This window comes from Bufo bufo, chromosome 5 (genome assembly GCF_905171765.1).
Source record: "Bufo bufo chromosome 5, aBufBuf1.1, whole genome shotgun sequence".
Classification (NCBI taxonomy): domain Eukaryota; kingdom Metazoa; phylum Chordata; class Amphibia; order Anura; family Bufonidae; genus Bufo; species Bufo bufo.
The window spans coordinates 520,450,082-520,522,170 of NC_053393.1; the positions used below are offsets into that span (position 1 = coordinate 520,450,082).

The window sequence follows — 72,089 nt, forward strand, 5'->3', positions numbered from 1 at the left end:
TCGTTGGTGGATTAGTGGGGCAGTAGAAATTATGCTTACCTATTAGGAGATAGTATCCCGGTTCTCCGACGTCCGTCCGCTCACTCCGCTGCCTCGCCCGAACTGGTCGGACGGCCGCGCATGCGCGGCTCTATCTCAGACACAATGAATATTCTGCGCATGCGCGGCCGCCCGAAAGAGATAAGACGTGCACGATCACAAGAGGCCGGCCGAAGGATGCAGAGGATGAAGTGCGCAGGCACGGCCCATGGATGCGGCCGGCGATCGGTGGCCGTATCCATGGGCAGCGACTATAAACAATGATATATGATTTTTCAATTTGATAAAAAAACGATATGATTTAGATAAAGGATTATATTTAGGAAAAGCCTCGGGGGGGGGGGGGGGGGGGGGGGGGGGGGGTGAAAGATGATTAACCAGATGATAATACCCCTTTAAATACCTGCTGGAGAGCCAGCGTTGGTCAGCGAGGTCACCTGACCTAATCCCCACAGCCCAGGGAGTGATGAGCTCTGACCTTAGAGCAGTGTAACACGAAACCAGCCAAGGCTGAGTGGAAGCTGTGGAGCGGAATCTCAAAAGCAATACCACCTACAGAAACAGAGCCCAGGACTGCAGAGGTGAAATGGAAGCACTGGCCACAGGTCACCGCGGCGATAAGAGGGGGAACAGCGGCGTACAGCAGCCGCAGTTAGACAGACCATTCAATCAGTGCCTCGCAATCACATTATTTGTTATAAAGTCAACAATATTATCTACTTTTATGTTTTTATCTTTCTTTTACTTCCCTGTACTGCAGATGGATTCTTCCTATGCTATCAATAAGTGTAGTCACTACATCTACTACATGAGGAATCCTACACCAGATCCCAGTAATCATTGTCTTCCTCCTTATGAATCAGGACTAAACACAGTCCCTGAGCTGCAGGGGTTAATAGTTTGTTCTCAGAAGATCTCCGCCTTCTGCAGGAAGTGAAGAAACCTTTTCACTTTCAATTCCTGCTCTTCCTCACTACAATGGCGTCTGCTGAGCTGAGGGACGAGCTGAACTGCTCCATCTGCCTGAGCCTCTATACGGATCCCGGATCCCTGAGATGTGGACACAACTTCTGCCGCTCGTGTATTGTAAGTGTGCTGGATGCACAGGAGGCAGGCGGAGTGTATTCCTGTCCTGACTGCAGAGCGGAATATCCAGAGCGTCCGGCCCTGGAGAAGAACCGGAAGCTAAGTAATATAGTGGAGCGTTTCTTATCTACTCAGCCTGATATGGAGAAGACTAGAACCTTCTGTAGTTACTGCACAAAGTCTCATGTACCAGCTGTGAAGTCATGTCTGCAGTGTGAGAACTCTCTATGTGATGACCACCTGACCGTCCACAACCAGACGATGGATCATGTATTATCAGAACCTACCAGCTCCTTTGGCAACAAAAAATGTTCGATCCACAAGAAGGTTCTGGAGTATTACTGCCCAGAGGATGATAATTGTCTATGTGTGTCTTGCTGTCTGGTTGGCAAGCACAGGGGACACCAGGTGGAACTTCTAGATGAGGCTTCAGAGAAGAAGAAGAAGAAACTGAGGAAATATCTTGATGAATTAAACCCACAAAAAGCAGAAATTCAGGCAAAAATGCACAGTCTGCACAATGATAAGGGAAAGATCAAGGAGAAAGCCTCTGAGAAGAGAAAGAACATCAATACGTTATTCATCAACATTAGGGAGCAACTGGAAATTGCAGAAAAGAAAGTTCTGAGCGAGATCTCCAGGCAGGAGATGAAGATTCTGTCCCAGATATCTGATCTGATGAAGAAGATGGAAATAAAAGAGGACGAGCTGTCCAGGAAGATGCATCATGTGGAGAAGATGTGTTGTGTCTCTGACCCAATAAGACTCTTACAAGAAAGTGACATTACAGTATGTAGTCCTGGAGATGATGAGGACACAGGTGGAGATGGTGGACAGACTAATTCTGAGGAGGTGGGTCTGGTCCCAGAACAAGCTGAAGTTCATGTGTTTGATAAAGTGCAGGATAATAAGACTGACCCAAAAACCGTCCTACAAGAATCAGACCAAAGAGCATCCCTTAGTGACAAGAGCGTGGTGACAGAAGAAGAAGCTTCAGTCAGAGATGATGAGATGGCTGATGATCTGGAAGATGTTCTGATCTCATCAATTTTACACCGATCTATGAAGGATGTTGTCACCTATGTAACATCAGAGCTCGGGTTCCATGTTCCTGACATACTGCTGGATGTGGACACGGCTCATACAGACATGGGGTTATCAGAAGATCTGAGAACAGCAACAGATTTGGACATAAAACCGGGCCGACCAGAATCTCCAGGAAACTTTCAGACATACTGCCAGGTATTAAGCCAATGTAGCTTCTCCTCAGGACGACATTACTGGGAAGTAGAGTGGAACCAGATAGGAGATTGTGGCATCGGAATGTGTTATCCCAGTATAGAAAGGAATGGAGATCAGTCTGGTATAGACGAGAACGATAAATCTTGGTGTTTGATTCTGTCTGATAAAACATGTTCAGCATTTCACAACTCAGTCATCCTAGTCCATGATGTAAATCTAACTTGTCCAACACTTGGAGTCTTCTTAGACTATGAGGCCGGGCGTCTGTCCTTCTACGAGCTGTGTTACCCCATCAGACACTTGCACACCTTCCGCGCCTCCTTCACTGAACCCTTACATGTTATCCTCTATGTTTTCGACAGAGCCTCTGTTAAAATAAGAAGCTGAGTCCCATGTAGCCCACATTGTAATCACTATATGGATCTGTAGAAAGCTTGTCTTTAGTAGGCCCTTCTGAGAAGGCGAAGCATATGGCAGCTGCCATTTTTCCTGTTTGATTTGTTTTTTCCTTCTTTGGAGATGGGGGGGGGGGGGGGGGGCGGGCGATTTATCATGAGGTGAAATTTGAAGTCAGTTTTTCTTGAGTCTGTGTTTGGAGTACTTTATGCCACATTTATTAAATGTCACATGTTGTTTGATAAATTTGTCTTGGCCTTAAACCTAGCACTGTTGTCTAGAAAAGCTGTTGCGAAAAAAGTCTTAATGGTAAATTTGGAGTGAAAGTCATTAACATAACTAGGCTACTTTCACACTGACGTTTCTGGGTCCGTTTCTGAGATCCGTTCAGGGCTCTCACAAGCGGCCCAAAACGGATCAGTTTTGCCCTAATGCATTCTGAATGGATAAGGATTCGCTCAGAATGCATCAGTTTGGCGCCGTTCCGTCTCCATTCCGCTTGCAGCGTTTTGGTGTCCGCCTGATAATGCGGAGCCAAACAGATCCGTCCTGACTTACAATGTAAGTCAATGGGGACGGATCCGTTTTCACTGACACAATATGGTGCAATTGAAACCGTTTTGACTTAGACTTTTTTTTTAAAGAATAATGCAAACGGATCCCTTCTGAACGGATACAAGCGTTTGCATTATCGGTGCGGATCCGTCTGTGCAGATACAAGACGGATCCGCACCAAATGCATATGTGAAAGTAGCCCTAACCACACCCACTTTTCCACCCACATTACGAAACTGGAGTGAGTGGTGTAAAAAAGCAAAAAGGCAGAATTCTGGAGAGAAATAATGATAAATCAGGGCCAAGATGCAATAGCATCAATGCTTGATCCGAATGGACATTTTAAAGGCGTTTTCTGGGGAGAATTTGTTAATGGGCCAGAAACTGTTAAAGGGGTTATCCGAGTTAATAAAAAAAATAAAAAAAACACTTAAAATCCATCAGGATATACATATAATTTGGTTAAGCTTGATTTCATCAAGTTAAAACCCATATTTGCACCATTTCATGGTCCTGTCATTGCTTTGTTTACATGCTGCAGTACATGCTGAGGGGGCGTGTAACAACAAAGCCTGAGCTCTGCCTCATGAATATTTCTGGGCGTGAACAACCTGACCTTTCCCTCACCCTGCTCTGCACACACAGGGCAGAAGTCCTCCCTGTCACATTGCAGCTGCACAGTGTAAGTTATGTTATTTTACATACATTTCTTTCATGTTTGGTTTTGTTTCTAGTCTAAAAAATTTCTTTCTGTTATTACAGTATATCAAGGAGGACGTATTTGCACTAATTCCAAATTCCGTCACCATAGAAAATGAATGGGTCCGCACCCGTTCCGCAAAATTGCAGAACAAATGCGGACCCATTTGCGGATGTGTGAATGGAGCCTAAGGCTACTTTCACACTAGAGGCAGGATCGATCCAACAGGCTGTTCACCCTGTCGGATCTAGCCAGCCGCTATTTTGCCGTGCCGCTGGACTGCCGCTCTGTCCCCATTGACTATAAAGGGGACGGTGGTGGAGCTATGACAACTGACAGCATTTGTAGACAGATCCAGGTGCGGATCCATCTAGAAATGCATTGCAATAACGGATCCGTCTATCCGCTTGCCATGTCGATGGACGGATCCCTCTGTCAGTCTTTTTCACATTTTTCATGTTCTGCGCATGCGCAGACCGGAAGGGCGGATCCGTCCTTCAGTTGTTTTGCAACGCCGGATCCGCACGGCAGCTCCGTCGTCGGAGATGCGTGCCTGCTGGATCCGCCAATCAGTGTGACAACTGACAGCATTTGTAGACGGATCCAGGTGCGGATCCGTCTAGAAATGAATTGCAATAACGGATCCGTCCAGCGGCACCGTCAAATAGCGGCAGGGCGGATCCGACAGGGTGAACAGCCTGTCGGATACGTCCTGCCGCTAGTGTGAAAATATCATTAGCATTATCTGTATCTAAGCAATATCTATATTATTCAAATATATATTCAATATGGATATTGCTTAGATACATCCATATATTGGTGGCAGATAAGGATTTTATACAGCTGAATAATGATGATGATGATAATAATGATGGCCAATAATTTATTTATATTTCCCAGGGGGTGTTGAATGTGTACTAGTGGGGGGAGGGACGACGACGACCCAGGGCTGTAATAACGATCCCCAGATGCAGAGGGGAACGTTTACAAACTGCCACCTCTAGCCCCAGGGAATGCAGGAGGGACAAACATACCCTGTGCTGCTGGAGATCACTCTGGTTTGTACTGCACATGAGCGATCGCATAGCAGAGCCGAGGCAGTGACAAGAGCTGGAGGGGGAAGGGCACCAGAGGCTCTGACATCTCGTTTACACAGCCTGGCCACTCCCTCAAGCAGAGAGACGGCTGTAAACGAGACGTCATCAGCAGCAGAGCAGAGCCGGGCAGTGTGAGGAGAGCTGGAGGGGGAGGGCACCAGAGGCTCTGACGTTCCGTTTACACAGCCTGGCCACTCCCTCAAGCAGAGAGAAGCTTGTAAACGGGACGTCAGTGCTGACGTCAGGTGTAACATGACCCTGAACTGAACTGGCCAAACAGTGATAGATAGGTGATGAAAGTGATTTTAAGAATCTTTCACTGGTCTACAATAAATGCAATTAGAATAGATTTATTTAAGTCGGATAACCCCTTTAACATTAACAAAAGCTGATACTTCATCTAGTACTTTTCCTTCATCTACAACTACCAGACAAACAATCTTATCAACCTCATTACAACTATCAAGCTAAAACATAGCCCCTTCTTATTAACCCTTTCAATACCAACTTCCTTAATAACTGAACCAGATGATAAAAAGCAAACCGGTTCAAACAACTTCTAATATCAAACCCATAACCCTATTATTTCCTAAGGACGCCTTCGCACGATGTGGCTTTAGTTGCAGAATTTTCTAAAACTGAAAACCGGTTCCATTCATTTGAATGGGGCGGCAAGCAGTGAAGTGACTTTCAGTTGCAGTAATTTCAGCGTGTGAAGACACCTAAGTCTTCCATTAGTCAAAGACTAAGGGGGTCATTCACTAAGATGAAATACGCCTAAATTAGGCATATTTCAGGGGTAGATGGCAGCGCAGTGGTTAGTTGCAGCGCTATCTGCTCACGCCAATTTTAAAATTGTGGGTGGGGAAGGGGACAGGACGGCAGGCCCGTCTCATTCACCATTTTCTACGCCTGTTTTAGGCGTATAAAAAGGTCTAAATGTAAGACAGCTCAGAAGCCGTCTTACATTTAGAAGTGGCGCTGGATGCCCCGAAGTCATGGGGAGGCCGGCGCCTCTTCATAACTTCGGTGGAACCACTGCCGACTATGGGACTTTATTAAGACTGGCGTCTAAAACACCGGTCTTAATAAATGTGCCCCTAACTTGCCATACCGGACTCATCTCTTCCAAACACACAGAAGAGACAAACAATAGTTTTCCATCAGTGAGGTATGCAGGCCAACTCTCCATCCCTAAAAACACCAGAAGCAGCATATTCAACAATGGTAATGCCGTACACATTGCGACATTCAAGACCAGATCTCTGGTTAAAAGATAACTAAATAAAAAATCAGTGTGCACAATGGTCATTTAAACATTTTGATCAACGCTTTAAAGGAGTTGTCCAAGTTATATTTATTGATGACCTATCCTCAGGATAGGTCATCAATATCAGATCGGCTGGGGTCCGACACCTGGCGCCCCCGCCGATCAGCTGTTTGAAGAGAAGGTGCCAACGCCGCCTCCTCTTCACTGTTTACACCCAAGCCATCCCATTCATGTCAATGGTACAGATCTCTTCTATACAAGTGTATGGGAACGATCCGTACCATTGAAATGAATGGGATGGCTTGGGTGTAAACAGTGAAGAGGAGGCGGCGTTGGCACCTTCTCTTCAAACAGCTGATCGGCGGGGGCGCCAGGTGTCGGACCCCAGCCGATCTGATATTGATGACCTATCCTGAGGATAGGTCATCAATAAATATAACTTGGACAACTCCTTTAAACCAGTGAATGCAAGTCATCATTTTGCTTTTACAGTATTTTTTTTCCTCGAATCTTTATTGTTGATTTCGATAAAACTTTTTGTTGATTTTCTCTGTATATTCAAAAAACAGCATAATGACGTTCTAGACCTGCAGGCCTTATAATTCACAAGGTGTTTCCATTTTTTGTCTTCCACACTCCTTCAGCATCATCAAATTACACTTATAACCATCAAACATACAGTTTAGCTGGAGCTGGAGTATTTTATTTGCCAGGTGCACGGACTGCTATGGATGCGCCTAATTTATGACGAGGCGAAAAGGGGAAGCTAAGACCAACGCAGTAAATGTGCCCCGAAAACGTTATTTTCTTGGTCAGTACAATGGGTTTTTTTTAACGTTTTTACTAGTTTTATACAATGAAAACCCTTTATTTTTAAAGAAGAAAATGATTTTGTATCCCAAGACCAATAACTTTTTTTTTTCTTTTTCCTACGTAGCTATTTCAGACCTTGATTTTTGCAGGATGACTTGTAGTTTTCGTTGGAATCATTTTTGGGTACATAACACTTTTTGATCAGTTTTTATTCCGTTGCAGTTTTTATTATTTTGGTGGGGAATAAGCAAAGAGCAATTCTGGCTTTTTTTTCATGATAATTGTGTAGTGCGGCCGAGTACAACGCTCGGCTATCTCCAGAATTCCCAGCCAGCTACTCCATTCATTTCAGGGGGGCTGCAGGTGATACGGTGGGACCATGGGAGCACACATGAGCCATCGTTCTTTCATCTAGTGTTCAAGCACTACCACCACTGATGGATTGGTGGCTGGTCGTTACCAATAGAAATAAGCATATAATATGATTTTGAAAATAAGGGTGCCATCAAAGGAAGCAATATGGTTCATAACAATACATTAGTAACTGCCTTGTATGACGTTTATGGTATGAAACTATTTTATTTGCACAAGTCAAACAACCCCTTAAAGGGAGTCTTTCACCTAGGATTAAAGGTGGTCGGTCAGGAGAGGCAATGGTGTCTCCCTGAATACTGCTCAATTAACAACCAGAAAAACTATGAGGGGCAGTATACTCAATAAAACTTCACTTTTAATAACGTATAGGAGATAAAAAAACGGCCCCTACAGACATACAACGAGTAAGACCTGCAAAGACTCAGCCTAGTGGGGTGAGTGAGCATAGACAATTACATAACAAACAGGGATGTAGGTGGTGGACTGGACCAAATGTATGGAGAGGCGGGTGAGACTGTGTTAGAGGGTCTAACCAACTGGCCCTATTGCCTCCCTGCTTGTCCTAGTCCGCCCTACAGGGTGTGTCCAAGGGACGGGGTCCAAAAAGCCCCGCAAGGGGTGGCCCAGACTGGAACTCTCTTCCTGTATAGGTAACCCTAGTAAGACCCTAGCACAGGGAAAAAGAAAAAAATCCCGTCCAATGGAACCACACACATAAGAGAATGATATAGAGATGTTACCCCACAGAAATACCACTAAAGGGGATAACGTGAGGATATACTCAAGTGTCCCGACGCGTTTCTTCAGAGGAGGCCCCAGGATTCATCAGGGGACACGGGGCAATGGTGGTGGTTATCCCTCCCGGCTAGTTCACCAGAAAATAAGGGAATAGCCTATGTAGTTACTGCAGTCAAGGTGTGGCTGAGTCTGAGGATAACATTAAGAAGCAAAAAACAAGAGTAAGTAAAGTAACATAGATGAACCTCCATCAATCAACCCGTATGGGACTATGGAGGCAAATCACTTACATTCTGTTGGCAACTTTCGGCGTATGGCTCTAAATCCACCTTCAAGCAAAGATCCAGGGTGGTGGTGTCTGCAGTGGTGGGGTGACCGGCAACTAGTAGGGCAAAACCGCCCCCTTATAAGGGCTGTAGGGCCATGTGAGACGTCCCATAACCTCCGGCGCCTATTCATGACGCCATAGGAGGCGTATCACTAGCATGGCCATGTGATCGGGAAGGTCGTGATCACATGTTCGCGCATGCGCACATAGCCCCCATGCGTTTCATAGGGGTGTAGGTGGAACGTACGGCTGTACTTCCGCATCACGTGACCGCCGCGATGCGCCAACGTCAGAGACTGTTGCGTCACGACGGCGGTCACATGATTGGCGGAGTGGAGCAACAGCAAAAATGTCCCAGATGACTGAAGGAGGCCAAGCTCAGTAAAGCTGCATACCAGATTGGTATAACGTCATCTTGGGGCATCATTATGGACATGCATAACCGCTCCCCCGGTCTGCATGACACTTGACTGGGCCGTCCCCCTCTTAAGGGTATATTAGTAGGGAGAGCTCGGCTCCAGTAGAGGTTTCCGGAATGGAGTAAAGAGAGAATACACCAAGGGGGAGTAAACAGCTCATTGGTCTGGTGGGACCATAACCTCCTTGTCCCTCTTACATAAAGGGGACATGACAGTGTGTGTCCATTGTCCCACATATTGGACCAAAAATATACAGGGGTTAAATGACCGAGAATCTGATCCCCGGATTCAAACAGAAAAAATGGTGATTAGAGGAAACAGCTGAAATTTAGTTGCTCATTAAAGGGGTTATCCCACTTAGCAGTTTCATACTTACCTGCTGCCACCGCGCGTTCACTTCCTGGATTCTGGCTGGGGGCGGGCTTCATCTTGATTGAAGTCTTCTCCCGGCCGGGCCGCGCGCTGGACTGGACGCGCACGCTGCCGCGCATGCGCAATGTGACTTATTTCTGGCCAGTATAGTACAGAGCCGGCGTGCGCGTTCGCAGCTCTGTACTATTCTGGCCGGGAAGAAGTCACCGTCGCGCATGCGCGGCAGCGTGCGCGTTCAGGACAGCGAGTGGCCCGGCCGGGAGAAAAGAAGAAGTCTTCTGGGCAAGCGCGACCATCGGGATTTTGCGGAAGAGCGGTGGTCGTAACCAGGGGAGACCGAGTCACAACAATAAGGTAAGTGGGGATGAATTTTCTCCTAATCGGTGGGAATTTGTTAATAAAGTATATTTACAAAAATGATCACTGTCAAATCATTAACAGATTTAACAGTGATCATTATGATGGGATAACCCCTTTAAGACTGCTGGTATCCAGGGAAACAGGGGGAGGGGGTACCACCTTTAACTCACCCTTGGCCCCTTTACCCAACCTTGACCCATAACAAAAGACACCGACAACTGTATCACTTTATTGCTGGATGGTGATCGGCCACAGCTTCTTTATTAAAGCGGCAAACCTTAATAAACCATAATATCGGAGCGGTATGCCAAAGGCTGGACTCCCAGCGGGCAAGTTAAACCGTAATCATCAGAGCTGTCTGCCAACCGCTGGACTCTCAGCGGGCAGTTACTCCATCTGCTACCACCATATCTCCGCTGTACTCAAATGCCGCCACGGAGGAGGCCCGTTCTCCCAACGGGGCTCCGACCACCACCCAGCAGAACCGAGTCTGTTTTAGCTCACGTACAGGCCAGAAAAGGAATTGTCCAAATTAACACCCAAAAGGAAGACACCATCAGGTCCCATTAAAAACCAAGGCCAATAAGGCCCGTGATGAGAGCATAGTCCTACCACTTTTCAAATCACTGGTCAGACCACACATGGAGTACTGTGTACAGCTCTGGGCTCCTGTAAACAAGGCAGACATAGCAGAACTAGAGAGGGTCCAGAGGAGGGCAACTAAAGTAATGACTGGAATGGGGCAACTACAGTACCCTGGAAGATTGGCAAAATAAGGGTTATTCACTGTAGAAAAAAAGACGACAGAGGGGAGATCTAATAACTGTGTATAAATATAACAGGGGTCAGTACAGAGATCACTCCCCTCATCTATTCATCCCCAGGATTGTGACGAGGGGAACATTCTCTGTGTCTGGAGGTAAGAATGTATTTTCACAACATAGAAGAGGATTCTTTATGGTAAGAGCAGTGAGACTATGGGACTCTCTGCCTGAGGAGGTGGTGATGGTGAGTACAATAAAGGAATTCAAGAGGGGCCTGGATGTATTTCTGGAGTGTAATAATATTACGGGCTATAGCTACTAGAGAGGGGTCGTTCATCCAGAGGACTGTCACCACTACACTATATAGCTGCATCTTCCTGTTAACAGTGCCCCTTGATCTCTACCTGTGTATTATATTCATAACGCCTTCCATATACAGTTGCAAGAATAAGTATGTGAACCCTTTGGAATTATATGGATTTCTGCACAAATTGGTCATAAAATGTGATCTGATCTACATCAAAGTCACAACAATAGACAATCACAGTCTGCTTAAAGAGGACCTTTCACCGATTATTACCCTATGAACTAACTATACAGACATGTGGAGCGGCGCCCGGGGATCTCACTGCACTTACTATTATCCCCGGGCGCCGCTCCGTTCTCCTGCTATGTCCTCCGGTATCTCCGCTCACTAAGTTATGGTAGGCGGAGTCTGCCCTTGTTCTTCTGTAGCGCTGGCCAATCGCATTGCAGAGCTCACAGCCTGGGAGAAAAGAACCTCCCAGGCTGTGAGCTCTGCGCTGCGATTGGCCAGCGCTAGTGCAGAACAAGGGCAGACTCCGCCTACCATAACTTAGTGACTGGAATCTCCGCCTACTATAACTTAGTGAGCGGAGATACCGGAGGGCAAAGCAGGAGAACGGAGCGGCACCCAGGGGTAATAGTAAGTGCAGTGAGATCCCCGGGCGCCGCTCCACATGTCTGTATAGTTAGTTCATAGTGTAATAATCGGTGAAAGGTCCTCTTTAAACTAATAACACACAAGGAATTAAATGTTACCATGTTTTTATTAAACACACCATGTAAACATTCACAGTGCAGGTGGAAAAAGTATGTGAACCCCTAGACTAATGACATCTCCAAGAGCTAATTGGAGTGAGGTGTCAGCCAACTGCAGTCCAATCAATGATATGAGATTGGAGGTGTAGGTTACAGCTGCCCTGCCCTATAAAAAACACACACCAGTTCCGGGTTTGCTTTTCACAAGAAGCATTGCCTGATGTGAATGAGGCCACGCACAAAAGAGCTCTCAGAAGACCTATGATTAAGAATTGTTGACTTGCATAAAGCTGGAAAGGGTTATAAAAGTATCTCCAAAAGCCTTGCTGTTCATCAGTCCACAGTAAGACAAATTGTCTATAAATGGAGAAAGTTCAGCACTGCTGCTACTCTCTCTAGGAGTGGCCGTCCTGTAAAGATGACTGCAAGAGCACAGCGCAGACTGCTCAATGAGGTGAAGAAGAATCCTAGAGTGTCAGCTAAAGACTTACAAAAGTCTCTGGCATATGCTAACATCCCTGTTAGCGAATCTACGATACGTAAAACACTGAACAAGAATGGATTTCATGGGAGGATACCACAGAGGAAGCCACTGCTGTCCCAAAAAAACATTGTTGCACGTTTACAGTTTGCACAAGAGCACCTGGATGTTCCACAGCAGTGCTGGCAAAATATTCTGTGGACAGATGAAACCAAAGTTGAGTTGTTTGGAAGAAACACACAACACTATGTGTGGAGAAAAAGAGGCACAGCACACCAACATCAAACCTCCTCCCAACTGTGAAGTATGGTGGTGGGGGCATCATGGTTTGGGGCTGCTTTGCTGCGTCAGGGCCTGGACGGATTGCTATCATCGAAGGAAAAATAAATTCCCAAGTTTATCAATACATTTTGCAGGAGAACTTAAGGCCATCTGTCCACCAGCTGATGCTCAACAGAAGATGGGTGTTGCAACAGGACAACGACTCAAAGCATAGAAGTAAATCAACAACAGAATGGCTTAAACAGAAGGAGATACGCCTTCTGGAGTGGCCCAGTCAGAGTCCTGACCTCAATCCGATTGAGATGCTGTGGCATGACCTCAAGAAAGCGATTCACACCAGACATCCCAAGAATATTGCTGAACTGAAACAGTTCTGTAAAGAGGAATGGTCAAGTATTACTCCTGACTGTTGTGCACGTCTGCTCTGCAACTACAGGAAACGTTTGGTTGAAGTTATTGCTGCCAAAGGAGGTTCAACCAGTTATTTAATCCAAGGGTTCACATACTTTTTCCACCTGCACTGTGAATGTTTACATGGTGTGTGCAATAAAAACATGGTAACATTTAATTATTTGTGTGTTATTAGTTTAAGCAGACTGAGATTGTCTATTGTTGTGACTTAGATGAAGATCAGATCACATTTTATGACCAATTTGTGCAGAAATCCATATCATTCCAAAGGGTTCACATAATTTTTCTTGCAACTGTATGGCCCAGAACAACACACCCGGGAGATAACCACCAACTACCCTACTACCAACATTTTGAAAAAGAAAGGGATAATCATATGTCAGGACACATGAGGTCCAGAGCTCTGGAATAGACAAAGGCGCATTACCACAGCGCGGGTCACCAGCATCACCGCGCCTCCGGCGGAACTCTATACCAACAACCTCCGGAAGGAGTTATGACCACCTGAATTCCAGGATCCCTGTCCAAAAGACTTCCACCTCTCGAAAAACCAAAGAGCGCCCACCAGCCTCTGTTCCTCTCTCCGCACCGCACAGAAGGTATACGAAAGCCAGCCATCGAACCGCTAAACGCCACAAATGTGAAAGAAAAAACAATTAGCCCGAGCCACAACACGCAAAAGAGGATCGCACAACTAGACACAGAATAGTTATATTTCATCCAAAAAGTTAATAATCAAGTAAGATGTCGCACTAGGAAAAAAGGACACCAAGTCGGTGCTCCTGTGAAATTGAGACCACTCACTCAATGCAAAAAAGTAATAATAAATAGTATAACAGGGCACTCAAGAAACCGTGACCATGTGGTTAAACAGTTAAATACTTTATTTGTGATTATAATCAATCAAAATGCTGGAGTTCAATTGTATATACAATATGATATTATCTTCGATAGCATAAAAATGATCGATTATATACTCAAATGAGATAATTATATTCGGCAGCATACAATAAAAAATAAAAAATAATCGATTGGCACTATAGGTGATTCGATTAACACAATATGTAAAATCAAGGCATTATTCTTAGAAATGCATAGTAGTTGTGAATCAATAGTCCCAAGATAAATAATGTCAATAACTTATAATTGTTGCACCTGGGTATCGGTGTATAAAATCAGGTATATAAAGTCAAGTCTTTATGTCCACTCTCGATATCGGCAGCGTCCCACCGAAACGAAACAAGTAGCGGCGTCCCGCTACAAAATTACTTGCAAGTATAGGTTGGTTGGTTACCTTATATTCGACCGAAGACTTTGCAGACTTTGGATCTATTCCTCTCCCTTAATGTGCCCGTGGTTATTCGGCACAGTGTATCAGGAGGTTTTTCCTCGACGGCTCTGTAGTTCTGTTTCACGTCACTGCCAGAGTCCCTGACTTACGGCCTCTGAATGGAAGATTCCGCAATGATGTTATGCTTGGGATTTTGCAGTGGTGTTGTATCAGAGATTTCTCGTCGGGAGGAGTATCCAGGTATAGTCAGTCAAATGGTCGATTTAAGGTGCTTGGATCCTTCAATGGTTAGGTAGGGGGTGCTACAAGACGAGCAGTGTCCAGAACGGAGGATCACGCTGACGCACAGAATGTGATTTCTGGACTGCACTCGTCTGAATGAGCCCTAACAGTGCTAACCTCACCTTCCAACTTTTGAAAAACACAAAGAGGGACATTATTTACAAATTTTTCATACTAGGCCACGCCTCTAACCCCCCAAAACGTAACTATCCACACCTAGTCCCCTTAATGCCCCCTCATAGTAATTATTCCCCCTTTGCTCCAGCACATAGTAGTAATGCCCACATTGTGCCCCCATCACAGTGATAATGCCCACATGTGCCACCCCTCACAGTAGCTATGCCCAGATATGCCCCTCACAGTAGCTGTACCCAGATGTGCCCCCTTCACGGTGGCTATGCCCAGATATGTGCCCCTCACAGTAGTAATGCTAACATATGTGCCTCCTAAGAGTAGTGATGGCCAGATATGTGCCCCTTCACAATAGTTATGCCCATATGTGCCCCTCACACTAGTTATGGGCAGATGCCCACTCACAGTAGTTATGCCCACATATGTGCCCCTTCACAATAGTTTTGCCAGATATGTGCCCCTTCACAATAGTTATGGCCAGATATGTGCCCCATCACAGTAGTTATGCCCACATATGTGCCACCTCACAGTAGTTTTGCCAGATATGTGCCCCTTCACAATAGTTATGGGCAGATATGTGCCTCCTCCCAGTAGTTATGTCCAGATATGTGCCCCATTCACAGGAAGAAAAAAACTAAATGGTAAATCCTCACCTGGTTCCTCTGATGATCACAGCTCCCCAGCAGCAGGATACAATCGCATATCGCACTGCTTTGTAGGACAAGAAGCAAAGGGTCTGATTCCACAGAACATCAGTGCAATGTATGAGGGCATTGTGCTGCTGCTGGGGAGCGCCGGCAGCTGAATGGTGAAGCGGAGAGTAGACGATCCCTGCTTCACCATTACAATCAGAGCGGGACATACCTCATCTGTTACGGGACAGTGGGAATCCAGGACTGTCCCGCCGGATCCGGGATGGTTGGGACGTATGCAGTACTCATCATATCAGTTCCAGTCATAAAGTGCATCCCATAGTAGTGCCAACCACACAGTGCTCCACATAACAGTGCTTCCTGCACACAACAGTGCTTCCTGCATACTTAAAGGTTGTGTCACTTTAGCAAATAGCATTTATTATATAGAGGAAGTTAATACAAAGCACTTACTAATGTATTATTATCCATATTGCTTCCTTACCTGGCTGGATCCATTTTTCCATCACATTATACACTGCTCGTTTCCATGGTTACGGCCACCCTGCAATCCATCAGTGGTGGTCATGCTTGCACACTGTAGAAAAAAACACCAGCCTATGTGAGCTCCACGGTCCTGGCCACCAGCGAGGCCAGCAGTTTTTCCTATGGTTTGCAAGCACGGCCACCACTGATAGATTGCAGGGTGGTCGTAACTAGTGAGTGAATCGCACTTAGGATCCAAGATCTGAAGTCGATTCGTTCCCCAACTTTGTTTTAATGCTTTACAGGGACAGACCCGTCTCCGTACAGCATTAAATTGTGTGGGCTTTGGTGAGGCAAACTTCGTAAAGTGTGAAGTCGCACAAGACTTCGGTGAAGAACTTTGGCCATCGATTCTACAACTTTAAAGATATTTTAAAACAGCAATCCGAAGTCGGCTTCAGTACCTTTAATAGTCAGAATGTCATCACACGTTGTGCACCCCTGGTCTAGAAGAAAAATAACCCAGGATCCCGGTTTTTGAACTTTTAATATTTGTGTTTTTACTGGCAAGGCTTAACAGGCTTACGTGGCAGGCCTGGAGGCCATCATTAGGCTTTGGGCTACCAGACTGTCACGGATCAGCGGGTGTGAACCCACTGTGCCACTGATTGGCTATACTCTGGAGGGGCGTGTCTAAGCAACTACCTGGTTTTCACTAGAGCCTCAGATAATGAGGATAGACTTGAGCTGCTAGGGTAGTTGCCGGGGGCTACTCCAGAGCAATCCCCAAGTCAGTGGCAGCTGGTTCAGGCGGACCAGGAGGATCTGAGTAGGTACCAGAAGTACAAGCGTAGTCAGGCGGGCAGAGACGTTACCAGGAGCAACGGTGCAGGACCAAAGGATAAGGCAGAGACGTGGTCAGACAGGCAATAGGGCAGGCGGCAAAGGTACAGGCAATCCGGGTCGGCAATAGGAGAGTCAAAGCAAGCAGGCAGGGTTCAGACGAAAAGCAGAATCCAGGAACGAAGTATAGTTCAGGAGCACACGAGAGTGTCAAGATCCAGAAAACTCAAGGATCTTGACACTGAGGCGTCTGGGAAGGGGGCTGAGCCACTTAAATACCTGCAGGAGGGTGGCCTAGCGCAGCATGTGAGGAGACGCTGAAGCTAGCTCTCCTGGACAAGAATCCTGTACAATCATCGGCATCCGAGTACTTAATCGGCTACAAAGTTGATATAAGTGGTGCTAATAGTTACCGGACTCCGGGCACATCGACCGCCGGTACCATTAAGCGGAACAGCAAGAAGGAGAGGGAGGAGAAGGTGAGCGGGCCAGCGGTGCGCTCCAGGCAAGATGGCGCCGGAGCGGGAGAGAAGGCTGCAGAGATCGCAGCGCGGCTGGGGAAGTTTGCCAGATCGACTCCCCTGAACACCTCCGCAGCCCTGGTGGACCAGCAGAGTGACGGGTCTGAAGACTGGGTGTACTCACCTCTGGAGACGACTGTAAGGTGTGCTGGCAGCATGGAGACACGAGGAGCAGAGGAGGAGGCGGTGAGTGTGACGGCCGGAGCGGCTGAGAGGGCCAGATCAGCTGCACAGATTCCCACTGAACCAACAATGACTGATGTGTTTAAGGCAGTCACCAACTGCAACACAGCGCTTCTCACCCCTAACACACAAATGGGGAGCCTACAAGAAAATATGTATTTTATTCGGCATGACCTCAGGAAGGTCACAGAGAGAATTAAAGAAGTGGAGGAGCGGGTCAGCTGCTTGGAAGATATAGTATAGACCTGGGCAAAATCACTCATGATGTCTCCTATCTGCTGAATAAGGCGGATGATTTGGAGAACAGACTTCGCAGGAATAATTTGCGGCTTGTGGGTGTCCCAGAAAAGGTAGAGGGCACGAATGCTGTTGTCTTCTTTGAGCAGTGGCTGACTGAGAAGTTTGGAAAAGACTCCCTGTCGAATATGTTCGCTATAGAAAGGGCTCGTAGAGTGCCTTTCCGCTCTCCACCACCAGGGGCCCCTCCGAGACCCATCCTGATGAAGCTGTTGCATTTCAAAGACAGAGACGCCATCTTGAGGAAAGCTAGGGATCATGAAGACTTGCGGATAAATGACAGAAAAGTGCTTATCTTTCCGGATTTTTCTGCGGAGGTACAGAAGAAACGGGCAAAGTATGTGGAAGTGAAACGTCGCTTGAGGGAGCGCCAAGTACCGTACTCCATGTTATATCCATCCAGGCTACGAGTGGTGGCTGAAGGAAAAGTCCATATCTTTGAATCAGCTGATGCGGCAGTGAAATGGTTGGAGGTTACCAGTCTGCCAGGACACCCTGAAACATCTTCGGGTTGATATGTGGACGATATGCTGGAGGAGAGAGAAGAAGCAGCACTGGTGTCAGCTGCACAGATGCTTTGGACGATGAGTATATGCAGGGGGCTGCGGCTTTGATTTGGAGGGTAGTGGGGCACCATAGGACTCTGAGTTTCTGTTATGCTAGTTAAAGAGTCTTTGTAGGGCACAGAAATGTACCTAACAAAACTGCATAGTGGTATACCTGATTGCACTACATTACGCACAATAGGATGCATATCTGTTTATTGGGTGAAATATGTCCAGGAGACGGGCGATTTAAGAATAAGAGTGGTTATATACACTCACGTTGCCTATAGTTGCTGGGTATATTTTCTTTGATAGTTTATACCCCCGCGTTACAGAGGGGAATGTTGATGTATAAGTTGAATTTGTATGTTAGTTCTGGGGAACCGCACCATGACCACAATGTCGTATATCACTGTACTACTAATTTTTTCTCTGACAGTAAGGTAGACATGATGAAAGATAGAGGGACGGGGAGGGTCATCCGTGGCGGGATATCTGTGGGGTTTGATGATGGGGGTTAATGTGTTGGCATGGAATGTGAGGGGTCTCGGTGACGCAGCCAAAAGATACGCAGTACTGAACTCCCTTAGACAATTTCAACCAGCTATCATATGTTTCTCAGAAACGCATCTGACAGCGGAGTCTGTAGCCACGGTTAACCGTGCATTTATTGGCCATGCATACCACTCTACGTACTCTAGTCATGCTAGAGGGGTCAGTGTACTTGTACACAAACAGATTCCGTTTCACTGCGTCAAATCAAATATAGATCCCAACGGTCGTTTTGTATCAATATATATCAATCCCCATGCTTAGTAGTGGCAATATATGTCCCACCCCCATACACGGGAGAAGTGTTGAAACAAGTGCTGGCGTTTGTGGCTGCGTCCCCTGATATCCCCACGCTTATTGTCGGAGATTTTAACATGGTATTCGACTACCGTATGGACAGACATCATGAGATAGCTGCCCCGGGTGAACCGCGTCTGTCCAATATGGTAAAAATATTGGCAGCATTTGGAGAATCTGTAACCCTCTCACTAGACAATACTCCTGTCATTCTAGCTCTCACAATTCACTTTCGCGAATAGACCTACCAATAGGCAACCAACAGTTACTAAGACTTGTGCGGACAGTGGAATATCTGCCCAGAAGTCTTGCTGATCATTCCGCCATCAGAGTAGAACTAAACCTGGACTCTGCTTCTGAGAGAACTGGTAGTTTGTGGAAGTTGAATCCTTTCTGGCTGAACGTATTACAGGATGAGGTGAGAATACTGGCAGAGATGCAGGAGTTCATGTCCATTAACATTGGGTCAGCACCGCTGGGGGTAGTATGGGACTCATTTAAGGCGTCTGTTAGAGGAATGTTCATTAAGCGTATCCAAAGGCATAAAGCTAAGAATAGGCAACTGACACAAGAACTACAGTCTAGAGTCACTGATACGGAGTGTAAATATGTTGATAATCCCACGGCGGCAACTCGATCTAATTGGGTAGAAGCGCAGCAATTGTATAAAGATCGTCAAATAGAGTTAGCAAACAACAAAAGGCTGTTCTGGAAACAGAAGGACTTTGAGGAGGGGGAAAGTGTGGGCCATATGCTGGCATCTGTTATTAAGGCTCAGCAGGGACCCTCTTTTATAGGGTGTTTGCGGGATGCGACAGGCAATTTAATATTGGGATTATTATAAGCAGTTGTACGCCACTAAATGAAAGCGCAGTGACAGTGAGATCCAGGACTTTCTCACCTCGGTTAGGCTACCAGTGCTGACGATGGAACAAAAAGAGAGCCTTGAGGAACCCCTTAGTCTGGAGGAATTAGAAGTGGCAGTGGGAGGGCTTCCTATTGAGAAAGCGCCGGGGGCGGATGGAATACCTGGGGAACTGCTGAAAAAATATAAAGACTTTATGTTACCGCAACTCTTAGAGGTCTTTGATCAGGCAAATATGCTAGGCGGCTTGCCCGAGTCTATGGAAGAGGCCATAATAATAGTTCTGCCGAAACCGGGTAAGGACCCCACGTGTCCGGGATCATACAGACCTATCTCCTTATTATGCACTGATGTCAAGCTGCTGGCAAAAGTAATCCTTAGCTTAATACACGGGGACCAGACTGGTTTTATGCCGGGCAAATCTACTGCCATCAATATTCGGAGATTATTTCTCAATCTGCAGATGTCTAGGGGACAAGCAGGTAGCCGTGCAATCCTTTCACTCAACGCTGCGAAGGCTTTCGACAGCGTCGAGTGGAAGTTCTTATGGAAAGTAATGGGGAGTATGGGGTTCGGACCCAAATTTGTATCCTGGGTAAAATTACTGTATAGAAGACCGAGAGCTAGAATACGGGGTATAAATGGGGTATTATCCGAGGCGTTTACTTTAGAAAGGGGTACACGTCAGGGGTGTCCTTTATCGCCGATGCTATTTGCCCTGGCTATAGAACCTCTGGCGCAGTTAATACGTGCAGATCCCAAAGTAACGGGTTTGACATATGGAGGAGTAGAGGAAAAAATTGCACTGTACGCCGATGATATGTTGCTCTTTCTAGACAACATTGAACAATCAATACCCCATGTCATGCAACTCATTGAGGAGTATGGTGCCTATTCGGGTCTAACCATTAATTGGGACAAATCAGTAATGCTCCCCATGGATTCGGTGCCGAGATCACTCCAGATCAAAATAGCTCCTTTGCAATTGGCCAGACAGTTTAAATACTTAGGGATACAGGTAACATATAGGCCACAAGATTATGTAGACTTGAATCTGAACCCACTACTGACAAAAAAGTGCCCAAAAGGTTGATAGCTGGTGTAAGTTGCCATTATTTGTTATAGGGAGAGCTAACTTAGTTAAAATGGTACTAATGCCACAATTTCTGTACATTTTGCACAATAGCCCAATTTGGATACCAATGAGACACTTCTACAAAATACAGGGGCTATTTAGGGCCCTAATATGGAATAACCAGTCCCCAAGAATTCGCTTAGAGACCTTACAGAGGGAGAAGGATAGTGGTGGACTGGCGATTTCCAACCCGTGGCTATACATTTTAGCGGCACAAGCTCAACAGTGCAAATCCTGTAGTGTCCTGGGTAACTCGGGGTCTGTTAGTGCGCTACTGTCTTACTTGATGGGAGGGAGACCACCAGGGTATATACTGGAGCTTGGCTCTGTTATTCGTCCCCCAGAACCTATCCCGTGTGTTACTCTACTATGCAAAGCATGGAAAAAACGTAAAGATATCACCAAAATCTCGGGGTGTAGTGCCCTTACTCCCTTATGGCACAACTCAAGTCTCCCGGAACTGAGTAGGTTGGAAGGCTTTGATAGTTGGGAGAAAAAAGGAATTTATTGGGTGTCACAACTGTATACAAACAAAATCATCAAGAGCTTTGAACAACTGAAGGAGGAGTTTCAGCTTACGAACACAAACTTTTATCAGTACTTACAATTACGCCACGCCTTGTCAGCGCAGGGAAAGACGACAGATCTGACTATACAGGCATCTATGATAGCGGAACAGATTAGAAAGGGAGGTGATACCAAAGGAGTGATCTCCGGCTTCTACAAGTTGTTGCTATCATTCTATCAGGACCACTTTCCATTGACTGTTAGGGAAAAATGGTCCCGTGAGGTTGGCCCCCTGAATGATGTGCAGTGGTCCGAAATACTGTCTAAAAACCCCTTGTTATCATTGTGTGAGACACACAGACTGTCACAACTATACTTAATACACAGGGTTTACAGAACACCTAAATTCCTACATAAGATAGGGGTACGCGACACATCTAACTGCCCAAAATGTGATATGTCGGAGGCACATATACTACACATGTTTTGTGAGTGCCATAGGTCCTTTTTGGAATCTAGTGTTCGATATTATTTTTCAGGTGTTCAGGATCAGAATTCCGTTAGATCCTTTGATATGTGTATTGGGCTTGTTACAAGACGAATTCACAACCGATCTCAATATTGGCATTAGTAGAACACTGTATCAAGCTAGGAAATTAATAGCCAAATACTGGATAAGCACTACAGTACCAACTAAGGAGGAATTTATTGCACGTATGAATGTGATAATTGGACATGAAAGGGGGGTATACTTTAAAAGAGGTATGAGCAAGAAGTTTGAGCCTATATGGGGACCATGGTTGAGAACGCCAGGACTACCCACTGGACGTCTTCTGTCCTTGCAACTGGGGGGGACGCCTAGATTATGGTGAAGTGTAACACGATAACGGGATGTTACTGATGAACGGGTTATGGTGGAAACAGGGGTAGTTGTTTCTCAAGCTGTGTGGAGGAGAAAAACGAGCTGACGTTGTGGCGCAGTGCAGGTTAGTGGGGGGGGGGGGGGGGTACACTCTTCTAAGTTTGTACTTTGTGTATTAATGTGCCCAAGTTGGGTCTTTACTTGTTTATGTCAATGTATATTTGATGTATGTCTATATGTACGAATTGAAAACTTTTAATAAAAATAACTTGATTTAAAAAATAAAAAAAAATACCTGCAGGAGAGCCAGAGTTGGTCAGCGAGGTCACCTGACCTAACCCCCACAGCCCAGGGAGTGATGCTCCATCCTTAAAACAGTGTAACACGAAACCAGCCGACCTCATGCTGTGTCCAAGGCTGAGTGGAAGCTGTGGAGCAGAATCCTCAAAAGCAATACCACCTACAGAAACAGAGCCCAGGACTGCAGCGGTGAAATGGAAGCACTGGCCACAGGTCACCGCTGAGCGCGGCGCCCGGGACCGCGGGGGAACAGCGGCGTACAGCAGCCACTGTTAGACAGACCATTCAATCAGTGCCTCTCAATCACATTATTTGCTATAAATTCAACTATATTATCTACTTTCATGTTTGCTTTCTTTTACTTCCCTGTACTGCAGATGGATTCTTCCTATGCTATCAATAAGTGGAGTCACTACATCTACTACATGAGGAATCCTACACCAGATCCCAGTAATCATTATCTTCCTCCTTATGAATCAGGACTAAACACAGTCCCTGAGCTGCAGGGGTTAATAGTTTGCTCTCAGAAGATCTCCGCCCTCTGCAGGAAGTGAAGAAACCTTTTCACTTTTGATTCCTGCTCTTCCTCACTACAATGGCATCTGCTGAGCTGAGGGACGAGCTGAACTGCTCCATCTGCCTGAGCCTCTATACGGATCCCGTATCCCTGAGATGTGGACACAACTTCTGCCGCTCGTGTATTGTAAGTGTGCTGGATGCACAGGAGGCAGGTGGAGTGTATTCCTGTCCTGACTGCAGAGCGGAATATCCAGAGCGTCCGGCCCTGAAAAAGAACCGGAAGCTAAGTAATATAGTTGAGCATTTCTTATTTACTCAGCCTGATATGGAGAAGACCAGAACCTTCTGTAGTTACTGCACAAAGTCTCATGTAGCAGCTGTGAAGTCATGTCTACAGTGTGAGAACTCTCTATGTGATGACCACTTGACCGTCCACAACCAGACGATGGACCATGTATTATCAGAACCCACCAGCTCCTTTGGCAACAAAAAATGTTCGATCCACAAGAAGGTTCTGGAGTATTATTGCCCAGAGGATGATACTTGTCTATGTGTGTCTTGCTGTCTGGTTGGCAAGCACAGGGGACACCAGGTGGAACTTCTAGATGAGGCTTCAGAGAAGAAGAAGAAGAAACTGAGGAAATATCTTGATGAACTAAACCCACAAAAAGCAGAAATTCTGGCAAAAATGCACAGTCTGCACAATGATAAGGGAAAGATCAAGGAGAAAGCCTCTGAGAAGAGGAAGAACATCAATACGTTATTTATCAACATTAGGGAGCAACTGGACATTGCAGAAAAGAAAGTTCTGAGTGAGATCTCCAGGCAGGAGATGAAGATTCTGTCCCAGATATCTGATCTGATGAAGAAGATGGAAATAAAAGAGGACGAGCTGTCCAGGAAGATGCATCATGTGGAGGAGATGTGTCGTGTCTCTGACCCAATAAGACTCTTACAAGAAAGTGACATTACAGTATGTAGTCCTGGAGATGATGAGGACACAGGTGGAGATGGTGGACAGACTAATTCTGAGGAGGTGGGACTGGTCCCAGAACAAGCTGAAGTTCATGTGTTTGATAAAGTGCAGGATAATGAGACTGACCCAAAAACCGTCCTACAAGAATCAGACCAAAGAGCATCCCTTAGTGACAAGAGTGTGGTGACAGAAGAAGCTGCAGTTAGTGACGATGAGATGGCTGATGATCTGGAAGATGTTCTGATCTCCTCAATTTTACACCGATCTATGAAGGATGTTGTCACCTATGTAACATCAGAGCTCGGATTCCATGTTCCTGACATACTGCTGGATGTGGACACGGCTCATACAGACATGGGGTTATCAGAAGATCTGAGAACAGCAACAGATTTGGGCATAAAGCAGGGCCGACCAGAATCTCCAGGAAGGTTTCAGACATACTGCCAGGTATTAAGCCAATGTAGCTTCTCCTCAGGAAGACAGTACTGGGAGGTAGAATGGAACCAGACAGGAGATTGTGGCATCGGAATGTCCTATCCCAGTATAGAAAGGAATGGAGATCAGTCTGCTTTAGACGATAACGATAAAACTTGGTGTTTGATTCTGTCTGATAAAACATGTTCAGCATTTCACAACTCAGTCAACCCAGTCCCTGATGTAAATCTAACTTGTCCAACACTTGGAGTCTTCTTAGACTATGAGGCCGGGCGTCTGTCCTTCTATGAGCTGTGTGACCCCATCAGACACTTGCACACCTTCCGCGCCTCATTCACTGAACCCTTACATGTTATCCTCTATGTTTTCGGCAGAGCCTCTGTTAAAATAAGAAGCTGATTCCTATGTAGCCCACATTGTAATCACTATATGGATCTGTAGAAAGCTTGTCTTTAGTAGGCCCCTCTGAGAACGTGAAGCATATGGCAGCTGCCATTTTTCTTGTTTGATTTGTTTTTTCCTTCTTTGGAGATGGGGGGGGGGGGGGGGTTAAAAGGGTAGAAATTTGTAGTCAGTTTTTCTTGAGCCTGTGTTTGGAGTACTTTATGCCACATTTATTAAATGTCACATGTTGTTTGATAAATTTGTCTTGGCCTTAGACCTAGCACTCTTGTCTAGAAAAGCTTCTCCACTTTTCCTACTTCACTTTCCTCTTAGATTGAGATTGCGACTTAAAAAAAAAAGTCTTAATGGTAAATTTGGAGTGAAAGTCATTAACATAACTAGGCTACTTTCACACTGACGTTTCTGGGTCAGTTTGTGAGATCCGTTCAGGGCTCTCACAAGCGGCCCAAAACGGATCAGTTTTGTCCTAATGCATTCTGAATGGATAAGGATCCGCTCAGAATGCATCAGTTTGCCTCCGTTCCGTCACCATTCCGCTCTGGAGACGGACACCAAAACGCTGCTTGCAGCGTTTTGGTGTCCGCCTGATAATGCGGAGCCAAACGGATCCGTCCTGACTTACAATGTAAGTCAATGGGGACGGATCCGTTTTCACTGACACAATATGGTGCAATTGAAAACAGATCCGTCCTCTATTGACTTTTAATGGTGTTCAGGACGGATCCGTTATGACTTTGTTCATGATAATGCAAACGGATCCGTTCTGAACGGATACAAGCGTTTGCATTATCGGTACGGATCCATCTGTGCAGATACAAGACGGATCCGCACCAAACGCATATGTGATGGTAGCCCTAACCACACCCACTTTTCCACCCACATTACGAAACTGGAGTGAGCGGTGTAAAAAAGCAAAAAGCCAGAAATCTGGAGTGAAATCATGATAAATCAGGGCCAAGATGCAATAGCATCAATGCTTGATCCGAATGGAAATTTTAAAGGGCTTTTCTGGGGAGAATTTGTTAACGGGCCAGAAACTGTTAACCCCTTTAGTGACATTCACGTCCATGTTGGGGGGTTTTAAATATGGCGCCCACTCAGCTAATGGTGACAGCCTATAAGACGCACCCTTGTTTACAAATATACTAAGAAAGGGTTACTTTGTATCAATTTATTTTATTAACAAAAGCTGATACTTCATCTAGTACTTTTCCTTCATCTACAACTACCAGACAAACAATCTTATCAACCTCATTACAACTATCAAACTAAAACATAGCCCCTTCTTATTAACCCTTTCAATACCAACTTCCTTAATAACTGAACCAGATGATATAAAGCAAACCGGTTCAAACAACTTCTAATGTCAAACCCATAACCCTATTATTTCCTAAGGACGCCCCCCACGATGTGGCTTTTGTTGCAGAATTTTCTACGACTGAAAATCGTTTCCATTCATTTGAATGGGGCGGCAAGCAGTGAAGTGACTTTCAGTTGCAGTAATTTCAGCGTGTGAAGACACCTAAGGCTACTTTCACACTTGCGTTCGGAGCGCGTCCGTCTGATGTTTCATCAGACGGATCCGCTCCTATAATGCAGACGTTTGTATCCGTTCAGAACGGATCCGTCTGCATTATAACTTAGAAAAATTTCTAAGTGTGAAAGTAGCCTGAACGGATCTTCAAACGGATCCGTCCCCCATTGACTTTCAATGTAAAGTCTGGACGGATCCGTTTGAAGATTGAGCCATACTGTGTCATCTTCAAACGGATCCGTCCCCATTGACTTACATTGTAAGTCTGGATGGATCCGTTTGCCTCCGCACGGCCAGGCGGACACCCGAACGCTGCAAGCAGCGTTCAGGTGTCCGCCTGCTGAGCGGAGCGGAGGCTGAACGCCGCCAGACGGATGCATTCTGAGCGGATCCGCCTCCACTCAGAATGCATTAGGGCTGGACGGATGCGTTCGGGGCCGCTTGTGAGCCCCTTCAAACGGAGCTCACAAGCGGAGCCCCGAACGCTAGTGTGAAAGTAGCCTAAGTCTTCCATTACTCAAAGACTAAGGGGGTCATTTACTAAGATGAAATACGTCTAAATTAGGCATATTTCAGGGGCAGATGGCAGCGCAGTGGTTAGTTGCAGCGCTATCTGCGATTTCGCCCCGCTCACGCCAGTTCTAAAATTGTGGGCGGGGAAGGGGACAGAGCGGCAGGCCAGTCTCATTCATCATATTGTGCGCCTGTTTTAGGCGTAGAAAAAGGTCTAAATGTAAGACAGCTCAGAAGACGTCCTACATTTAGAAGTGGCGCTGGATGCCCCGAAGTTATGGGGAGGCCGGCACCTCTTCATAACTTCGGTGGAACCACTGCCGACTATGGGACTTTATTAAGACTGGCGTCTAAAACACCGATCTTAATAAATGTGCCCCTAACTTGCCATACCTGACTCATCTCTTCCAAACACACAGAAGAGACAAACAATAGTTTTCCATCAGTGAGGTATGCAGGCCAACTCTCCATCCCTAAAAACACCAGAAGCAGCATATTCAACAATGGTAATGCCGTACACATTGCGACATTCAAGACCAGCTCTCTGATTAAAAGATAAATAAATAAAAAATCAGTGTGCACAATGGTCATTTAAACATTTTGTTAAACGCTTTATTTAAAGGGGTTGTCTAAGGCTACTTTCACACTTGCGTTCAGAACCGATCCGTCTGCATTATAGTTCAGAAAAAATTCTAAGTGTGAAAGTTAGTCAGACGGATCAGTTTGAAATTGCACCATATTGTGTCAACTTCAAACGGATCCGTCCCCATTGACTTACATTGTACGTCTGGACGGATCCGTTTGGCTCCGCACGGCCAGGCGGACACCCGAACGCTGCAAGCTGCGTTGGGATGTCCGCCTGCTGAGCGGAACGGAGGCCAAGCGGAGCCATCCTGATGCATTCTGAGCGGATCCGCATCCACTCAGAATGCATTGGGGCTCTACGGATCCGTTCGGGGCCGCTTGTGAGAGCCTTCAAACGGAGCTCACCAGCGGAACCCCGAACGCTAGTGTGAAAGTAGCCTTTTAAGTTATATTCATTGATGACCTATCCTTAGGATAGGTCATCAATATCAGATTGCATACATGATCCAGTGGATGCCCATATATAAGAGTCACACTACATAAGTACCGAACGTTTCGGCCTATATCGGCCTTCCTCAGCGGTATATGATCTGGCAGTGACGGCGGGCGTGTGCGCTGGACCACAGGTGGTCCAGCGCACCCGCCCGCCCGCCGTCACTGCCAGATCATACACCGATGAGGAAGGCCGATATAGGCCGAAACGTTCGGTACTTATGTAGTGTGACTCTTATATATGGGCATCCACTGGATCATGTATGCAGCATAAAACAAGTTGTGAATAATACATTTCACCGATTAATGGCAGCAAATTGAATCAGCTGTGTGCAGCAATTTTTTCTATTACTGACTACGACTAACAAGTCTTTTGCGAGCACCAGCGACAACGGTGTGCAATGCTTCACTTTGTGATCAATATCAGATCGGCTGGGGTCCGAAACCCGGCACCCCTGCCGATCAGCTGTTTGAAGAGTAGGCGCGCGCCGTGCCAGCGCTGCCTCCTCTTCACCGTTTACCTACTCGCTGTTGCATCTGTCATTACACCCAAGCCGTTCCATTCATGTCAATGGTACGGATCTCTTCTATACAAGTGTATGGGAACGTTCCGTTCCATTGAAATGAATGGGACGGCTTGGGTGTAATTACAGATGCACAAAAATCAATGAAAATATAGGTTACCTTTAAAATATAACTTTTAATATTATATATATAAAATATATGCCCTTAGATAATAGTGCACGTGCAGTACATAGAATGTAGTACCACCCCACTGCTTGGTGGGTATAAGGGTAATGCTAGGGAGGGAAAGGGAAAGAGGGAAAGGGGCTGCTGGGTCTCTGCCCCCAACCAAAACCCTAGTTAAAGAGCCCTTTTCCAGGTCCACTGCAACCTCCTACACCATCCCTATATCCTTTCCCTAGACAGTGCTCTGACTGCCCAGCTTCATCCTGAAGGGGGAAGGAAAGGAGGGAGGGGTTCCCTAATAAATCAAATTAACCCACACAGCAAGGTTGCGCTCCCAGAGCCCGGGGACACAACAAATGTATGCAACGCTAGAGAGTAATCCCCTCGTCCAGCAAAGACAGAGTCGTCAGATCTCACGTCCGTGAGGCACCCGACACAAATGGCATAAACTGGTGAAAAGAGTGCTAAGAAAGACACCATTTAGCAGCCCGACGCGTTTCTCTGATGTTTGTCAGTTCGTCAGGGGCCTAAGCAAATTGATGTCAGCACCAGTGTCTTTGACTCACCCTCTGGTGGGGGCGGGTCAATATCAGTTTCACAAGATACTTTGCAGAAATCAATAACGAAAATTCATGCAATATAAATCCAAATTCACAACCTCCCACTGTAAGGCCTCTTTCACACGGGCGTTGTGGGAAAATGTGCGGGTGCGTTGCGGGAACACCCGCGATTTTTCCGCGCGAGTGCAAAACATTGTAATGCGTTTTGCACTCGCGTGAGAAAAATCGCGCATGTTTGGTACCCAAACCCGAACTTCTTCACAGAAGTTCGGGCTTGGGTTAGGTGTTGTGTAGATGTTATTATTTTCCCTTATAATATGGTTATAAGGGAAAATAATAGCATTCTGAATGCAGAATGCATAGTAAAATAGCGCTGGAGGGGTTAAAAAAAAATAATAATTATTTAACTCACCTTAGTCCACTTGATCGCGATGCCCGCCATCTGCTTCTGTCTCCTTTACTGAACAGGACCTGTGGTGAGCATTAATCACAGGTCAAGGACCTGTGGTGACGTCACTCCGGTCATCACATGATCCATCACCATGGTGATGGATCATGTGATGACCGGAGTGACGTCACCACAGGTCCTTGACCTGTAATTAATGCTCACCACAGGTCCTGTTCAGTAAAGGAGACAGAAGCAGATGCCGGGCATCGCGATTATGTGGACTAAGGTGAGTTAAATTATTTTTACATTTTTTTTAACCCCTCCAGCGCTATTTTACTAAGCATTCTGTATTCAGAATGCTATTATTTTCCCTTATAACCATATTATAAGGGAAAATAATAATGATCGGGTCCTAGCAACTACAATGATAATTGTGTAGTGCGGCCGAGTACAGCGCTCGGCTATCTCCAGAATTCCCAGCCAGCTACTCCATTCATTTCAGGGGGGCTGCAGGTGATACTGGACCCCCATTCTTGTGAACATTTGGGTCCTAACTATAATATCCCCACTGAACTAATAGCTAGCCCCCTATCCACGGGATACCTTCAAACAACCGGAATACCCCTTTAAAGAGCACCTATCGGCACAATCGGGCATGTTGCCTGAAAAGGTTTATCATGCTGAGTAAAATGATTCCTGTCTTGTTAGATTCGGTTGCAGTGGTTCCAAGAAAATAGACTTGTATTCTTCATGCAAATTAGGTCAGCAGGATCACTCCTACCATACTGTACCTTGATTAATAGGGTTGCTCCTGCTGACTCATGCTCTTTGAAATAAAACTCCACAATTCCCCCTACAGGAGTGGCAGCCGCACAGTGCTCCCCATAACAGTGCTAACCACACACTGCCCCACATAAGGACTGTCTCACACGAGCGAGTCCATTGCAGGAATCGCGCTCCGTGTGTGAGTGTGATCCTCCGCTCTGGACTTGCAGGAGCGCACGGCATTACCAGGATTTATAATGCTATGTGCCTCTGCTTGACCTTATTTCTACAGAATCATAGTGACAGCTTCATGTCAGTATGATTCTGTAGAAGTAAGGCCATGCAGAGACACATAGCATTATAAATCATGATAATGCCGTGCGCTCCTGCAAGTCCAGAGCGGAGGATCACACTCACACACGGAGCGCGATTCCCGCAATGGACTCGCTCGTGTGAAACAGCCTTAATAATGCCCACATTGTGCCCCTCACCGTAGTTATGCCCACTTTGTGCCCTCTTCACAGCAGTAATGCTCACATGTGCCACCCCTCACAGTAGCTGTACCCAGATGTGCCCCCTTCACAGTAGCTATGCCCAGATATGTGCCCCTCACAGTAGTTATGCTAACCTATGTGCCCCCTCACAGTAGTTATGGCTAGATATGTGCCCCCTTCACAATAATTATGCCCAGATGTGCCCCTTACTAGTTATGGACAAATGCCCACTCACAGTAGTTATTCCCACATATGTGCTACCTCACAGTAGTTTTGCCAGATATGTGCCCCTTCACAGTAGTTATGTTCAGATATGTGCCCCCTAACAGTAGTTCCGTCCAGATATGTGCCCCATTCACAGCTCACAGGAAGAAAAAAACAAAATGGTAAATGCTCACCTGGTTCCTCCGATGATCACAGCTCCCCAGCAGCAGGATACAATCACACATCACACTGCTGTGTAGGAGGAGAAGTAAAGAACATCAGTGCAATGTATGAGGGCATGGTGCTGCTGCTGGGGAGCGCCGGCAGCTGAATGGTGAAGAGGAGAGCAGACGGATCCCTGCTTCACCATTACAATCAGAGCAGGACATACCTCATCTGTTACAGGACAGTGGGAATCCAGGACTGTCCCGCCGGATCCGGGATGGTTGGGAGGTATGCAGTATTCATCATATCAGTTCCAGTCATAAAGTGCATCCCATAGTAGCGCCAACCACACAGTGCTCCACATAACAGTGCTAGCCAAACAGTGCTTCCTGCACACAACAGTGCTTCCTGCACACAACAGTGCTTCCTGCATACTTAAAGGGGTTGTGTCACTTTAGCAAATAGCATTTATTATATAGAGGAAGTTAATACAAAGCACTTACTAATGTATTATTATCCATATTGCTTCCTTACCTGGCTGGATCCATTTTTCCATCACATTATACACCGCTCGTTTCCATGGTTATGACCACCCTGCAATCCATCAGTGGTGGTCATGCTTGCACACTATAGAAAAAAGCACCAGCCTATGTGAGCTCCCACGGTCCCGGCCACCAGCGAGGCGAGCAGTTTTTCCTATGGTGTGCAAGCACGACCACCACTGATAGATTGCAGGGTGGTCGTAACTAGTGAGTGAATCGCGCTTAGGATCCAAGATCTGAAGTTGATTCATTCCCCAACTTTGTTTTAATACTATACAGGGACAGACCCGTCTCCGTACAGCATTAAAATGTGTGGGCTTTGGTGAGGCAAACTTCATTAAGTGTGAAGTCGCACAAGACTTCGGTGAAGAACTTTGGCCATCGATTCTACAACTTTAAAGACATTTTAAAACAGCAATCCGAAGTCGGCTTCAGTGCCTCTAATAGTCAGAATGTCATCACACGTTGTGCACCCCTGGTCTAGAAGAAAAATAACCCAGGATCCCGGTTTTGGAACTTTTAATATTTGTGTTTTTACTGGCAAGGCTTAACAGGCTTAGGACTCATGCACACGGACGTATATTCTTTCCGTGTTCCTTCCGTTTTTTTAGCGGACTGTATACGGAACCATTCATTTCAATGGGTCTGCAAAAAAAAAATACGGAAGTTACTTTGTGTGTTATTCAGTTTCCGTATGTCCGTATTTCCATTCTGCAAAAAAATAGAACATGTCCTATTATTGTCCGCATTACGGACAAGGATAGGACTGTTCTATTATGGGCCACCTGTTCTGCAAAATACATACAGTCGTGTGCATGAGGCCTTAGGCTGGGTTCACACGAGCGTTTCCGGATTAGGTCCGGATGCGGCAAACCCGTGCGAGTAGGAATGCAATTGCAGTCAGTTTTGACTGCGATTGCGTTCCGATGTTCAGTTTTTATCGCGCGGGTGCAATGTTTTTTGCACGCGCGTGATAAAAAATCGACTGTGGTACCCAGACCCGAACTTCTTCACAGAAGTTCAGGTTTGGGTTAGATGTAGTGTAGATTGTATTATTTCCCCTTATAACATGGTTATAAGGGGAAATAATAGCATTCTGAATACAGAATGCATAGTAGGTGATCAATAGAGGGTTAAAAAAAATAAAAAAAATTAACTCACCTCCTCCACGTAGTTCCCGGTCTCTTCTTTACTTCTTTAATGATGAACTACAGGCTAGGACCTGTGGTGACGTCAGATCACATGCTCCAATCACATGGTCCATCACCACGGTGATGTACCATGTGATTGGAGCATGTGATCTGACGTCACCAAAGGTCCTTTAGCCGACAGCTCATCAGAAGAGACCGGGAACTACGCGATCAAGAGGAGAAGGTGAGTTAATTTGTTTCTTTTTTTTAACCCCTCCAGCCCTATTGTACTATGCATTCTGTATTAAGAATGCTATTATTTTCCCTTATAACCATGTTATAAGGGAAAATACTACAGTGAATAGACTGTCACCTAGCAAACATGCGTGAAAATCGCACCGCATCCGCACTTGCTTGCGGATGCTTGCGATTTTCACGCAACCCCATTCACTTCTATGGGGCCTGCGTTGCCTGAAAAACGCAGAATATAGAGCATGCTGCGATTTTCACGCAACGCACAAGTGATGCGTGAAAATCATCGCTCATCTGAACAGCCCCATTGAAATGAATGGGTCCGGATTCAGTGCGGGTGCAATGCGTTCACCTACCGCATTGCACCCGCGCGGAAATCTCGCCCGTGTGAACGCAGCCTTAAAGGGATTCTGTCATGAGATTTGAGCCCTATAAGCTAAACATATGGCCAAGTCCGTACTAATAACATGAATCCTAAACTGCCCTTATTAAACCTGCTTGTGGCTCTATTAGCCCAAAAAACTGGTTTTTATAAGCTGTCACTCACCTACCTAAGGTGGCCAAGGGGTTTTACGTTAACCCAGGGTGCCCGCCCGCACCCCTCGCCGTTTGGTGCCCAGCGCCGCCTTCCTCACCTCAGCCCCGCCTCCGCAATCAGCCTGATGTGCCGCGGACTCCTGGCAGCGGCTTCGTTGAGCATCAGGCCGGCAGCGGCTTCGTTAAACATCAGGCCGGCGCATGCGCACTTCACTCAACGAAGCCGCTGCCAGGAGTCCGCGGCGCATCAGGCTGAGCCTAGTGCGCAGGCGCCGGATCTAGCAGAGGGACGGGAGGATTGCGGAGGCGGGGCTGAGGTGAGGAAGGCGGCGCTGGGCACCAGACGGCGAGGGGTGCGGGCGGGCACCCTGGGTTAACGTAAAACCCCTTGGGCACCTTAGGTAGGTGAGTGACAGCTTATAAAAACCATTTTTTTGGGCTAATAGAGCCACAAGCAGGTTTAATAAGGGCAGTTTAGGATTCATGTTATTAGTACGGACCTGGCCATATGTTTAGCTTATAGGGCTCAAATCTCATGACAGAATCCTTTTAAGGCTGGGTTCACACGGGCGAGACCTGGAGGTCATCATTAGGCTTTGAGCTACCAGACCATTCAATCAGTTCCTCGCAATCACATTATTTGTTATGAAGTCAACTATGTTATCTACTTTTATGTTTTTATCTTTCTTTTACTTCCCTGTACTGCTGATGGATTCTTCCTATGCTATGAAAAGGTGGAGTCACTACATCTACTACATGAGGAATCCTACACCAGATCCCAGTAATCATTGTCTTCCTCCTTATGAATCAGGACTAAACACAGTCCCTGAGCTGCAGGGGTTAATAGTCTGTTCTCAGAAGATCTCCGCCCTCTGCAGGAAGTGAAGAAACCTTTTCACTTTCGATTCCTGCTCTTCTGTGCTACAATGGCGTCTGCTGAGCTGAGGGACGAGCTGAACTGCTCCATCTGCCTGAGCCTCTATACGGATCCCGTATCCCTGAGATGTGGACACAACTTCTGCCGCTCGTGTATTGTAAGTGTGCTGGATGCACAGGAGGCAGGTGGAGTGTATGCCTGTCCTGACTGCAGAGCGGAATATCCAGAGCGTCCGGCCCTGGAGAAGAACAGGAAGCTAAGTAATATAGTGGAGCATTTCTTATCTACTCAGCCTGATATGGAGAAGACCAGAACCTTCTGTAGTTACTGCACAAAGTCTCCTGTACCAGCTGTGAAGTCATGTCTGCAGTGTGAGAACTCTCTATGTGATGACCACCTGACCGTCCACAACCAGACGATGGATCATGTATTATCAGAACCTACCAGCTCCTTTGGCAACAAAAAATGTTCCATCCACAAGAAGGTTCTGGAGTATTACTGCCCAGAGGATGATACTTGTCTATGTGTGTCTTGCTGTCTGGTTGGCAAGCACAGGGGTCACCAGGTGGAACTTCTAGATGAGGCTTCAGAGAAGAAGAAAAAGAAACTGAGGAAATATCTGGATGAAGTAAACCCACAAAGAGCAGAAATAAATACAAGAATTCAGAGGCTGCACAATCATAAGGAGAAAATCCATGAGAAAGCCTCTGAGAAGAGGAAGAACATCAATAAGTTATTTATAAACATTAAGGAGCAACTGGAAATTGCAGAAAAGAAGGTTCTGAGCGAGATCTCCAGGCAGGAGATTAAGATGGTGTCCCAGATAGATGATCTGATGAAGAAGATGGAAATAAAAGAGGACGAGCTGTCCAGGAAGATGCATCATGTGGAGGAGATGTGTCGTGTCACTGACCCAATAAGACTCATACAAGAAAGTGACATTACAGTATGTAGTCCTGGAGATGATAAGGACACAGGTGGAGATGGTGGACAGATGAATTCTGAGGAGGTGGGACTGGTCCCAGGACAAGCTGAAGTTCATGTGTTTGATTCCGAGACTGACCCAAAAACTGTCCTACAAGAATCAGGCCAAAGAGCATCCCTTAGTAACAAGAGTGTGGTGACAGAAGAAGAAGCTGCAGTCAGTGACAATGAGATGGCTGATGATCTGGAAGATGTTCTGATCTCATCAATATTACACAGATCTATGAAGGATGTTATCACCTATGTAACATCAGAGTTCGGGATCCATGTTCCTGACATACTGCTGGATGTGGACACGGCTTATACAGACATAGGATTATCAGAAGATCTGAAAACAGCAACAGATTTGGACTTAAATCAGGGCCGACCAAAATCTCCCGGAAGGTTCCAGACATACTGCCAGGTATTGAGCCGATGTAGATTCTCCTCAGGACGACATTACTGGGAAGTAGAGTGGAACCAGATAGGAAAATGTGCCATCGGAATGTGTTATCCCAGTATAGAAAGGAATGGTCATAAGTCTGGTATAAGCAATAACGATAAATCTTGGTGTTTGTTTCTGTCTGATAAAAAATGTTCAGCATTTCACAACTCAGTCATCCTAGTCATTGATGTAAATCCAACTTGTCGAACACTTGGAGTCTTCTTAGACTATGAGGCCGGGCGTCTGTCCTTCTACCAGCTGTGTGACCCCATCAGACACTTGCACACCTTCCGCGCCTCCTTCACTGAACCCTTACATGTTATCCTCTATGTTCTTGATGAAGCCTCTGTTAAAATAAGAAGTCCCAGGCCGCCCACATTATAATCACTATATGGATATGTAGAAAAGTTACCCTCAGCAGGACCTTCTGAGACCACAAAACATATTGGAAGCTGCCATTTTGTCCAGTTTGATTTTATTTTTTTTTCTTCTTTGAAGATGGGAGGGGGGGGGAATGATTTATCATGAAAATAATATTTGAAGTCAGTTTTTCTTGAGTCTGTGTTTGGAGTACTTTCTGCCACATTTATCAAATGTCACATGTTGTTTGAAAAATTTGTCTTGTTCTTAGGCCTCATGCACATGACCGTTGTGTGTTTTGCAATCCGCAAAACACGGATGGTGTCCGTGTGCGTTCCGCAATTTGCCATTGATATAACTGCCTATTCTTGTCCGCAAAATGGACAAGAATAGGACAGGTTACATTTTATTTGCGGGACAACGGAACGGAGCAACGGATGCGGACAGCACACAAAGTGCTATCCGCATCTTTTGCGGCCCTATTGAAGTGAATGCAGACCAAAACAACGGTCATGTGCATGAGGCCTTAAACCTAGCACTTTTGTCTAGAAAATCTACTCCACTTCACTCTCCTCCTAGATTGAGACTGCGACTTTTATAAAAAGTCTTAGGCCCCTTTCACACTGGCGAGTATTCCACACGGATGCGATGCGTGAGTTGAACGCATTGCACCCGCACTGAATTCCGACCCATTCATTTCTATGGGGCTGTGCACTTGAGCGGTGATTTTCACGCATCACTTGTGCGTTGCGTGAAAATCGCAGCATACTCTATATTCTGCATTTTTCACGCAACGCAGGCCCCATAGAAGTGAATGGGGTTGCGTGAAAATCGCAAGCATCCGCAAGCAAGTCCGGATGCGCTGCGATTTTCACGCACGGTTGCTAGGAGACGATCGGGATGGAGACCCGATCATTATTATTTTCCCTTATAACATGGTTATAAGGGAAAATAATAGCATTCTGAATACAGAATGCATAGTAAAATAGCGCTGGAGGGGTTAAAAAAAATAAAAAAATAATTTAACTCACCTTAGTCCACTTGATCGCGCTGCCGGCATCTCCTTCTGTCTCCTTCTTTGCTGATTGTAGGAACAGGACCTGTGGTGACGTCACTCCGGTCATCACATGATCTTTTACCATGGTGATGGATCATGTGATGGACCATGTGACGACCGGAGTGACGTCACCACAGGTCCTGTTCCTACAATCAGCAAAGAAGGAGACAGAAGGAGATGCCGGCAGCGCGATCAAGTGGACTAAGGTGAGTTAAATTTTTTTTTTTTTTAAATTAACCCCTCCAGCGCTATTTTACTATGCATTCTGTATTCAGAATGCTATTATTTTCCCTTATAATCATGTTATAAGGGAAAATAATACAATCTACAGAACACCGATCCCAAGCCCGAACTTCTGTGAAGAAGTTCGGGTTTGGATACCAAACATGCGCGAATTTTCTCACGCGAGTGCAAAACGCATTACAATGTTTTGCACTCGCGCGGAAAAATCGCGCGTGTTCCCGCAACGCACCCGCACATTTTCCCGCAACGCCCGTGTGAAAGAGGCCTAAATGATAAATCTGGAGTGAACGTCATTAACATAACTAACCACACCCACATTACGAAACTGGAGAGAAATCATGATAAATCAGGGCCAAGATACAATAGCATCAATGCTTGATCCGAATGGAAATTTTAAAGGGGTTTTCTGGAGAGAATTTGTTAATGGGCCAGAAACTGTTAACCCCTTTAGTGACATTCACGTCCATGTTGGGGGGTTTAAAATATGGCGCCCACTCCGCTTCTGGTGTCAGCCTATAAGACGCACCCGTAAGAAAGGGTTACTTTGTGTCAATTAGGGTACTTTCACAGTAGCGTTATTTTTTTCCGGTATTGAAATCCGGTAAAGGGTCTCAATATCAGAAAAAAACGCATCAGTTTTGTCCTAATGCATTCTGAATGGAGAGCAATCCGTTCAGTATGCATCAGGATGTCTTCTGTTCCATCCCTTGTACGGTATTTGACTGGACAAAATACCGCAGCACGCTGCTGTATTTTTCTCCGGCCAAAATCCCGGAACAATACCGCACTTGCTTAATTTCCATAGAGATGTACTAATGCCGGATCCGGTACCAAGTGTTTTGGAAATTGTCTCATTGCCGGATCCGGTTTTCCGGACTGCGCATGCGTTGGGATATAGGAGGAGCTAGTTTCTCTTTTAATCTTTGAATGCTGGATCCGTTATTCCGGATGATACCGGATGAGACAGATCCGGTATATCACCAGATCTGTCAAACGGATCCGGAAAAAAACAGATATCCGTTTGTATACGGATTGCCGGAACTGCCTGCCGGATTCTAAAAACGCTAGTGTGAAAGTACCCTTAATCTAATTATTTCATTAACAAAAGCTGATACTTCATCTAGTACTTTTCCTTCATCTACAACTACCAGACAAACAATCTTATCAACCTCATTACAACTATCAAACTAAAACATAGCCCGTTCTTATTAACCCTTTCAATACCAACTTCCTTAATAACTGAACCAGATGATATAAAGCAAACCGGTTCAAACAACTTCTAATATCAAACCCATAACCCTATTATTTCCTAAGGACGCCTTCGCACGATGTGGCTTTTATGTTTAAACTGTTTTTATTTAGTTCATTTATCAAAAACGATTAACATGTCCACATTTCATTCAATGAAGTACATAATATATATACAGTACAGACCAAAAGTTTGGACACAACTTCTCATTCAAAGAGTTTTCTTTATTTTCATGACTATGAATTAACACATGTGGAATTATATACATAACAAACAAGTGTGAAACAACTGAAAATATGTCATATTCTGGGTTCTTCAAAGTAGCCACCTTTTGCTTTGATTACTGCTTTGCACACTCTTGGCATTCTCTTGATGAGCTTCAAGAGGTAGTCCCCTGAAATGGTCTTCCAACAGTCTTGAAGGAGTTCCCAGAGATGCTTAGCACTTGTTGGCCCTTTTGCCTTCACTCTGCGGTCCAGCTCACCCCAAACCATCTCGATTGGGTTCAGGTCCGGTGACTGTGGAGGCCAGGTCATCTGGCGCAGCACCCCATCACTCTCCTTCATGGTCAAATAGCCCTTACTTTCAATGTTTTCCCAATTTTTCGGCTGACTGACTGACCTTCATTTCTTAAAGTAATGATGGTCACTCGTTTTTCTTTGCTTTTTTCTTGCCATAATACAAATTCTAACAGTCTATTCAGTAGGACTATCAGCTGTGTATCCACCTGACTTCTCCTCAACGCCACTGATGGTCCCAACCCTATTTATAAGGCAAGAAATCCCACTTATTAAACCTGACAGGGCACACCTGTGAAGTGAAAACCATTTCAGGGGACTACCTCTTGAAGCTCATCAAGAGAATGCCAAGAGTGTGCAAAGCAGTAATCAAAGCAAAAGGTGGCTACTTTGAAGAACCTAGAATATGACATATTTTCAGTTGTTTCACACTTGTTTGTTATGTATATAATTCCACATGTGTTAATTCATAGTTTTGATGCCTTCAGTGTGAATCTACAATTTTCATAGCATAAAAATAAAGAAAACTCTTTGAATGAGAAGGTGTGTCCAAACTTTTGGTCTGTACTGTATGTAACAACAAAAGTACATACCAGCAAAAGTATCTCTGCAATGTGACACGTTAATAGGGCGTGAGGGAACAACCCCATCACTATTTTAGAAAAGAAGACACTAAACATACAAGAAAGAGGAAAAGGAAGAAGGAGGAAAGGAAAGGTAAAGATAAAGAGAGAGAAGGGGGAAGGGGAAGGAAGGGGGGAAGGAGGGGAAGTATATGATGAGAGTGCCTGCCATTTACGAAGTGAGTACTGACAGAAGTTCTGGAGAGTCTTGAAACTCAATCCACTGCGACCATACCTTTTGGAATTTGTTCGAAAGGTCCGAAGCCTCAGCAGAAATCTCCTCCATTCTGTTTATGTACAACATTTCTTGATACCATTCTCTGATGTTAGGTGCATGTACGGTGCGCCAATGTCTAGGGATCACAGACCTGGCTGCGGAGATAAAAAATCTCAACATATTGCGTTTCTGAGAAGCGATGGAACCTGGTAGGATGGAGAGGAGCGCCACTTGAGGTGTGTTTTCTATTGACTTCCCAGTCATTTTCCTATATATGTCAAAGATTTTGTTCCAGAAAGGTTTTACCTTATTACAGCCCCACCAGATATGCAACATAGTCCCCTTTTCTGTGCTGCATCTCCAACAGGTTTCTGGTACTGATGGGAATATCCTATGTAATCTAGCTGGGTACCTGTACCATCGAGCCATAATCTTATAGTTTTTTTCCCTGTGCTGAACAGGCCATTGATAATTTGTGAGAGAATATAAACGCTTTCTGTTGATCCTCCTTTGTTAGAGAGGCATCTAGCTCTTGTTCCCAACCTGAAATAAAGCTCGGTCTGCCCTGATATGTATCTTCCATCAGATTCCTATATAGCAAAGAAATCAGGTGAGTCGGCGGAGATGGTAACAGAAATAATTTCTCCGTTTCAGATAAGGATTTTCCAAAGGAACCTTTCTCACCTTTTGAGGAAATGTACGATTTCAATTGTTCGTATTCCAACCAGGAAATACGAGCATTCAAGTGTTTTGCGGACAAGTCCTGAAAGGACGGCAAAGGAGATCCTGATAGGATGTGATAAAAGCGTGGATCCGCAGAGGCCTGCATCCCCAGGAAGGAATCCCTATTGGAACTAGCTGGAAAAGCTGGATTGTGGAAGAGTGGAGTTAAGGGACTAAATTTTCTAGAACAAATGCCTCTCTGTATAAACCAGTCCCATAATTTCAAAGTTTGTTGTGTCAGTTTGTTATAATTTTTAAACTTGGGACAAGTCTCTGTCGCAATCCAAGGAGTATGGTTAAGTGGAGAGGAGTAGAGGGACTGTTCTAGTTGAACCCACTGTTTAGAACGCCTATGATGCTGCCAGTCAAGTAATCTGAGAAAGGAGGAGGCTGCGTGGTAAAGTTTCAAATCTGGAAGACCCGCCCCTCCCGAGGATTTAGGTCTAGTCAATGTGGTGAGTGCGATTCGAGGACTGGACGAGCCCCATATAAATCTGGTAATTAAAGTCTGCATAGAGCGAAAAAATGCAGGAGGGGGTATTAGCGGAACTGTTTGGAAGATGTATAGGAATTTTGGCAAGATATCAATTTTTAAGACATTCATTCTCCCAAACCAGGATAAACCTTTTTTATTGTAGTTGGCAAGGTCTTTTGTCGTTCGATCTAATAGTGGGAGGTAATTTAAAGTATACAACGAGTCCGAATTTACTGGTATCTGGATTCCCAAATATTTTATTGCTGAAGGTTGATGCTTAAATTGGAACGATGTGAGCAAATTGCTGAATTCTTGTTGTGGGATGGATATATTAAGGATATCCGATTTTGAATAATTAACCTTAAAGTTGCTTAAAGGGAACCTGTCACTGGGATTTTGGGTATAGAACTGAGGACATGGGTTTCTAGATGGCCGCTAGCACATCCGCAATACCCAGTCCCCACAGCTCTCTGTGCTTTTATTGTGTAAAAAAAACGATTTGATACATATGCAAATTAACATAAAAGAGTCATATCTTACTTGTGTGACCAGAGAAGAGTCATATTTTCAAGCTCTGTCTCATCTCAGGTTAATTTGCATATGTATCAAATCGGTTTTTATACACAATAAAAGCACACAGAGCTATGGGGACTGGATATTGCGGATGTGCTAGCGGCTATCTAGCAACCCATGTCCTCAGCTCTATACACAAAATCCTGGTGACAGGTTCCCTTTTAAGTGTCCAAAGCGTTCGAACTCCTTTAAGATTGAAGGGAGAGAGATGTGGTTGAGAGACGTACAGCATCAGATCGTCAGCATATAAGGCTGCTTTATATTGTGTTCCATTTATCGTGGTACCATGTATTGAGGAATTCATGCGAATTGCTTTGGCCAGATGTTCCATTACAATAACATATAATAGGGGAGATAGTGGGCATCCCTGCCTAGTGCCATTGCTTATTTTTATAGATGGTGATAATATACCATTTACCTTCACCTTTACTGTGGGAGTGGAATATAATGCACGGATTCTACTCATAAATTTAGACCCTAGCCCTATTTGTCTCAGAGAGGCGTCCATAAAACTCCAATGAACGCGGTCAAATGCCTTTTCGGCGTCAATCGATAACAAGCACAAAGGGGAGGAATTACATTTCGCCGCATTGGTTAGTAATAAGGTCTTTATTGTGTTATCACGAGATTGTGTTATCCCTGCCTCTTACAAAGCCTACTTGATCCGAATGTATTATTGATGGAAGTAAAGGAGATAACCTATCCGCGAGCATTTTTGAGTATATTTTGATATCTATATTAATTAAGGATATGGGTCTGTAATTCGTTGGAACAGAGTGATCTTTACCAGGTTTAGGTAAGATACTAATGTAGGCTTCCAGGGATTGAGTGACGAATGGCGAGTTGGTATAAATGCTATTAAAAACCTTCGTCAAGAAAGGAGACAGGAGGTCTTTAAATTGCTTGTAGAATGCTGGCGTGAAACCGTCAGGACCGGGGCTTTTCCCAGTGGGGGAGGCGGAAATGGCATTTGCGACTTCAGTAGCTGTAAAGTCTGACTCAATAGCCTCTTTATCCTGCGTTGAAATTGTAGGAAGTGCCGTTTCCTGTAAATATTCATCAATACGGGTGTTTAGAGCCTCAGTTGATGAGTCTGCGAATTGCCCTTTTATGTTGTATAATTGGGAATAATATGAATGGAACACTTCCAGTATTTCGGTGGGATTATGAGTTTTAAGGCCAGTGGATTTTTTTATGAAAGGGATAAAAGTTTGAGTCGACCTAGGGTGTATAAAACGTGCTAACGGTCTGCCGCATTTGTTAGAGTATTCGTAGAAGAAGCCCTTCCCTTTATCCGTATATCTTTTATATTTTTGATCAATCAGAGATTTAATAGAATCCCTGACTTTTAGTAGTTCTATATGCGCTGTTGGGGATAACGTTCTTTTATGCCGTATTTCTAAGTCATGAGCAGGGGCGGACTGACCGGTCGGGCATTTTGGACGTGGTCCGAGGGCCCGGCCAGGATAGGGGCCCGCCGCAGCTGTGCTAAAGAGTTTTTTTTCACCGCCTATTTCGCGTCCCCTCGTGGGCGGAGTCAGTCTCCTGGGCTGGCTGTTCAGCGTGAGGAGGTAAAGGACCTGTGATGATGTCAAGACCATGTGATCCTGTGTGGGAGGAGTCAGACTCACAGGCTGTGCAACTGGAGGAGGTAAAGGACCTGTGATGCTGTCGCTACCCTGTGATGCTGTATGGGCGAAGTCAAGTGAGATTCCCTAGGTAAAGTCTGTGACCAGGGCCCCACCTATGTTGCAGATCTACAACTTTCAGAATTTCTTGCCCACCAAAGACTGCCAGGACATGCTCAGAGTTTTAGCAGCAGCCTCAGAGCCACAGGTTGGAAAATATTGGTCTACAGAATTATTTATATATCTTAAGGCCTCTTTCACACTTGCGTTGTCCGGATCCGGCGTGTACTCCATTTGCCGGAATTACACGCCGGATCCGGAAAAACGCAAGTGAACTGAAAGCATTTGAAGATGGATCCGTCTTCAAAATGCGTTCAGTGTTACTATGGCAGCCAGGACGCTATTAAAGTCCTGGTTGCCATAGTAGTAGTGGGGAGCGGGGGAGCAGTATACTTACAGTCCGTGCGGCTCCCGGGGCGCTCCAGAATGACGTCAGAGCGCCCCATGCGCATGGATGACGTGTCCATGTGATCACGTCATCCATGCGCGTGGGGCGCCCTGACGTCACTCTGGAGCGCCCGGGGAGCCGCACGGACGGTAAGTATGCTGCTCCCCACTACACTTTACCATGGCTGCCAGGACTTTAGCGTCCCGGCAGCCATGGTAACCATTCCGAAAAAGCTAAACGTCGGATCCGGTAATGCGCCGAAACAACGTTTAGCTTAAGGCCGGATCCGGATCAATGCCTTTCAATGGGCATTAATTCCAGATCCGGCCTTGCGGCAAGTGTTCAGGATTTTTGGCCGGAGCAAAAAGCGCAGCATGCTGCGGTATTCTCTCCGGCCAAAAAACGTTCCGGTCCTGAACTGAGGACATCCTGATGCATCCTGATTTCTCTCCATTCAGAATGCATTAGGATAAAACTGATCAGGATTCTTCCGGCATAGAGCCCCGACGACGGAACTCTATGCCGGAAGAAAAGAACGCAAGTGTGAAAGAGCCCTAACTTGAACAAGTAATAGTTAATTTGGCTTCATTTGTGTCATCCTCTAGGCTCAAACTTGCTTGTCTAAAATAAATATTTTCTTTCCTTCTTGGTCTATAGTTTCTGAGTTTCTTTGTGAATGTACACTACTTGAAATATATCAAATTCCCTTTTGTCCTCTTAGTGAAATTGGCACCTCCTAACCTCCAATGGCATCAGGGATCCATCAACTTTTATATTTTAAAGGGTTGTCAATTATCCTATTGGGGTATCCTAGATTGGTCCTAGAAGGGGCCTATGTTTTGTATGTTCATTAATTAGCACAACTGTGTGTGTCCTCCTGCCCCTTACCTCATCCTAGTGGTGGTCCCAGCCCTTCTGTACCTTGGTGCCTCCATTACAGCACCTGTGTTACAGTGTGTCAGCCCACAGAGAGCCCTGCATGCAACCTGCTGACTGTCTCCATCTAACATAAGCTTTTCCAGGGTGAGATCCACCTGAAGCTGCTCGGTTCTTTCTTTCAGCCAGATGTTCTCTGTGATTTCTGGGATCTGTCTACAGTACTCTGTGAGAGTCTGTCCCTGTGTGTGTGTGTGTGTGTGTCTCTCCGTGTGTGTGTGTCTGTGGCTCTCCGTGTGTGTGTGTGTGTGTATGTCTGTGTCTCTCCGTGTGTATGTGTGTCTGTGTCTCTCCGTGTGTGTGTCTGTGTCTCTGTGTCTGTCTGTGTCTCTCCGTGTGTCTGTCTGTGTCTCTCCGTGTGTCTGTCTGTGTCTCTCCGTGTGTCTGTCTGTGTCTCTCCGTGTGTGTGTCTGTGTCTCTGTGTCTGTCTGTGTCTCTCCGTGTGTCTGTCTGTGTCTCTCCGTGTGTCTGTCTGTGTCTCTCCGTGTGTGTGTGTCTGTCTGTGTCTCTCCATGTGTGTGTGTCTGTGTCTCTGTGTGTGTGTCTCTCCGTGTGTCTGTCTGTGTCTCTCCATGTGTGTGTGTCTGTGTCTCTGTGTGTGTGTCTCTCCGTGTCTCTCCGTGTGTGTGTGTCTGTCTGTGTCTCTCCGTGTGTGTGTGTCTGTCTGTGTCTCTCCATGTGTGTGTGTCTGTGTCTCTGTGTGTGTGTCTCTCCGTGTGTCTGTCTGTGTCTCTCCGTGTGTCTGTCTGTGTCTCTCCGTGTGTGTGTGTCTGTCTGTGTCTCTCCATGTGTGTGTGTCTGTGTCTCTGTGTGTGTGTCTCTCCGTGTGTGTGTCTGTCTGTGTCTCTCCGTGTGTGTCTCTCCGTGTGTCTGTCTGTGTCTCTCCGTGTGTGTCTCTCCGTGTGTCTGTCTGTGTCTCTCCGTGTGTGTGTGTCTGTGTCTCTCCATGTGTGTGTGTGTGTGTCTGTGTCTCTCCATGTGTGTGTGTGTGTGTCTGTGTCTCTCCATGTGTGTGTGTGTGTGTCTGTGTCTCTCCATGTGTGTGTGTGTGTGTCTGTGTCTCTCCATGTGTGTGTGTGTCTGTGTCTCTGTGTGTGTGTGTGTGTGTCTGTGTCTCTCCGTGTGTGTGTGTGTGTCTGTGGCTCTCCGTGTGTGTGTGTGTCTGTGGCTCTCCGTGTGTGTGTCAGTCTGTGTCTCTCCATGTTTGTGTGTCTGTGTCTCTGTGTGTGTGTCTCTCCGTGTGTCTTTCTGTGTCTCTCCGTGTGTCTGTCTGTGGCTCTCCGTGTGTGTGTCTGTCTGTGTCTCTCCGTGTGTCTGTCTGTGTCTCTCCGTGTGTGTGTGTCTGTCTGTGTCTCTCCATGTGTGTGTGTCTGTGTCTCTGTGTGTGTGTCTCTCCGTGTGTCTGTCTGTGTCTCTCCGTGTGTGTGTCTGTCTGTGTCTCTCCGTGTGTGTGTGTCTGTCTGTGTCTCTCCGTGTGTGTGTGTCTGTCTGTGTCTCTCCATGTGTGTGTGTCTGTGTCTCTGTGTGTGTGTCTCTCCGTGTGTGTGTCTGTCTGTGTCTCTCCGTGTGTGTCTCTCCGTGTGTCTGTCTGTGTCTCTCCGTGTGTGTCTCTCCGTGTCTCTCCGTGTGTCTGTCTGTGTCTCTCCGTGTGTGTGTGTCTGTGTCTCTCCATGTGTGTGTGTGTGTGTCTGTGTCTCTCCATGTGTGTGTGTGTGTGTCTGTGTCTCTCCATGTGTGTGTGTGTCTGTGTCTCTGTGTGTGTGTGTGTGTGTGTCTGTGTCTCTCCGTGTGTGTGTGTGTGTCTGTGGCTCTCCGTGTGTGTGTGTGTCTGTGGCTCTCCGTGTGTGTGTCAGTCTGTGTCTCTCCATGTTTGTGTGTCTGTGTCTCTGTGTGTGTGTCTCTCCGTGTGTCTTTCTGTGTCTCTCCGTGTGTCTGTCTGTGGCTCTCCGTGTGTGTGTCTGTCTGTGTCTCTCCGTGTGTCTGTCTGTGTCTCTCCGTGTGTGTGTGTCTGTCTGTGTCTCTCCATGTGTGTGTGTCTGTGTCTCTGTGTGTGTGTCTCTCCGTGTGTCTGTCTGTGTCTCTCCGTGTGTGTGTCTGTCTGTGTCTCTCCGTGTGTGTCTCTCCGTGTGTCTGTCTGTGTCTCTCCGTGTGTGTGTGTCTGTGTCTCTCCATGTGTGTGTGTGTGTGTCTGTGTCTCTCCATGTGTGTGTCTGTGTCTCTCCGTGTGTGTGTGTGTGTCTGTGGCTCTCCGTGTGTGTGTCTGTCTGTGTCTCTCCATGTTTGTGTGTCTGTGTCTCTGTGTGTGTGTCTCTCCGTGTGACTGTCTGTGTCTCTCCGTGTGTCTGTCTGTGGCTCTCCGTGTGTGTGTCTGTCTGTGTCTCTCCGTGTGTGTGTCTGTCTGTGTCTCTCCATGTGTGTGTGTCTCTGTCTCTGTGTGTGTGTGTGTGTCTCTCCGTGTGTCTGACTGTGTCTCTCCGTGTGTCTGTCTGTGGCTCTCCGTGTGTGTGTCTGTCTGTGTCTCTCCGTGTGTGTGTGTGTCTGTCTGTGTCTCTCCATGTGTGTGTGTCTCTGTCTCTGTGTGTGTGTGTGTGTCTCTCCGTGTGTCTGACTGTGTCTCTCCGTGTGTGTGTCTGTGTCTCTCCGTGTGTGTGTGTCTGTGTCTCTCCATGTGTGTGTGTGTGTCTGTGTCTCTCCGTGTGTGTGTGTCTGTCTGTGTCTCTCCGTGTGTGTGTGTGTGTCTGTGTCTCTCCGTGTGTGTGTGTGTGTCTGTGTCTCTCCGTGTGTGTGTGTGTCTGTGGCTCTCCGTGTGTGTGTGTGTGTGTGTGTCTGTGGCTCTCTATCCCTGTGTGTCACCATCACCATGCCCACAGTGTTCCTATGTCTTGACGCAGATGCATCAAGACATTCTGTGCGGGGCAAGAAGAAAAGAAGGAGGCAGCGCCGCCAGCATGGAGTCCGTGGGAGAGACATAGGGAAGTGTGTTGAGCGAACTTGTGTTTTAAGTTCGGCATCTAAAGTTCGGGTTCGGATTATCAAAGTATCCCGTTATGGATTCTGCTACCACGGACCATAACGGAATTTAGAATCCATAACGGGATACTTTGATAACCTGAACCCAAACTTTAGACGCCGAACTTAAAACACAAGTTCGCTCAACACTAATAGGGAGGCACCCTAAGGACGTAGGTAACACTACCACATTATCAGCACTAGTGTTATCTGTAGTTTTACATAGGACTGCAGGTAACACTACTACAATTTCTGTACTCAGATAGCCATCACTGTGTTATCTGTGGTGTTACATAGGACTGCAGGGGACATCTACTATATTATCTGTACTCAGAGAATTATCACTGTATAGGGGGACCCACTGAGACTTTATCGCCAACAGTGCCATCCACAGAGCCCCCACAACAGTGCCATCCACAGAGCCCCCACAACAGTGCCATCCACAGAGCCCCCACAACAGTGCCATCCACGGAGCCCCCACAACAGTGCCATCCAAGGAGCCCCCACAACAGTGCCATCCACAGAGCCCCCACAACAGTGCCATCCACAGAGCCCCCACAACAGTGCCACCCACAGAGCCCCCACAACAGTGCCACCCACAGAGCCCCCACAACAGTGCCACCCACAGAGCCCCCACAACAGTGCCATCCACAGAGCCCCCACAACAGTGCCATCCACAGAGCCCCCACAACAGTGCCATCCACAGAGCCCCCACAACAGTGCCATCCACAGAGCCCCCACAACAGTGCCATCCACAGAGCCCCCACAACAGTGCCATCCACAGAGCCCCCACAACAGTGCCATCCACAGAGCCCCCACAACAGTGCCACCCACAGAGCCCCCACAACAGTGCCATCCACAGAGCCCCCACAACAGTGCCATCCACAGAGCCCCCACAACAGTGCCATCCACAGAGCCCCCACAACAGTGCCACCCACAGAGCCCCCACAACAGTGCCATCCACAGAGCCCCCACAACAGTGCCATCCACAGAGCCCCCACAACAGTGTCATCCACAGACCATCATTAGTTCAAAACCCACCAAAAGCACACCTTTTGGTTCAAAATATTTTTTTATTTGGCTTTTCCCCACCCCTCTTGTAATTGTTCTGCTACTTGTGGGCTGCGCGGGCATGAGTTCAGTCACTTCGGTGCGCAATCCCGTCCTGCAGCGCGTGATCCCGCGAGACCCGCCACTGTAGGTCACGGGTCTCGTGGGATCACGCGCCGAAGTGACTGAACTCATGCCCACGTAGCCTGCAAGTTGCAGATCAGTGGAACAAGTACAAGGTGGAGGGGACTGTTTCTAACAAAGGCTCACTAATGGACGCTGAGATTAGATCACCCCATATGAAAGCATTGAATCAATGCTTTCCTATGGGGAAAAATCTGACCCTGGAGGTCATCATGCAGAGTGTGAGGACGTCCAGCGTCAGATACCGGACCAAAGGTCTGTTTTACTCCAGGAAGCCCTCAGGTGGCTGCCAGCTACTAGAGGCCGACTTATTGCTGGAACGTAAACAATGCAGTTTCTCTAGAACATTGCAGCTCGATTTGCAAAAGGGACACTGTACCCAGACCACGTCAAGGAGCTGAAGTGGTCTGGGTGCCTTTTGTGTCGCTTTAACTTTGAAATCTTATTAAAGATTGTGTAGGGTGTGGCTGGAGGCGGGGCATGGAGGCGGGACAAGGGTGGGGCTTGCAGCAGAACATGGGTGGGGCCTGTAAGGGGGCCCTTGATTTATTTTGCCCGGGGGCCCTGAGGGTTCTCAGTCCGCCCCTGGTCATGAGCCTAATATAGTAGTGTGTTTAATTTGAATGCCTTCTCTTTTTTTAATCTGGCCCCATGTTTGATATCTGTTCCTCTCAGAACACATTTTAATGCCTCCCACTGCATTGGTAAAGAGGTGTTGTCTGTGGAGTAAATCTGAATGAATTCATTCACTGTCTTTTGGACATCTGCGGCACAAACTACGTCCTTGAGAAGATTATCATTCAGTCTCCAATTCCATGGTTTGTGTGCAGAATCAGGAAGGTCTACAGAGACATAAATGGGAGCATGGTCTGAAAACAGAATGTCTCCTATGGATGCCTTTTTATTCCATGCCAGTGTGTGATGACTGACCAGGAAAAGGTCAATACGGCTGTATGAATTGTGAGGGGTTGAGTAGAATGTGTAGTCTTTACCTTGTGGGTATAAAGTTCTCCATATGTCCACAAGTTGAAGGAAGTGAATCTGCGAAAGCAAAGATCTCAATTGCCGTCCTGAAGAGGAACCCAGACCCGTACTGGAATCCATAACTGGATCTAGTGTGAAGTTAAAATCTCCGCCGATCAACACCCGACCCTCCGCAAATTCAGACATCTGATCCAGAAAAGATCTGCAAATAGAAAGGTTAGGCAAATACCAATTGACTATAGTGAATAGGTTGGAATGTATTCTTAATTTGATGAAGATATAGCGCCCCTCTCCATCCACCTTTACATCTTCCACCGATCCCTGCACAGATTTGTGCAATGCTATCGATACGCCCTTGGACTTAGAGTCCAAACTTGGACTGTGGAACCATTGAGAATAATATCTATCTCGGATAGATGGTATATGGTCCTTTTTAAAATGCGTTTCCTGTAGTAATAATAATACCTGAACTTTCTGTTTATGCATATGGTAAAGAATCTGAGATCGTTTCTGGGGAGTGCTGAAACCTCGGACATTCAGAGATCCTAATTTTAGGGTAGCCATCTCTCTTCAATACTATGAATGGGGAAGAGGGGAAGGAATGGGAAAAACAAGTAGGGGAAGAGAATTAAGTTAGAAAGGGGAGTGAAAAGGAATTAAAGAAAAGGTACAGTAGAAATAAGATAAAGTAGGGTACTAAACACGTCTGGTGAGGACACAAGGAGAAGTGTGACCCCAATTATGTAACGTGATCCCTAAGTGGGGACGGACTTTCAACAGAGGAGCTACTCCCCTCTAACCATCCCGGAGAGACCAAGAGCAAATATTCTAAACTTGATAAGTAGAGCACCAAAAACATTGCATGAAATAAACTAATTAAATACGATGGACCAGAACTACAGTAACAATATGGCCAATGTAAGTTAACGGACTCACAGGTAAGTGATCAGACCCTCATGCCTTAAATCCCTGGGCTGAGTAGACTAACACTGGCACATTACGAAACGGCGTGCATAAGCAAACGTGTCTAAAGTTGGCATACTAATTAGGATGAAACCCACTGAATATAATGTTTTGGAATTTAATATTCCATCCCTAACCGCAGTCACAAGATCCGTGCGTCCCCCCCCCCGCCCCCGTCCCCCCCCCCGGCGCTTCCCCAGAAAATTCCAAGGAAACCCCCAGGGAGCAGATCCCCACAAGGCGGTCAAGGATGAAAAACCGGTGTCACCCCAAAAACGAAGAAAAACAGACTTTGTATCACTGATTTATCTGGTTATATTTTGCATTAATATGATCTATAATATGACTACCCTCATGTACATTTCAATACGCCCTAATCTGCCGATGTCGCTGTGCTAGTATCTACTGATGTCTATGATGAGATTCCTCGCAAAAATATGTGGTGACCCATAAAAGGTCGTGTCAGGCACACAGCTAAGGCTACTTTCACACTAGCGTTCGGAGCGGATCCGTCTGATGTTTCATCAGACGGATCCGCTCCGATAATGCAGACGTTCGCATCCGTTCAGAACGGATGCGTCTGCATTAAAACTTAGAAAATTTTCTAAGTGTGAAAGTAGCCTGAGCGGATCCGTTCAGACTTTACATTGTAAGTCAATGGGGAACGGATCCGCTTGAAGATTGAGCCATATGGTGTCATCTTCAAGCGGATCCGTCCCCATTGACTTACATTGTAAGTCTGGACGGATCCGCTCGCCTCCGCACGGCCAGGCGGACACCCGAACGCTGCAAGCAGCGTTCAGGTGTCCGCTCACTGAGCGGAGCGGAGGCTGAGCGCTGGCAGGCGGATGCATTCTCAGTGGATCCGCCTCCACTGAGAATGCATTGGGGCCAGACGGATGCGTTCGGGGCCGCTCGTGAGCCCCTTCAAACGGTGCGCTCGAGCGGACACCCGAACGCTAGTGTGAAAGTAGCCTAATGCTGCGTACCGGACAAGACCCCCAACATTTCACAACACAAGGGTGTGGAGCAATCTCCAGACTACATAACATGTATAATTTGCCAGAGTACGCCTATAGCTACCATGTTGGGTATGCGCCAACTACTACAATTGACTGAGGTGTCTGAGATTTATACATAGGCTTCTTATACATTTCTAACACATTTCTGTATAACGGGACATCTATATGGAACCGTGGCCTAAACACCAGATCTTCTACATGTCCTGTTGTGGACACGCAATTCCATGAGGCTGTCCTTTAAACACTGGGTCAGTCTTATATTCGGTGTTTTAACTAACATGTGATCTCAAGTGGAACATGATCACAGAACAGATAGGAACATTAAGCAACCAAAGAACTGACTGTGTGCATCCTATACTATATAGACATGTTAGCACTTTCAAATATCGCGCCTCTAGGATTCATGTCCCGAAGTTAGGATCGCCAGATCATACTGTGTAGGACCTGTGAGTCCTATATAGGTTGATATATCAAATAAATCAAGGCTCTACTCTGTGTGAGACCCGTCATAAGTGAGCACTTATCCAAGCCTCTGGGTGTGCGGTGTTTCTTCTGGCGAGGCGATCTAGAAGCTCTCTGACGAAGCGGTGCCCCCCCTTTCATGGGGCCATTAGGTAGGGATGGCCAATCATGTACCCTCACTGGGCAATACCCAAGGATTCTGCAAAAGATGGTATGTCCCTGGGGTGGCGCAGTGACACCAATTTGCCATTCATGCGAGTTTGCAGGCAAAACGGAAATCCCCAGGTATATGCAATTTTGTTTTGCTGTAAGACATCCAAAAGAGGGCGCAGGGCCTTCCTCTTCAGCAGGGTGACTCTGGATAAGTCAGCCAGAATTTGAATTGGCGTGTCGTTATATAGCACTTGACCGGCTTGTCTAGCCTTATTCATGATGGCTGCTTTCAGCTGGTATCTATGGACGCGGCATATAACGCCCCTAACCCTATCCGTGTTATCCGGTTTAGGACCCAAGGCTCTATGGGCCCTGTCCAGTTCCAACGGATTATCGGGTCGTGCTTGCAATATATTATTAAAAATGAGGCGCAGGGTAGTGTCCAAATCTTTAGAGGCCACAGATTCAGGTAGCCCCCTCACTCTGATGTTATTGCGGCACCCTCTATTTTCAATATCATCAAGTAGGTCTGCAAGGTATTGCAGTTGGTATGTGTGGGACTCCATCTTGGAACCCTGTTGTTCTTGTCTGGCGGACACTGCCCCAATGTCCTGCTCCACACATGTCACTCTTTCCTCCATAGCGAGTATTTCACTTTTAATTTTATGGACCTCATTCTTATATCCTGCTTCTAATCTGGACACGTAGGTCTCCATGTCTTCTTTTGTGGGGATAGAGGCGACTCTGATGAGGAGGTCTCTCAATTCAGACAGGGTAGGTGAGCCCTGGACGGGTTGAGGAGTAGCCGGCGAACCATTACTGTCCTCAGATGTAAGGAAGGTTGAAGGTGCTTTAGGGGATGGAGGGTTGGAGATGTTATTGACCTGTATCGGGACCTGTTCCCATTCCCCCTCTCCCCATGCGTCAGACGACTCCTCTGTTATGGCGGTTTCTCGCTCTTCCTGAGGCTGGCGCTGCTGGCAAGATGGTGCGGTGAGTGAATCCCGCATCTCACTTCCCCCCGTTACCTCCGAAATCATTGCTGGGCTGTATCGAGGCGACGGCTCCACCTCGTCAGACTCCTGGACCACCAACTTTTCAAGCGGAGATCCCGCTCTGCAGGTCTCTGTCTGTGTATCCTGTGGATCCCAGGAAGATGGCGCCGGTGAATCGCGCTGTGAACCAGAGGTCAGGAACTTCTCGATTCCCTGCGGGGTGAGATATTCGGGTTGGCTGGAAAGCGCAGACCCACTTTTCTTTGTTCTTTTAGGTCCCATTCTGAAAGGTTTGCAATGTTTTTTTGGCTATATTAAGGTCTCTCCACAGATCCAAGAGCGGGAGCTAAAGCAACGTGCGTCTCTACTCCTCCCTAGCCAGGCCACGCCCCCCACGATGTGGCTTTTGTTGCAGAATTTTCTACGACTGAAAATCGGTTCCATTGATTTGAATGGGACGACAAGCAGTGAAGTGACTTTCAGTTGCAGAGATTTTTGTAACAGAAAAAATAGCAAACAAATACTGAGCTGTAGGAAATTAAGGAAGATGTACTCTTTATGATTTTACAACATCTTGAAATAGTATTCTAGGTGGAAAAAAGGGTAGTTCAAGGACCGGGTGCCCCCTTCACTTACCAGGTTGCCAGTTGGAGAAGCGAATAGTGAGCAGGAAAGATAGGTGGTAAACTTCACCCCAGAAAAGCTGCTTTTGGACCAAAGAGATGTTGGGTTTAAAAAGACCGGGGACCGGAAGTAGGTGGGAGGGGCCTAACGTCGGCATCTAAACATACACTATTGATAAAATAGTTAGGTGATGAGTAGAGAACCAGAGGAATATGGAGAGAAGGCCCAGAATATAAACCAGTAATCACTGGTATGGTAGAGTATACGGCCCAGGACAGGAAGACATTGGTGCCAGTGTGCGTTCCACTGTGGAACGCAACCGGAAGTGGTCGCGGCCCACAGTGGAAGGAGAGGAGGAGGCAGGATACCGATGCGTTCCAGCTTGGAGCGCATCAGAAGAGTAGATGCCGATGTATGTAGAGGGCCAGAAGCGCAACATCAGCAGAAGGCCGGTGTTCCAGAATTTTCTGCTACCCCGAATTTTTTGCTACCCACGTCACTTCCGGTAGTGACGTGGGAGGTGTGTCTCTCACCTCGGCTTCTCATTGGCTCTGCCAGGGGGTTTGTCGGCGCAGACGCGGAGGATTCACCCATAGCGTGAACGCGCCGAAGATAGCATAAAATTCCGGGCCACTGCGCATGCGCGAAAAAGGGGTGAAGGTAGCAGAAAATTCCGGCCCACTGCGCATGCGCGAAGAAGACGACCGAAGGTAGCAGAAAATTCCGGCTTCGCGCATACGCAGTGGGCCGGAATTTTCCGCTACCTTCGGCCTACTGCGCCTGCGCCGAGCTGTCTTTTTCCACGAGCCGAGGGTAGCAGAAAATTCCGGCCCACTGCGCATGCACGAAAAAGACAGCTTGGCGCAGGCGCAGTAGCGCCGAGTCCAGTTAACATTAAAGGTTAACAAAATACAAATATCTAGACCTCTTCAGCACCTCTGTGACATTTACTTGACAGTATTATGTCTATATTGTGGAAGATAGTTTTAAGGAAATGAAATAAAGATTAAAAATTTTATATTAGTGAGCACTTCAAGCTAGACGTAATGTGGTCTGAGTGACCAATTAATAAAAATACTGTCAAGCGCCTGCGCCAAGCCGTCTTTTTTCCGCGCATGCGCAGTGGGACGGAATTTTATGCTATCTTTGGCGTGTTCACACAGCGGGTGAATCCTCCGCGTCTGCGCCGACTCAATAATTTGGAACTTTAATTGAGAAAGATTATGCTTCAGCATATAAAAGTGATATGGAACCGGGAGGAGAAGATTCTGACATCTTATTGTGGATTTATGCTGACATATTCTATCCCTCACTGTCTGGGTTGTTTCGGGCACTTAAGTAGATACACAGCATAATTCGTCTGACAGGTGTAATAGCGTTTAATAGGGATTTTTTCTCCTGTTTGGGGATGATAGATCTTATATCCTTTTTGTATGTTTGTGCAGTGAGCACAATGTAGGCAGGGAAATGTGCCATTCTTGGATTTTCCTAAAAACCGCTGTCTGGGAACCTTACCACTGGGGCCTATATCAGCTCTAACTAGCCAGTCCCTTAGATTTTTCGCGCGGCGAGTGCAAGGTAACAGTTTGGACTGAAATTCCTCTATCTGAGGGTAGGAGCAGGAAAGTATATTCCAATGTCTGTTGAGTATGTTGGTTATTTTGTGTGAATAGGGGTGATACGTATGTACAAAGGGAACTCGTTTAGAGGCTGACTTATGATATCTGGTTTGAGCTGAGGAACTAAGTTGAATAGTAGCTTGAGGGTAACCTCTTTGTTCGAATTTCATGGTCATCTCAGTAATCCTCTTCTGTTTTTGAGTCTCAGAGGAAACAATCCTATTAATACGTTCCAATTGTGATTTTGGTAGAGATTTCTTTGTGGCCGATGCGTGGCAGCTAGTGTAGTGAAGGAGATTATTGCGATCCGTAGGCTTACGGTATAGGTCAGTGGATAATGAGCCATCTGTGTCTAGTAGTACCAGGGTGTAACGGCATACAAGAGAATACTCCAAACTCCCAAACGGAACCTAACGAATAGCTGCTAGCAGACGATAGGAAAAGCACCCAAGCGGCTTACACTCCTAGCAATCAGTCTCTCACAGCATACAGTGAATCCCCCCAAGAACGAGACCAGGCTCCGTGTTGAGGGTTAAGCAGTGGACAGCCAGAGCTGTGTGTTTATTGTTCTTATATAACATTGTTACACATTAGTACCACCCACAGGGTTTTGTAAAAACAACCAATAAACACGTACAATACAGTAAAACACCCCACACAAAATCCTCCCCTCTGCCTGTGATACAATTACCTTACACAATGGGTTGATGTAATTATCACAGGCAGGAGAATACACAATGTCTTCTGTCCTGGAGACAACCGAGGAGTAATTCAATTATCTCTCAGGACAAAGGGAAATCGCTAATACACACGTGGAGACAATAGGACAGACATCACTATTCAAATATACAATGTCCCAACTATTACAGTAAACACAGACATTTAACATATCCCCAGATGGCTTGGATCTAAGCGCTCAATATATCCAAACAGCGCTCAGATGCCACAAACACAGTCAAATCGCCATGGGGTTTAAGTTTAGCATGGACTGATGAGAGGGCCCATAATCCTGGGGCAAGAGGCTGGCAACCAGGCTTCTCCACCACCCAGTGGCGAGGTTGGTTTTGCCACACAGGGTGTCTAAGAAGCTTATTGTGGTATTGTCATAGTGAATCGTAAATTGCAATTCAGGAAAGACAGAATTGAGGTAAGAATGAAAAATTGATAGGGATTCTTCAGGTCCGTTCCAAAAATATAGTCTATGTACCTTTTCCACATTAGGGCATGTTGACAAAAAAGCAGATGTGGATAGATGTATTCTTTTTCAAACCGTGTCATATAACTATTAGCATACGGGGGCGCTGCATGTGAACCCATGGCTGTCCCCTGTTTTTGAATGTAGTATGCGTCCTCAAACATAAAAAAGTTTTTGTGTAAAATGATCGTAAGCAGATCAATGTAGAATTCAATGAGTACTGGAGGAGTATCATCTTCTTCCAGAAGAAGTTTGGTGGCCCGAATGCCTTTTTCATGGGGTATGGATATGTAGAGACTATTCACGTCCCAAGTATATTCACATCGTACCACCTGTTTTGGGAGTGCCGCTTTGCGTAGCGCCTGTTGGATGCCCTGGAACATGAACTCAAAGACTCTGTGCCCAGGAACAGCCTGCAATGCACCTCGGTGCTGTATGGACTATTTCCTGGGACTCATACTGTTGGAGCCATCCAGGAGGCCTGGCGCCTTATGAACTGTTTTAAGGACGCTATTTGGTTTGCTAGGAACCGGCTCATTCTCAGGAGGGAGAACAAGTCCGTCCTGGACTGCCGCAGGCTTATCCACAGTCTGCTGCAGGACTACAACATCTTGGACGTCGACGAAGAAGAAGAGGACTAAACCCCTCTCCTTCTCCCCCTCGCCCCCCCCGTTTGTTTTTGTCTTCTCAATAAAGCTAAGGGCATGTGATCCCCCCCTACCCCCTCCTTCCCACCTCCCTGAAGGGATATATGTGACTGATGGGGTATAAGTAACTCCATTTTGTCTTTTCAGTAACGTGCATTACATTTGGTCAGAGCACTTTTTATTTCCCTTCCCCCTTATGGAATGTGTGAAACTTCCTGTGCTGTTTCAAGAATACCCATACATTCCTTAGTTTGTAAGTTTGAACAGCCTTCTAACCATATAAGGTCATCTGGCTCAACTGTCTGCTGGCCTATGTGTATATACCTGATTGGTCAAATGCTGTTACTATGAGTCATCTAATATGTTAATGCAGAGCTCATGTGTGATCGATACCATAGGTTGAATACTAATGCTAACATATGATTGGATGTCAAGGAAGCTCAACCCCCTCTATTATAACTGTTTGCCAACTGTGGAATAAACCAGAATGGATTGGAACTACACACGTCTTCAGTGTTATCTTGTTCATTCTCCCGGTACCGGTTAGACTTAATTCAAGCTGATCACCGAAATCATGTGTCAGGGACACCGTTAGGCAAGAGAGTATATTGCCCAACAGCTTGGGGGCTCGGTCCGAGATTGGGAGGGTCATCTCTACAGGTCTACAGTGAAAGACATCAATTCTTGTCCTCCTTGGACCTGGGAGCAATGACCAAAATCTCATTCAAGTAAGTCGAACCATCTATTTATGATTTCGGTGGATTGCGGTGTCTGGGGCACGCGCAAAAGCTCAGGGAAGCTTATGTTGATTGTAAGAGGCTCATTGAGTCCATATCGTTAGATATAAAAGTGCACTAAGGATATCTGTTCCGGGAACAGAAGGATACAAGCTTGAATTAACTCTTATGTATATATAGTATAAGTATTTTAGAAGTATTAAGATTATCTGTCTGTGTGAGATGTTGACCGGGTGGTAAGTGTACGGTCACATCCCACTGTGAAATCATTCTGTTTCCATCACTGCCAACATGTAAACTTTATGTTGCACGGTCTAGTCCCACAAATTACTTCCTAGTTAACACATGGGTAGACAATTTGGCAGGATGTGAGAATTGACAGTTAAAATGTGAAACAGAATGTTATGCCCGGCTGGCAACAGGGATGAAAAGCTGTAATAATCTGTGAAGTTAGAAGCTTACAGACAGTGCACATCAGAACTCCCGTGAAGGGGGGCTATGGTGAGTGAGAAAACACAGCAGGAAGTTAAATGAAAAAAAAAAAAAAAAGGAGTGCCTCAGTGGGCTTGTATTAAACGTTCAGAAATGAACTGGTTAAGTTTTGTTGCCCTAATGATATGTGTGTGTTTAAATAGTGACGATTTATAGCCCTAGGATTAGTGATTACAGCACTAAAAGATGGACAGTTAATGCATAAGTGTATTGATAATTGAAGAGAGAAATTGAAGTTAGAGAAATGAAATGAGCAGCATTTCTTATTACAAGATGGAGGATTTGGGTGTGGTAGGGAACAAAGAACAGGAAAAGGTTGCCATGTGGCATCCCTTTCCCCACCACATCTGCTGTAAATTCCAAAATGTCACTTGTAGTTCCACAAGAACTTTTACTGTTTTCTCTGAAATGTGCTCTCAGAGAGAACTCCCTCCCATCTCACCCCCCCCCCTCCTGTGCTCAGGAATTCAACTAACCTCCATATGGGGGTTGGGGGGGAGGGGGGGGGGGGCTGGTAATTGGTAAATGCATCTACAGATTGTGCTGATACTAACCTGATCTTCCAGACAGGGCTCAAGTATTGGATTGGATCTTTCCAAATTGTATGTTCCGATGGTTTAAAATGTGCCTGCAGTGATGATGCTAATTGGAAGTGTCCAATCCTATCAATCTAAGGTTGCACCCATTCTAAGTCCTTATTCAGATATGAGTAAAAGTTTGAGGAACATTTGGAACAGTTGAACGTCCTGTGATGTATTGCTTTACTTCCCCTGTTTGAACATTCCTGAAATAAGAGACGCAAGGCAAAGGAAATGGGGGAAGGGTAATTATATAGAATAAGGGGCGATGTGTATAACACTAAACCAAAAACCACATGGCATATAAGATGATTTGTTAATTTTAACAAAATGACTGTATGATTAACATGTATATTGTTTTACAGCGACAGACCATCAGCAATTCTGGGTGTAATATGCGCATTGAGAATTTTATTTTATTTTTCTTGGAAGTTTTTGGTTTTTATTGGTACCAACAGCATTGATCAAGCTGTACATTTTTATTTATTGAAGTCAATGAAAACTTTTTATGGGCCCTTTGTGTGTTCATGTCTGTATTTTTCAGATCTGTTTGTTTCAATGTTTGCAGTTACATGTTACATGTTAAGTGTTGTGCTTAACATCAGAGCTCTGCTCGTATGGACAGCTAGGATACTAATGGCAGAACAGAAGAAGGACCAAAGCGTCCGACTAAAAGGGGTGGACTTAGGTGACTCAGAGTGGGAGGAAGGAAATGTGAGCCCTCTATGGGAATAAATGGGGTACTGACAAGGAAATACAGAACAGATTCCTTACCAGTAGAAACCATTGATAGGGAATACATTACAGATCATGCTTTTAGCATTATACCTGAATGTCCTGTGAGCCTTCTGGGAAGAGACTTATTCATAAAGTTAGAGTTGCAAATCACTGTTGAGAACAATGGCATCAGTGTATACTCTGATGCTTTGCCCATAATAACCCCCACACCTCTGATCTTTACAAACTTACAAGATCACTCAGAATTAGAGGAAATAGACCCATCATTATGGGCAAAAGGGGACTATGACACAGGATTCATTGACTGCACACCATACAAAGCAACCATCAAAGAGGGCAGTACACCTGTATATCAGAAACAATACCCGCTGTCAAAAGAGAAACTTGATGGGCTTAGGCCAATGATAAAGGAATTCCTACAAAAGGGAATCCTGGAAGAGGTGATTTCACCCTACAGCACGCTCGTGAATCCAGTGACAAAGGCAGATGGTGCTACCCGCTTTGTACAGGATTTAAGGGCCATCAATAACATCATTGTGCCTATAGCCCCTGTTGTACCTGATGTCACTTAATTATTATCTGCTATTCCAGCAGACGCTGTTTGGTTCAGTGTGATAGATCTGAAAAATGCTTTCTTTTCTATCCCAGTTGATAAGATAACCAGACTACTTTTTGCTTTTTCCTTTGACAGACGTCAACTGACCTGGTGCAAAAAATGCTCCAGGGATATGCTGATTCACCTGTAGTGTACAGCATAGTCCTCCAAGCGATGTTAGAGCCATGGTACACCCCCCCAAGGTTCTGTGCTGCTGCAATATGTCGATGATTTATTACTGTGTAGCATGTCAGCGGAGGCCAGCATTCAGGATGGTTTATCACTGTTATAATGATTGTCAGGATGTGGTCACAAAGTGACACTTAAGAAAATGCAATGGTGTAAAATGCAGGTTGAATACTTGGGCTTTGTCCTCACAAAAGGTGAACGGAGAATCAGCGCAGAAAGAGTCCAGTCTACTGCGGGTTTGGTCGCCCCGCACACCAAGAAAGAAATGTTATCTTTCCTTGGTATGATAAACTACTGTAGACAATGGATTCCTGATTGCTCCTATTATGACAATGTTTTGAGGCAAGCCATTCTGGATGAAAATCCAGATTTGATTAAATGGTCTTCTGAAATGTACAATGCATTTGATTATCTGAAATGTTCGATCATGTCGAGTCCAGGGCTGGGCCTCCCTGACTATAATATGCCCTTCCACATGTTTGCACGCCAAAATTGTAAAACCATGGCGGGTGTACTGACACAAGAAAACGGAGGCAAGTTGCGTCCTTGTGTGTTTTTTCTCAAAGGTAATGCCCACCTCTGTCCAGGGGATGCCGGCATGTCTGTGTTCTCTTGCAGCCTGTGCTATGATGGTAGAGTTGACAAATTCTTTCACAATATGACATTGTACCATTTTGCACACCACTCATGATGTTGTAGGCCTACTCAAGGACATCCGCACTCAACACAGCAGGCAGCTGAGCTCATTGCACTCACTAGGACATGTATTCTACATGCTGATAGACCTGTCACCATTTATACTGAGAGTAGGTACACACATGGGGTAGTGTGGGACCATGGTATGATCTGGCAGAGGAGAGGATTTACGGCAGCAGATGGTAAGGATCATGTCTCACAGGGCAATGCGCTGGCAGTTATGGTGGCGAAATGAGTGGCCAAATGCAACCTCACAGGTTTGTGTAACTATTGGGAGATGCCATGTTTGGCACCTCCAACCCCTGAGATGTTGCAAATGCTTACTGATCTTCAGTGGTATGCCACTGAACAGGAACAGTAAGACTGGTGTTATTCAGTATTGCAGAAAAATCCTGAGATAGGATTAGTCTGCGAAGAGGGGAAGTGTTATGCATTCCCCAACACAGTGCTTCCATCTTAATAGCACATTTCCATGGAGTGGGACATAAACAGCATTGAGATACTCATGGGTAGGCCTTTCCCCACACCATGGGCAAGACGCCCCCTGGTAGTGCAGGAAGGGGACTTGGACCTGATCAGAGAGGAGTAATAATCTGATCAAGGTCCTCAGTAAAACTGAAAAAAATAAGTTGCTTGTAAGTCTCCTTCTCTTTCATAGGAATCAACCCGTCCATTCCGGATAGGCGACCAGGTGATGATCAAGATCTTAAAGAAGGGAAAGGAACCAGGAAGCTTCACCTACGGACAACCCACCGAGGTAGTCGCGATCACCAGAACAGCAGTCCTCACTGAACAGTCGCCCACGTGGATCCACGCCACAAGGATTAAGTTGGTGAAGAAAAGAGAGGTACTGACGGGGGCTGACAGCCCTGACCTCCAACGAGGCCCAGAGGTACTAACGGAGGCAGACAGCCTTGACCTCGAAGAAGATACAGAAGGGGTACTAACGGAGGCAGACAGCCTTGACCCCCAACGAGATGACGCAGTCGGGAAATTCCTCGAGATGGCTGAGATGTAGTGCCTTAATAATTGCAGTTTTGTGTCTCCTACTTACTGTCCCATGGCTGTGGAACAGACAGATATACTTGAAAACAGAATGCAGAGGGGAAGACAGTCTATGGAAGACAAAGGAGAACTTATGGCTGTACCTGGCCAAAACTCTGAACTTAACTGACTTTTGTCTCCGAACCACTTTATCTGTATTTAACATTTTGGAGACATGTCTGGTAGCAGTCCCCACCCCAGTAGATGTATGGACGGAGCTACTACGTTCCCAATGGAATGACACAGACTTGGAGGATCATGATGTTAAATATGGATATGTACAGTTGTGTTCAAAATTATTCAACCCCCACTAAAATTGAGTGTTTTGGCCAGTTTGACATTGATTTTGATCATTTCAGTCATCTTGTTTACAATTAAATCAAAGAGGCACTTGTAAGTCAGACAAATATAACATAACATTTATAATGAAATAACCACAAATGTATTTTCTGTGCTCACATCATTATCAGTTTTATTCAACCCCCAAGTGACATTCAATCTTAGTACTTAGTACAACATCCTTTTCCAGTTATAACAGCTTTTAAACGTGAAGCATAGCTTGACACAAGTGTCTTGCAGCGATCTACAGGTATCTTCGCCCATTCTTCATGGGCAAAAGCCTCCAGTTCAGTCACATTCTTAGGCTTGCGCGCTGCAACTGCTTTCTTTAAGTCCCACCAGAGGTTCTCAATAGGATTTAAGTCTGGTGACTGCGATGGCCACTTCAAAATTTTCCAGCCTTTAATCTGCAACCATGCTCTAGTGGACTTGGAGGTGTGCTTGGGATCATTGTCCTGTTTAAAGGTCCAACGTCTCCCAAGCCTCAGGTTTGTGACGGACTGCATCACATTTTCATCCAATATCTCCTAGTACTGAAGAGAATTCATGGTACCTTGCACACGCTAAAGCTTCCCTGTACCTGTAGAAGCAAAACAGCCCCAAAGCATGATTGACCCCCCGCCATGCTTCACAGTAGGCAAGGTGTTCTTTTCTTTATAGGCCTTGTTCTTCCTCCTCCAAACACAGCGTTGATCCATGGGCCCAAACAGTTCTAATTTTGTTTCATCAGTCCACAGAACACTTTTGTGGTTTGTCCACATGACTTTTGGCATACTGCAGTCGACTCTTCTTATTCTTTGGAGACAGCAAGGGGGTGCGCCTGGGAGTTCTGGCATGGAGGCCTTCATTACGCAGCGTGCGCCTTATTGTCTGAGCTGAAACTTCAGTACCCACATCTGACAAATCTTTTTTCAGTTCCTCAGTAGTCACACGGGGACTTTTCTCCACTTTGCGCTTCAGGTAGCACACAGCAGTCGAAGTCAGCATCTTCTTTCTGTCACAACCAGGTAGCGTTTCAACAGTGCCCTTTGCCTTGAATTTGCGAATGATGCTTCCTATGGTGTCTCTTGGTATGTTTAACATCTTTGCAATCTTCTTATAGCCATTGCCCTTCCTGTGAAGATAAATCACCTCTTCTCTTGTCTTCCTGGACAATTCTCTTGACTTCACCATGTTTGTAAACACACCAGTAAATGTCTAGAAGGAGCTGAGTATCACAGTCCTTTTAAATCTGCCTAATTGGTGCTTATTATGCTTGATTGCTTCTCCTTGACATCCACAGGTGTTTTCAATACCTGATCGAAAACACTTGAATGAACCTCTGTTCTTAAGAGTGGTAGTCTTTAAGGGGTTGAATAATTGTGTCAATGAAGAAATCACTAAAAAAAATTAATACTGTATTACAAAAACAATTGATGTCATTTTAGTTGCATTTGGTTCTTTAAAAAGTCCTTGTAAGATTTCATTCTGAACACAATTACAAATGTACACTAAATTCCCTAAAACCCTTTACAGAATTGTGGGTTGAATAATTTTGAACACAACTGTAAATCCCTATCATACTTGTTATGACTGTCCTACATATGAGATTCTGCAGAGTAATATGATAGAAATAATTACAGGTCTTGTCACAGCAGCAGAAATATGTTATAACTTCACCTGTGATGAGACACTATTGCCTCCCTGCATACAAGCAAAAATGCAGAATAAGACTAAGCCAAATATTTGTGATAGAGATTTAGGTAGAGATATAGATAGTTGTAAAAAAATATCAGGAAAGAATATGCAATGTAATATAAAAAAAACAGTACCATCCCTGTGGAAATACTAGTCACACATATATACCGGCCAATATTACAGAGGGACCCTGCACAATAGCAAGGTTGACATTAGCAATGATACCACAATTCCCAGCAATGCAGACACGACACACGAGAGACACTTCCCTACAGTTACCAGAAAATTGTGATTATAATGTGAATCTCCTCTCTAGATCAGAATATATGAGTTTAGGGATGTCTTTGATAGAGTACCAGGTTTGGCCATATATAACACAGGACAATATCAAAACTTGCCTGTTTTTATGGTAAAACAGATAAATGTCAATATGCTTCTGGATATACAATCATATAAAAAGGCTATCTTGCAGAATAGGGCAACTATTGACTATTTATTGCTCCAACATGGTATAGGATGCTCAGCGTTCGCAGGGATGTGTTGTTTCAAGATCACTCCCGTGGAATAAAGATAAAATAGGCCAATTAGAGGAGATGAGAAAACATATAAAACAGGATGTTGACCAAGGTTGGGGGGACTGGCTTTTTGCTGAATACCTGACTTTGGTCAAATAAGATATGTTTTAGGAGTGGTACTCGCCGTGTCGCTGCAATAGTGAGTGTCTGCTGTTGTCTACAGTGTGTGCCCTCACTTCTAGCCATATGTCAAAAGGTGGCCGAAAGAGGGGTACACTCAACATCCCTCTATACTCCGGTAGAGGTAGAAGAGGCAAACACAACCCCAACAAAGCCTGAGGATTATACTGCTGAAGGGTTATGGAATACCTAAAGGCTTACAAGCAAACCAAGGAAGAGCAGAGAAAGAACCATATAGTATTAGGTATATATATAAGGTTCATTAGAGGGGATTGAAGGGATATATGTGACTGATGGGTATAAGTAACTCCATTTTGTCTTTTCAGTAACGTGCATTACATTTGGTCAGAGCACTTTTTATTTCCCTTCCCCCTTATGGAATGTGTGAAACTTCCTGTGCTGTTTCAAGAATACCCATACATTCCTTAGTTTGTAAGTTTGAACAGCCTTCTAACCATATAAGGTCATCTGCTCAACTGTATGCTAGCCTATGTGTATATACCTGATTGGTCAAATGCTGTTACTATGAGTCATCTAATATGTTAATGCAGAGCTCATGTGTGATCGATACATAGTCGAATACTAATGCTAACATATGATTGGATGTCAAGGAAGCTCAACCCCCTCTTTATAACTGTTTGCCAACTGTGGAATAAACCAGAATGGATTGGAACTACACACATCTTCAGTGTTATCTTGTTCATTCTCCCGATACCGGTAGACTTAATTCAGTGTAGGTTAGCCTGTGCATTACATAACAATGCCATGCTCGCAAAGGCGATTGTAAGTAATTTATTAAGTGCTGATCGTGGCCTGTGCTGCGTCACAGTACTAAAGTATGTATGTATGACGACTGATTGTAATAAAGATGTTTCAATCAAAAAATGGGCTGATGAGAGGGCCCATAATCCTGGGGCAAGAGGCTGGTAGCCAGGCTTCTCCACCACCCAGTGGCGAGGTTGGTTTCGCCACATTTCTCCCCTTTTCCAAACAGACTAACAGGGTATCTGACCTTCTGCCGGTCAGTGCCCTTGTTAGTCCAGCAGCCCACCCACAAAATAGAAACAGCAGTACAACCCACCCTCAATAAATGGTTACTACACTTGAGCAAGGGATAAACTTGTCCATGTCCAGGTGCCTCACCATGGCTGTGTGGGGGACTGGTAGACTGCCTTGGTGGGTTGCTGAGTGGGCAGAGACCAGCGGTACTCTGCTCTGGTGCCAGCTCTACCACGGTAGAAGCCTGGTTGTAGCCTGGTTGTTGGAGGGGGAGACCGACTGTCTCCTCTTTAGATAAACCACCATGCTGCTGTGGGGGGAGACCGACTGTCTCCCCTTTGGCTAAACAGCCCTGTTGCTGGGGGACAGGACCGACTGTCCCTACCCCCTGTGCTGGGAGTGCAGAGACCACGGTCCAATCTGCACGGTTATGGGGCTTACTGTCTCCCCCTGGTATGTTAAGCTGCCGCTGGGGAATGGAGACTGGGCTCCCAATTCCCTGCAAGAGCGGTGTATTTCTCAGTCCACATGTATTTTACATGTATCTTATTTCTATATATGCTACCTTTTCTCACAAAGTTTGATAAAGGTCATGTTTTGACCGAAACGTCCCACCGTATTGTGAAGTTGCCTATTCTAATTAAAGAACTACTTTTCTGCATTGAAATTGGAGTGCGAATGTCATATTTACTCAACTTTGTCTGGCCGGGAGGTCAAGACAACCTGCACCCTATCACATAGAAGACTAGAGTGCCGTGCCTTTCTTAAAATTCTTTTGCTATCCCATAGAAGTGAATGGGGCTGCGTGAAAATCACATTGCATCCGCAAGCAAGTGCGGATGCAATGTGTTTTTCACGGATGGTTGCTAAGAGATGTTGTTTGTAAAGATTCCGTTTTTTATCATGCGCGTGCAAAACGCATTAAATCGCATTTCACCCGCGCGATAAAAACTGAACAACTGAACGTCAAAATCGCGCGTTTTTTACTGAATGCATTCGCAACGCATCCGGACCTAATCTGCACACGCTCGTCTGCAAGGGGCCATACTGGCTCCTGCTCTCCAGTTGTGGGATAGGAGCAATCAAGCTCCCGTTTCAATATACCTACCCACTCGAAGGTGCAACAGGAGAAGCAAAAAACGGCTCCCGGTTCTGCCCCAAAGAAATCATCCTCCCACCCAGCGTACAAGCACAGGGAAGCTCTGGGGCAAGCGCTGCTGAATATTTTCCTGTGACCAACAAGAGGATCTCCGGTGAGGACATTTCCCAGAGGTAGGTGCAAGTGCAGCAGGTGTGACAGGCAGCATAGTGGCACCATTATCATGACTGACTGGCCACTTCCACTATTGGGCCAGAAGTTAGGGGAGCCGCACAGAAGTCCTGGTCCTAATGGTACCGACATGCAGTACAAAAGAGCTCGGTCAGCCCCACACATTGGGGCACATTTATCAAGCTCGCCTGTTTTTAGGCTTAAAGGGGTTCTGCAGTTCTTTTAAACTGATGACCTATACTCTGGATAGATCATCAGCATCTGATCGACGGGGGTCCGACACCCGGGACCCCCGCCGATCAGCTGTTTGAGAAGGCAGCAGCGCTGGCAGTAGCGCCGTGGCCTTCTATCTGTTTACCGCAGGCCCAGTGAGGTCACGACTAGTATCCCCTTTACAATGCATTTGCATTGGCTGTATGAGTAATACTGTGTGTATTACTCATACAGCTTCCTGCCTGTGAGATCCAGGGGGCTGATCTCACAGGCTCGTCACCGGAAGGCAGCGCCGATGCCTAGGCTACCTTCCATGCCATCGGGTCCCCATTACAGCCGCACGGGGACCCGATGGCACCGCCGCCCGCACGCTGCAAGTCTGAATCATGGAACCCCCCCGCGCATTGTCCCAGGGTGCCTACTCAATGATTTGAGCAGGCACCGGGTTCCGATCACCACCCGCCGCGCGGCGGTGATCGGAACTACACAGGACGTACAGGTACGCTCTGTGTCCTTAAGAGGTTAAAAGTCAATGGGGGACGGATCCGTTTTCTATTGTGCCAGATTGTGTCAGTGAAAACGGATCCGCATCCAGAGCGGAATGGAGGCAGAACGGAGGCAAACTGATGCCATTCTGAGCGGGATCCTTACCATTCAGAATGTATAAGGGCAAAACTGATCCGTTTTGGACCGCTTGTGAGAGCCCTGAACGGATCTCAGAAATGGAAAGCCAAAACGCCAGTGTGAAAGTAGCCGCAAATTAGCTTGAGAGCAATGACCCTTGAAGAGGTTGTCCAGCATAAAAAAAAAACATGAATGCTTTCTTTCAAAAACAGCCCCACCCCTGTCCATAGATTGTGTCTGCTATTGCAGCTCAGGCCCATTGGGGTCAAGGGGACAGATCTTGCAATACCACACACAACCTGTGGATGGGAGTGGTGCTGTTTTTGGATGAAAGCAGCCATGTTTTCTAATCCTGGACAAGTCTTTTAATTGAGGCTGAGAATGTTGACCACTATGTTGGGTTCCTGCTATGGATTCCTGAGTAGCTACCCTCTATCACAGAACATACCCAGCAAACTTACCCACAGCAGGGTTTACCAGTCACTTTGGAGGAGGCTACGGACACTGCCATGGGTCTTTGTGGTGCTTGACCACTGGCTTTCACAGCTCCAACAACCTCAATGAAGAGGATTTCTTGCACCCTGCCAGGTCCACAGTAGATTTGGGATGCCTCTGTAATCACTTTCACAGTAGGCCCTCCTAACAAGTCACACACACATGCGCCTACTACCTGTGCTCTTCCAATTTATGGGCTCCCTTGTCCTCTCCTACCAGCATCACAGCGTTCACACCAGAGGCAGTGATGCCCCCACACCAGCATCAAGCCTACTCTGAAACGCCACGAAACCTTGTTTCCTTGCTACTGCCGATGCTCTGAGAACTTGGTGGCACCGCAGAGCAGAGCCTTGTGCAGGAAGACTCAGGACAGAAGCCACAGTATCTTGAAGCATCTTTGCCTAGGGTGTCAGAAAGCCTAGATACCTTTCTGTGGCAAACCCTGGCTAATAGGCACCCCTTGGCAGTGATGGTCAGTTTGCAGTGTTCGCCACCAAACACATGCGGGCTGCCATCTTAGTAAGGTAGACTCACCCGTCCAGCGATGCACAGGTTAAGCCCTCACCTGTGCCTGTGCCGGGAGCCGGTCTGAAATCAAACGCAGTCACAGGGAGCAGGCGGTTCTCGAGAACAGCCGCTGGGGGGCCTTCATCGGGCTGTTCTCGGAACTGCCTGCTCCCGGTGATTGCATTTGATTTCAGACCGGCTCCCGGCACAGGCACAGGCACAGGTAAGGGCTTATCTGTGCCTGGTCAGTTAAGATGGCAGATAGCATGGTTCGCGGGTGACACTGCGAACTGGCCATCTCTACTGGTGTATAAAACAACCACAGTATGTCACCATGGAGCCGCAGGCAGCCACATTTATGTCCTATGAATTATTATATTTATATATAAATTATAATCATGGAACTGCAGAACAGCATGGGAGGCAGCTATAGGGCAGATTTATATCTAGGTCAGGGGTCAGAGGCCCCACACAACAGAAAAGAGCTGCAGATTCTACATTCACAGAACTCAAGGGGGAAGTCGCAGTGTAGTAACCACCCGACCTGTACAGATCTACAAACTACATCTCCCAGAATGCCTGTGAGCAGAAGAGGCGGGGCCGTACCCGGACTGACCAATCAGATACAATTTCCGACTTTGCGTTCCAAAAATAAGTCAAACCTTGGAACGCAGCGCAGCAAAATCCTTACTTCGTCAAAATACCTTACCCCTCGTGACTTCCGGGGGATGTGCGCCTCAGCGCAAAGGGTAAGGTAAAATTACATGGCACGGACACCGTGCGTGCGCACCATCAGTGTAAGGAGATCTGACGGTCTCTTCTCTTACCATCACACTGCGCACGTGCGGATTGTCAAATCTCCTTACCCTCACATGCGCGTACACAGCGCGCTTCAGATGCATTGCTGGCTGGCTCCGATCAGGATCAGGTCGGTCTCTCCCTGCTCCCAGCACTATCAGCCATCCGTGGGGTGAGTGCAGCATATTGGTGGTGGGGGGGGGGGGGGGTTGATCAGTATATTGGGGGAGTTGAGCAGTATATTGGGGTATTGGGGGGGATTTAGGCAGTATGTTGGGGGGGATTTGTGCAATATATTGGGGGGGATTTGTGCAATATATTGGGGGGGGATTTGTGCAGTATATTGGGGGGGGATTTGTGCAGTATATTGGGGGATTTGTGCAGTATATTGGGGGGATTTGTGCAGTATATTGGGGGGGGGATTTGAGCAGTATATTAGGGGGGATTGTGCAGCATATCGGGGAGGGCTGCCCATTCCTTGCCCTCTTGAATTAGAGCGTTTAAATAATATATGAAAATGTATTTATTTATTTTTTATTTCATTTGCAGATTCGTTGTGTGTGTATAAGCAGTGTTTAGGCAGACATAAATTGCATTCAGGAATCAGGATTAATCTAGTATAAAGTAGCATTGTCTTTAAATTTCGTTATCTTTATCTTTGTGCATTTATCTTTATCTGGGACAGTGGTTTATAGATTAACCCCTGCAGTGCAGGCACATTTTCAGAAAACATTGTTATTAAATGATAGTCACCATAGTACATCAGACAGGGGGAAAACCATGAATCCAGTTAACAGACTCCATTCTGTCTCCCTAATTGTATACAGAGGATATGCCTGCCCCGCCGGGGGTAATCTTTCTGATGTTTTATGTTGGCTAGCATTTGATAATATTGTGTAACACAAACAGCTGTGTGTTACATATGTAACGTGTATATGCTGTGCGTGTATAACATTTTGCTGTACATAACATACTGTTATATATAACTACTAAACACTGCACTGTAGAATAGAACACACTGTACTAAGTTATACCCATACAGTGTTGAGACAATGAATATATTTTATAATTTAGTCTTTATTGTCCACTTACAGGTTTGACATTTGTTTCACTCACTTGGCTTGCAGTGTCCGGTCTCATCAGACTCCCCGACATAGAGTAATACCCATACCGTGGTCTGATATAGTAAGAGAAGTTCCAGGAACCAAATCACAAAAGCACGCAGGACATGGTTCAGTGGAAAGACAAACTATTTATACAGCGCGCAGAATTAACACAGTGTGGACTCACGTCTGAAATACTCTGGCCACTGTCAGGGCCGTCTTTAACAAGGGGCAGCTGCCCCGGGCCCAGTTGCTCCTGGGGGGCCCAAGGCAGCTGCCTCTAGGCTGTCAGCTACACAGGGGGTGCAGCCATGCCATGCCTGCCTGCCGGCACTCCAGGCAGCGTACTGTGAGAGCTGTGATTTCTAGGACCTTAGATGACATCATCACCA

General features: G+C 46.0%; 3 protein-coding genes across 3 annotated transcripts; all 3 read left to right on the plus strand.

Moving 5' to 3' along the window:
- Positions 1-1,320: 1,320 nt before the first annotated feature.
- LOC121002902 (E3 ubiquitin/ISG15 ligase TRIM25-like) lies at positions 1,321-3,029 on the plus strand. Its single transcript, XM_040434548.1, has one exon. The coding sequence runs from the start codon at positions 1,387-1,389 to the stop codon at positions 2,752-2,754; it is 1,368 nt and encodes a 455-aa protein (XP_040290482.1). The 5' UTR covers positions 1,321-1,386; the 3' UTR covers positions 2,755-3,029.
- A 20,086-nt stretch (positions 3,030-23,115) lies between these two features.
- On the plus strand, positions 23,116-36,491 carry LOC121002615 (E3 ubiquitin/ISG15 ligase TRIM25-like). Its single transcript, XM_040434057.1, has 2 exons — positions 23,116-24,856; positions 36,360-36,491. Exon 1 carries the CDS (start codon positions 23,116-23,118, stop codon positions 24,847-24,849), a length of 1,734 nt encoding a protein of 577 aa, XP_040289991.1. The 3' UTR covers positions 24,850-24,856; positions 36,360-36,491.
- Positions 34,613-36,390, plus strand: LOC121002903 (E3 ubiquitin/ISG15 ligase TRIM25-like). Its single transcript, XM_040434549.1, has one exon. The coding sequence runs from the start codon at positions 34,633-34,635 to the stop codon at positions 36,373-36,375; it is 1,743 nt and encodes a 580-aa protein (XP_040290483.1). The 5' UTR covers positions 34,613-34,632; the 3' UTR covers positions 36,376-36,390.
- Positions 36,492-72,089: the final 35,598 nt, after the last annotated feature.

Coding starts and splice junctions, on each gene's coding strand:
- LOC121002902 (XM_040434548.1), top strand. CDS start 1,387: ATGGATCATGTATTATCAGAACCTACCAGCTCCTTTGGCAACAAAAAA.
- LOC121002615 (XM_040434057.1), top strand. CDS start 23,116: ATGGCATCTGCTGAGCTGAGGGACGAGCTGAACTGCTCCATCTGCCTG.
- LOC121002903 (XM_040434549.1), top strand. CDS start 34,633: ATGGCGTCTGCTGAGCTGAGGGACGAGCTGAACTGCTCCATCTGCCTG.